This window comes from Myripristis murdjan, chromosome 3 (assembly GCF_902150065.1).
Source record: "Myripristis murdjan chromosome 3, fMyrMur1.1, whole genome shotgun sequence".
Taxonomy (NCBI): Eukaryota; Metazoa; Chordata; class Actinopteri; order Holocentriformes; family Holocentridae; genus Myripristis; species Myripristis murdjan.
Window position 1 is genome coordinate 5548386 of NC_043982.1, and position 71228 is coordinate 5619613.

The 71228-nt window shown below is 41.1% G+C and overlaps 4 protein-coding genes and 3 non-coding genes across 12 annotated transcripts in view; 6 read left to right on the plus strand and 1 right to left on the minus strand.

The window, feature by feature from the left end:
* The first annotated feature begins 14295 nt into the window (after nucleotides 1-14295).
* rpl12 (ribosomal protein L12) lies at nucleotides 14296-18905 on the plus strand. 2 transcript variants are annotated; one of them, XM_030048565.1, is made up of 6 exons: nucleotides 14296-14457; nucleotides 16769-16842; nucleotides 17209-17307; nucleotides 17551-17632; nucleotides 17997-18083; nucleotides 18752-18905. In XM_030048565.1, the coding sequence occupies exons 1-6, from the start codon at nucleotides 14421-14423 to the stop codon at nucleotides 18868-18870; spliced, it is 498 nt and encodes a 165-aa protein (XP_029904425.1). In that variant the 5' UTR covers nucleotides 14296-14420; the 3' UTR covers nucleotides 18871-18905. The 2 variants fall into 2 exon arrangements, with proteins under 2 accessions (XP_029904425.1, XP_029904426.1); XM_030048566.1 differs by having other exon boundaries at nucleotides 14438-14555.
* On the plus strand, nucleotides 16911-17039 carry LOC115357322 (small nucleolar RNA SNORA65). The gene has a single exon (XR_003928098.1). It is a non-coding gene; the product is annotated as a small nucleolar RNA SNORA65 (small nucleolar RNA).
* LOC115357321 (small nucleolar RNA SNORA65) lies at nucleotides 17758-17884 on the plus strand. The gene has a single exon (XR_003928097.1). It is a non-coding gene; the product is annotated as a small nucleolar RNA SNORA65 (small nucleolar RNA).
* LOC115357320 (small nucleolar RNA SNORA65) lies at nucleotides 18426-18552 on the plus strand. The gene has a single exon (XR_003928096.1). It is a non-coding gene; the product is annotated as a small nucleolar RNA SNORA65 (small nucleolar RNA).
* Nucleotides 18906-19675: 770 nt separating the features above from the next.
* On the minus strand, nucleotides 19676-24856 carry pole3 (polymerase (DNA directed), epsilon 3 (p17 subunit)). The gene is made up of 4 exons (XM_030048426.1): nucleotides 24404-24856; nucleotides 23281-23366; nucleotides 22249-22367; nucleotides 19676-21051 (listed from the first exon to the last, which is right to left on the minus strand). Exons 1-4 carry the CDS (start codon nucleotides 24467-24469, stop codon nucleotides 20873-20875), a joined length of 450 nt encoding a protein of 149 aa, XP_029904286.1. The 5' UTR covers nucleotides 24470-24856; the 3' UTR covers nucleotides 19676-20872.
* Nucleotides 24857-33269: 8413 nt separating this feature from the next.
* Nucleotides 33270-44678, plus strand: kmt5b (lysine methyltransferase 5B). 4 transcript variants are annotated; one of them, XM_030079964.1, is made up of 10 exons: nucleotides 33270-33584; nucleotides 36530-36787; nucleotides 36874-37021; nucleotides 37223-37388; nucleotides 37470-37579; nucleotides 38558-38724; nucleotides 38935-38954; nucleotides 39076-39212; nucleotides 40115-40314; nucleotides 40885-44678. In XM_030079964.1, the coding sequence occupies exons 2-10, from the start codon at nucleotides 36619-36621 to the stop codon at nucleotides 42366-42368; spliced, it is 2601 nt and encodes an 866-aa protein (XP_029935824.1). In that variant the 5' UTR covers nucleotides 33270-33584; nucleotides 36530-36618; the 3' UTR covers nucleotides 42369-44678. The 4 variants fall into 4 exon arrangements, with proteins under 4 accessions (XP_029935824.1, XP_029935838.1, XP_029935831.1 ...); XM_030079978.1 differs by lacking the exon at nucleotides 33270-33584 and adding an exon at nucleotides 33739-34084; XM_030079971.1 differs by lacking the exon at nucleotides 33270-33584 and adding an exon at nucleotides 33739-33988.
* Nucleotides 44679-59320: 14642 nt separating this feature from the next.
* The window catches only part of LOC115356984 (CD82 antigen-like), a 35811-nt gene continuing 23903 nt past the window's right edge, over nucleotides 59321-71228 (plus strand). The window contains exons 1-2 of one of the 2 annotated variants that reach the window (XM_030048300.1): nucleotides 59321-59577; nucleotides 71145-71217. In XM_030048300.1, coding sequence (XP_029904160.1) covers nucleotides 71155-71217 — 63 coding nt within the window. In that variant the 5' untranslated portion in view covers nucleotides 59321-59577; nucleotides 71145-71154. The remainder of the gene's footprint in view (nucleotides 59578-71144; nucleotides 71218-71228) is intronic. The other variant, XM_030048299.1, reaches the window with a different exon arrangement.

The window sequence follows — 71228 nt, forward strand, 5'->3', positions numbered from 1 at the left end:
GCCATACTCAAATATAGACATACACACTCATACCTTATGACGGTGGAAAGAAAAATGTTATCTGAGTTAAACTGAGGCCATACATTGAGGGAATTATTTTAGCTGGATGTTATTTTCAACTAAAAGGGGAATAATATAGTAAACTTAATTGTATGGCAATATGCATGCTTTTTGGACCTCTGTTAGCACTCTCCAGTTCAAAGCATTAGAATTCACACACAATCATTTGTAATGAGACAAGGTGACCCGGTAAAGTCAGTGAAGTGAACATGTTACGTGTCTTTAAAGGCCACATTGATTAAAACCATAGCCAGCCTTTCATTTCTTCTTTTTCTTTTTTTTTTTTTTTTTGGAAGCTTAAGCCATTTCTGTAACACCATTTTTCCTGATGGTGCTGGAGGTTAACATGGTTCAGTGGAATCTTTCTGACAGAGGACATTTAATCACACACAAGAGGGGATTGCTCTGCTCTCTCAATTTGTGCCAAATTGCCTGGGGACTCGTGCAGCAGGGCAACTGATAACTCACTCTTTATTCAGCATAAACAGTCCTCTCTCATTAATTAACTTGCAGAACTCACAGCCTAACATTATCAAGTTCCAAAGTCTACTTTTAAAGACCAACCTTCCTTCTCATTGCGCTGTATTTCATTAATAGTGAGTGTTGTACAGACATGGTGTTAGCTTTGGTTCATTAGGCATTCAAGTCGTGTTTGTGCTGTTCCCTTGCTCACACATTGCCTCTCTGTCTCTTGTTTCTTGTAATGGGATGGAGGAAGAAAGGATGGCCGTGGAATGCAAAGGGAGGAAACCCTTAGACCAGTGTCAGATTATACGGGCCAGGGTCCCTTTACACCTAATGGCTAGCTGGCTTCTCAGCCCCTGAGTCAAATGACAAGACATTTGAGCTGGTTAGAAATCATTGTGGACACATTCAACTTAAATACATAACATGGTATCTAGAGGGGTTTTCAGTAATGTGGGTCTTAAGTGAACGTCACTGTTACAATTGAAGCTGTATAACTAATTACAATGAATTCTGTGCCTAGAAAGAAAATAAAATGATAAAATTATAATAAATAATAAAATGGTACAAGTATAAATAAATAAATAACCACACCAGTGCTTTCCCTCAGTGACTGAGGCTTTTCAGCTGGAAGGGCTGAATTATCTAGCGCTTATCACTGCTGGCCCATCAAGAACATTTCCTCCAGTCTTCCAGTTTAATAACGTAAAATGTTTTCCTCAGTGTCATTCCGAAAACTGTCCAAAAGGGATTATACAGCATCTAGTTGTACAGAAAACACTGACACATGGCTTTGTTCAAGTACTAAGAAGACCACTCATGTCTTCTTGCTGTAGGAACCAGTATTTTGGAAGATGCTGCTGCCTTTGGGAAACAAAAAGCCATGAATGGATGATGTTTTGGAGGACTTTTTTTCGCTAAGTTGTGATCTGATCATTTCTAGATCTATCAGAGATATCTAGAGCTCAGCTCGGTCAGGAGATGCACCAGTACAGGAAGAGTATGCATTAAAGAATAACGCTGGTGTCATTCAGTTGTACATTACCCCGGTCATTTTACAGCACAGCCACATGTAACTAGATGTTTGTTCACTCAAGATGACGTGGGTGTATCCCCAGACGAGTTCAACCCAACCACATGACTTGACCATTGGCAAGGTGCCTACCCAATATAGAAACAATATTGAAAATCACTAAAAATCAGTGCTGTGGCCTTAACACAACCCATGTCGATACCAAATATTGAAAGAATCACTCAATAATTGTAGCATCAGGAGCATTCACAAGAAAATCGCTACAAACTCGTCGGATGATGTATGACGATTACAAACAAATCCACTGTATCTGCTGGAGTTCATCCGGCGGATACAATTACTCATTATATCATTTTTGTTAATCTACAGGCTTTATGGTGTCATGCCCATCTTGAAATCAACTGCTGTCCCAGCAAACAAACACATTCTCAATACAAAGACATGGATGTGATAATAAACTTTATGAGACAACATGTTTTTGATGGACTATTTCCTGGATGAAACCTAATCCAGCACTGATATCAAAACAAACAAGAGTAAAATTATATTAAAGTATAAAATTTGACTAAACCAAATGAAGGCTTCTTGGTCACTGTGATGGATTATCTCACTCTGTGAGACACTTTTCATACTGTATGAATAGATGTAGCAAATAGCTTTGTTGGGGCTTAGGTCACTGGCACTAAAAAACTTGTATTATCACCTATATTAAACCTGTATTATTATTTTATATTATTGCTATTAATTTGACTAACCAATTCATCATGATCAAATAATGACATGACATGCTTTTATTGGGGGCACATTACCTTGGCACATTATGTGTCAGTTTACAAAGCAGCTGTTGATGGTGGACAGCAGTTGAGTCAAGCTGTGCTCCACTGATGGAGAAGGAGCTGGTCTTGTTCAATATTGTCACATGCTCTCGAAAAGTCTTTTAATTTCAGGTGGCTTAATTCACAAATGGATTCTTGCAACCATGCACTCAATAAAATGAAGATTAAAGTTTGTGGGCCTATTGACTGCCTCCTGACAAAGACAAGCAGGGGCCAAATTTGTTTAAACAGCTGAACGTGATCTGTAGCCATTAATTAGTTTGATTTTGGCCGTATGCTGGGCTCATGGCGGGTGAAGTTGCAGAGCTATATGGAAGTCATATAAGCCAGGGTGCTGCGTTTGAAAAACTCTGACAGTCGGGGGGCAGAAATGTCTCCTCTGTCTCCTTTTTTTTTTTCAGTCCACTTCAAAAACACAAGAGCTGTGTTCTTAGCCTTGGGTCCCCTGACAATAGTGGCTCTTCAAAAAATCAATACAGGAATTTAGAAAGCACAGAAATGAGACAGTGGAGAAAGTGGTGAGAGCTTGTGATTGCAAAATAATAAGTTGTGAGATTGGTGTGCGGCAAACAATTTCAGCACCGTTTTCAGGAAGATGAGACATATACAGGTGAAAGCAACCAACAGACAATCAACAATCTAAGAATACAATCAATTAATAAAATAATAATAATGAATTTTGATTTGAAAATGTTCCACAAAGTACAAAGTGCTTCACAATGTAAATAAAATTGTGTGTGTGTGTGTGTGTGTGTGTGTGTGCCACTCTTGTTCTATCAGGGACACAGTTTTCTACAGAAAGAACAGCTTGTGTAACTACTGTTTAACCTACATTTCACACACACACACACACACACACACACACACACACACACACACACACACACACTAGGGCATTAACAGAAACGTCGATGTCATTAACTGACGCCCCCCCCCCCCCCGGTCGGTGCTCCACTAATAATTCAATAAGAACCATTATCATGGCCAGCACCATCATCTTTATTATTATGGCACTTTTTAAAACAAACACAGACAATAACAAAATCTTAAAATCAATAGCTTAGTTAAATCACTTCAAATCATCAGTATTGGGATTGTCCAATTTGATAAAAAAAAAAAAAAAGCCTGGCTGAGCGGCATTTTTGGATCCCAAAGGTCAAGGACTAATTGTACATCATAATAAAAGCAATATTGTGAGCAATATTGTCCATAAATGTTGAGGAGTTTGTCAAATCACCTTCTCTTGCAAAATCCTGACTATCCATTCCACACAGATTTTCATGATGCAGATCATTAGAGCACACTGATGATCTCTGGCACTCACCCACTTACTCCCTCTTGTGCTCTGTTGCTATTCCTGTAGTGCATCTGTGAGTCACAAGTCCATCAGGAGCCCGATAGGAAAGCCCTATAAGATCAGCAGTGAGATTCAATCCTGCACATCAGTCATGATACAACATGCCAACATGGAAACATGACACAGACCGGCAACAGACCCATTACGGTGCTCAGCCGTACAGGAGAGCTGTGTGAGAGGCTGCTCAGCCACTTAACTCCCACGTACAGCACTTTGGCCTCCTCTGAGCACATCAGCCAGCGTTCACAAAACAACTCTGCAATGCTCTCACTCTCTCAGAATCCATTAAACACAGCATTATCACAAAAACACAACCCCGGGCTGCAGGCCTTCACAGGACCACACCAGATAAAATGTGGCACAGCACATTCACCACCCAAATCTTTGAACGTCCTCACTGTGGGAAGAGAAAGTGTCAGTGCCAGCAGAGATTGCATTTGAATTGGATAGATTTTAATTTTTTTTCCTGCTCATTACATATTAACTGAACCGACTGAAAACATAAAGTCAGTTTGCCAGACTTAGTTTGAAATTGAACGCAGTGGCTTGAAATTGAATATGCTTACTCTTTGACTTTATATTTCTCATGGCAGCCTTCTTGATTAATTTTTTGTAAGTGTTGAAGAAATGGGCTCTATGCATACAGGTGATGTCGATATAAATTAATGAAGCAGCAGTAGTAGCAGTGGGACCTTTAACAGGTAAACAGGTATCCATCTTTGAAGCATGTGTGTAACCTATTACTTTGTAATTATTTTAACAAATCACAGCTGTGACCAAAAAACTGTCAGAAATGAGTTAGTAAGTCACAGCTCTGAGACAACATCAGATTTCTGATTTTTTTAAAGTCCTAATTCAAAAGTTATTTATTTGTTTGTTTGTTTGTTTATTGTCTTCTTCTTCTTCTTCTTCTTCTTCTAGTGAGAAGAAATGGCTCTCCATGGCTCACTGGTTGATTGGCTTGTTTGTAAAGCAGAACATCTTACATGTAATCAGACAGATCAACAAATAAAATGCTGTATGTTGTTGGATGTTAAAACACAACATTCATTCAAAACCAAAAGCCAAACAGGCTATTACTCCTCTGCCAATAAATGTAATTTCAATGGCCATGACAAAATACAGCCTAATATATTGTAGTAAAATTCCTCTAACTTTAGGCAGGCAGAGATGATCCATTGTTGTGTATGACATCAGACTCTTCTTCTTTTCTTCTTCTTCTTTGGTGTTTAACGGCAGCTGGCATCCGATTTGTTGCATTGCTGCCATCTTCAGTATTGTTTGCACATTACATTACATTAAATTCTGTTTATGAGTCCAGTTTCTTTCAAAAACTTAAAAAGTCTACTTTTTCCCCTCCCAAGTGATCCTATTTCCAAGATTTCTTTCACTGATACCTCTGCCATTCCCATTTTTCTGAATTCTGAAGTTAGTTCCTGTCTTTCCCTGGTATATTTATTGCAGTTTATTAGAACATGTTGTACTGTCTCTGGCTGTTGGCACTCTTGACATAATCCATTGTGATGTTTTCCTAAAATGAAGAGAGTATTATTGAGGTAGGAATGACCAATTCTCATCCTAATAAAAGAGACTTCTTCCTTCCGTTTCTATCCTCTTCTACAAATTACTGAATCATTCACTCTGTTGGATAATGAAAGTAAATGTCTCCCCTTACTCTCTTGTTCCCAACACTGCTGCCATTTTAAGTTAATTTGCTTCCAGACTAAACACCTTCCCTCTGCTTTGGAAAGGTTTATGCTGACATCTATGTTTTCTTTTCTCACAGCTTTTTTCGCTAGCTTATCCACTCTTTCATTTGCTGGAATGCCTACATGTGCAGGAACCCACATCAATGACATCTCACTCCCATTCTTTGTCACATCCCTAATTGCCAACATAATTTCATAAATAAGATCTTGTCGACTCCTAGATAAACCTGTCCCAATACTACTTATTGCTGATACTGAGTCACTGCACACCAATATTTTATGATTATGTATCTGAATTGCCCACTGTACTGCCATTAGAATAGCATACAATTCCACTGTAAACACATTGAGAAAATCTGACATTCTCTTGTATGTTTTAATATTCCACCCTTGTACAATAAATGCTGCTCCAGTGGCACCCGTGTCCTGATCCTTTGATCCATCAGTAAAGATTAAAATATGATCCTGATACCTCTCTGCTACATGGATATAAAACTCATTAACTAGTTCTACATGTTGCTTTCTGCTTTAACTTGAAGCAACCCCAGGTCAATTCTAGGCACCTCTAATTGCCACAAAGGAACTGTAGGCCACATTACTCCTGGACAAAAATCCTTGCCCAGAATACTCATTACCTGTGCCACTATCTCTCCTGTCCATCCAAAACTGGAGGATCTAGCCACCTCTCTCTCCCAGCTTGCCTGAATTACCCTTTTAACTGGGTGATCACACCGTTGACCCATTAAGTGGACCCAGTAATTAGCTTCAAGTTGTTTCCTCCGAAAACAGAGTGGCATTTCTCCTGTTTCCACCTGCAAGGAACACACTGGGGAAGATCGCACAGCTCCTGTACATATTCTCAATGCCTTTGCTTGAACTATATCTAACCCAGCTAAAACTGATTTAGCTGCTGATCCATACACCAAACATCCATATTCAATTCTTGCTCTAATTAAATACACATAAATTTGTTTCAAAGAGGCTACACAAGCTCCCCATTCTGTTCCAGCAAGACATCTCATTACATTCATAACCCTTTTACTTTTATCTATTACTTTTGATGCATGGTCCCTCCAAGTAAGTCTTTCATCAAAAAACACACCAAGAAATTTAAAGGTTTTAACTCTTTCCAAAGCCCTACCATAGAGTTCTAGTTTTAAACTATCATCTATTTTCTTCCTAGTTAAAAACATCACTTTAGTCTTCTCAACAGAAAATCTAAAACCCCATTTCCTTCCCCACTCCTCCACTAGGGTAAGAGCTTCCTGCACCTTCTTTAAAGTATACTTCACATTTTTCCCCCTTTTCCATAAACTACCATCATCTGCAAATAATGACTTTCCAATCCCTGGCTGAACATTAGAAAAAACATCATTAATCATTATATTAAATAGCAACGGACTAATAACGCTGCCTTGAGGAGTTCCATTTTCAACCAAGCACCTTCTAGATATTTCTGTCCCTATTTTCACCTGGATACTTCTATTATTTAAAAAGTCCATCACCCAGTTAAACATATTTCCCCCAATTCCTAACATATTCAGTTTAATTAACAAACCCTCTACCCAGAGCATATCATATGCTTTTTCCACATCTAAGAATACTGCCACAACAGTCTCTTTCTTTACTTGTGCTTTTCTTATCTCATCCTCAAGACATATGATTTAATTAATAGTACTTCTCCCCTTTCTAAATCCACTCTGACATCCGGCCATCAACCCCCTTTCTTCCATAAAGTGCATTAATCTTCCATTAACCAACCTTTCCATTAACTTACCTAAGTGAGAAGTTAGAGCTATTGGTCTATAATTTGCTGGATTACTACCATCTTTTCCTGGTTTCTTAAATGGAATTATGATTGCTTCCTTCAACCCTGCAGGAATCTTCCCTTCCTCCCACACTTTATTAAATACATTTAACACCTTCTGAATTCCCTTATCACTTAAATGTCTTTGCATGCTATAACAAATTTCATCTTTTCCAGGAGCTGAATTCTTACACCTATCCAATGCATTTCTTAATTCTCTCAATGTAAACGGAACATTATATTTATTCTCAAGTTTTTCTTTCTTTTGAATAACCTCAGCATATAAACTCCTTGTTTCCTCCCTACTGCTTTTTTCTTCTTCTGATAAATTATCAGAACTATGCACCTTACTCAGTGTGTTCACCATTATTTCTGCTTTTTCTAGGTTTGATATGGCCAACTGCTCTCCATCTGAAAGAATTGGATAATTCCCCTCTCTTCTATTACCTTCCATTTTTTTAATCATTCCCCATACATCATTTATATTAATATTACTTCCTATTGAGCTACAATAATCTACGGAAGCGTAGAGCTGCCAGACCAAGAAAATAAAAATCGAGAGGCTCAGTATCACGTAATTACGTAAAAAGTTTATTGTTATAACAATATATTTTCACGTTATTATATGATTTTTTTCACGTTATAACGTGAAAATATCACGTTATTTCATGATATGCTTTCACGTTATAACATGAAAGTATCACGTTATTTCGTGATACGACTTTTTCACGTTATAATGTGATAGGTATCACGTTATTTCGTGATACGAATTTTTCACGTTATAACCTGATAGGTATCACGTTATTTCAAGATAGGAAATTTTCACGTTATAACGTGAAAGTATCACATTATTTCGTGAAACGTGTTTTTGTTTACTGTCTGCTGGCCATCTGTAAATCATGGCTGCTTTACATGATGCCATTAGATCATATTTCATGCTTGGCTTGAGACATGGGGAGATTTTACAGTTATTGGGCTCCGTGGATGACATTCATATAAGCATGCGTACCCTGAGAAGAATTTTGAAAACAATGGGATTATACCGGAGGAAATTGGGTGACAACATATCCAGCTTGGATGCAGTTGAGGTGATGGAGCTTGTATCCATGCAGCCGGCCGTGTCCCTCCAGCTGATCAATGAGGAATGACGCTACCTCAAGAGGGTCCGACTTGTTTTTCCTCCGGTATAATCCCATTGTTTTCAAAATTCTTCTCAGGGTACGCATGCTTATATGAATGTCATCCACGGAGCCCAATAACTGTAAAATCTCCCCATGTCTCAAGCCAAGCATGAAATATGATCTAATGGCATCATGTAAAGCAGCCATGATTTACAGATGGCCAGCAGACAGTAAACAAAAACACGTTTCACGAAATAATGTGATACTTTCACGTTATAACGTGAAAATTTCCTATCTTGAAATAACGTGATACCTATCACGTTATAACGTGAAAAATTCGTATCACGAAATAACGTGATACCTATCACGTTATAACGTGAAAAAGTCATATCACGAAATAACGTGATATTTTCATGTTATAACGTGAAAGCATATCATGAAATAACGTGATATTTTCACGTTATAACGTGAAAAAAATCATATAATGAAATAACGTGATAATTTCACGTTATAACGTGAAAATATATTGTTATAACAATAAACTTTTTACGTAATTACGTGATACTGAGCCTCTCGGTTTTTATTTTCTTGGTCTGGCAGCTCTACGCTTCCGTAATAATCCCTCCAGTATGTCCTTTTACTTTGTCTTATTGTCCTTCTCACTACTGCCTGTGCTTTCTTATACTCAATCAGATGCTGAAAGTTATGGGTTCTTTTTAACCTTCTAAAGGCTCTGTTCCTTTCCCTAACAACCTCTTCACAATTAACATTCCACCATGGGACCGCTTTCCTTACTAGTTTTCCTTTACTTTTTGGAATTGAAGCCATAGCAGCCATATAAATACTCTGTCGCAACTCAATTTCATTTCTTTCAACATCATCCGTTTCCTGAACTGAGCTAATATACAAATCACTTATTTTCATAAACTTCTCCCAATCTGCTTTTTTGAAAATCCACCTTCCATGACTATATTCTGTGCTCAACCTCACGTCAACATCCAGTTTACATATTATTGGGTAGTGATCACTTCCAATAGTGCTTCCTCCATACACCTCCCATTCACACTTTAGAGCCAATCTACTAGATAAAAATGTGAGGTCTAGCACTGATTCTTTACCAGTTCTGATATCAATCCTAGTCCCTCTACCATTATTCAAACAAACTAAGTTCCTATCACACATTACCTCTTCAATTACCTGTCCATTGTTGTCTGTTTTTTCCCCTCCCCACAGTGTATTATGGGCATTAAAATCTCCACACCATACAACGTATTTTCATGAAACGGTTTGTATGATATCGTACGAAAAATAATGCACAAATTTTCGTGCATATTCCTACGAATTTCCAGCAGCACGAGCGATCAGCGCGCCTGCGCGAGCCCCGAAGCGAGAGCCTTAAGAAAAATGGCGGACATTCCTTTTATTCTCAGTGGAAAATGCAATATTTTAAGAGAGCTTATGCATTCAAATGCGTTTTGATAACATTTCTAGCGGGAAATGTGCATTTTATTTCCAAAATCTTCGTTCAGTTAGTGTATATAATGTTTACTTTGTTAGTTATTACGAAGATTCTTTCAGGTTTCTATCGTTGCTATGGCTGTTGCTATGGACGCTGCTACCACTGTCGCTGATGTAGCTTCCGCTCGGAAGTATTGTCCTCACTGACTGTCACCGTGGAAATCTGGGAGGGAGGCGTGGGGTTAACCTGCTCTCACAGAAATCCATGAAATGAGCATGACCTCCTAATAACGCATTGCGTGCTCCTCGCATGTAACCTGTTTTAATCGATTTCTATGGTTTTAATTCCGTGTGATCACCACGCAAACGGTGTTCACTGGAAGTCGGCGAGATTCCGTGACGTCACGCTGTGGGTGGTAGTTCATAGATCCCGGAAGTGCAAATTTAATCGATATTCCGGAAAAAGGTCTGATTATTAGCCATAATGTTGTAACCATCCAAGGCAGACTTACCACGAGCTATGAGGATGTGTAACGATGGCATGTGCTTCAGCCGAGTCCACAAGTCCCGTATAATATCAACTTTATTTTAAGAAAACACGTTTTATTTGCGATGTCATATCACGGAGAAGCACTACATTACCCATAATCCTAGTGTTTATCAGCGACGTGTCTGATTTTACTTTCATCAATAAAGTCAATAAAGTGTAATAAAGTGCATGAAAGTTGATAATATGCTGATATGTTACGCCATTGAACACAACCCTTTCAGTCAGCGAAACAGAGCGGGTGGAAAAACCGCGGAAACACGTCAAAATAGCACTAACGATTTATATATATATTTTTATTTTTCATAACACATCTTTATTCGTGATATAAACATAGGCTACATGTTAAGGTTATAGTTTTGGTGTTGAAAAACTATAACCTTACTTAAAACTTTTCCCCTAACCCGGAAGAGGCGTACCAGAACTACAATCTGCGCGGAGTTGCAACACACAGAGGTGTCCTGCGCCATAGATTTTGTAGTTCTAATATGTTATGTCTATTATGTGATGTTGTGATCACTAATTTTTCAATCTTTATTATAGTTTTTGGGTGTGGGAAGAACGCCTGTTTGGTCAGATTTTATTTTTTTTTTTCTTAAGGATAGTGAAATCATGTTTTTTCCATGTTTTGACACTAGTCAGTGGCGCCCCCTATTGGTTTGCCATCGGGCATGATAGTAGAGGTCAAGAGCTTTCCAAAAATGTTGACCCCATGTCTGTGCCATTTTTTGTTGCTGCACTGTAAGCCTTTAAAAGATCACTATCTATAAACTGTTTAAAATCTTGTCCATTTGCTAACAAACTCCGAGCATTCCATTGTAGAAGTAGCATAATCAGTATGATCATCCTACATTATTTCCTTCCTGGCTTGCTGATGCATTAAGATCATCTCGTATCTCTTCCCATTTTAAACCTGCCATCCCCATATGTTGAATTGCTGCCTTTGTTATAATTTGAATCCTTTCAGTTTTTGACTTAACCTCAGCTGTTGCATTACTCACACCTGCAATGAAGATAACTAGATCCCTCTTTTCCTCCCACTTCTTTTTCTCCTCTTTAATCGTTTCTTGTCTCTGTATCACCACCTTCCCTGTGGCTACTTCCCCTCTGGCATTTCTTCCATTGTTCCTTGTTTGTTCCACTCTTTTAACTGCTTCTGCATAGGAAATTCTGTCCTTCATTTTCACATTTTGAATCTCAGTCTCCCTTTTCATTGCTTCACATCCCCAGTAAGCTGCGCTATGTGCCCCTCCACAATTACAACATTTAGGTCTTGTTCCCTCTCCACACTCTCCATAATCATGAGCTCCACCACATTTTGCACACCTTTTCTCCCCTTTGCACATTTTAGCTACATGACCAAACTTCTGGCATTTGAAACACCTCATTGGTTTTTGAGCAAACTCTTTCACACTGTATCTCATATACCCAAAGTATAGTTCTGTAGGCATCTCTTTTGTACTGAACTGAATTAAAACTGATTCAGTTTCCTTTCTCTCAACTCCCCTGGTCAGCCGTTTTGCACTCTGAACTGCATCACACTTTTCTTTTAAATTCCTTACTAGATCCCTCATTTCCATTGACAGTGGAATCCCATAGATCACCCCTTTGCTTCCTTGCCCACCAACTCGCACAACCTTCACTACCTTTGCTCTCCCAATTGCCTGCAACTTTTCAGCTTTTCCAACCTGCTCTTCAGAGATACACCCAATTAGTAGATTGCCATCATTCAAAATTCTGGCATAGTTAACTTCTCCAACCTGATTCTTAATTATTTTCGTCAACTTTATTGGATCCATATTTTTCACTCCTACATCTTCAAATCTCACAACAACATTCCATTTCTCCTCACTCTCTTTACTTCCTCTCAACCGCTTAGCTTTATGCATTTTCCTGAACTGCCAGTTGTCCTCATCTTCATCCAAATCATCCATACTCCAGTCCCAAAGAAGCCACGTCCTGTAGAGCTGAACGACTTCAGGCCGGTCGCCCTGACGTCACATGTGATGAAGACCATGGAGTGGCTGCTGCTACACCATCTGAGACCGCAGGTGAGCCATGCCCTCGATCCTCTGCAGTTTGCGTACCAGGAGAAGGTGGGAGTGGAGGACGCCATTGTCTACATGCTACACCGATCCCTCTCTCACCTGGACAGGGGCAGTGGTGCTGTGAGAATTACATTTCTGGATTTCTCCAGCGCCTTCAATACCATCCAGCCCCAGCTGCTCGGTCACAAACTGACTGATATGGGAGTAGGCTCACACCTGACGGCATGGATCATGAACTATCTGACAGGCAGACCTCAGTATGTGCGACTGGGGGACTGCAGGTCAGACACTGATCAGCAGCACAGGAGCGCCGCAGGGGACTGTACTCTCTCCAGTCCTGTTCACCCTGTACACGTCGGACTTCCAGTACAACTCGGAGTCCTGCCACGTGCAGAGGTTCGCGGACGACACGGCCATCGTGGGATGTATCAACGGTGGACAGGAGGAGGAGTACAGGAAACTCATCCAGGACTTCGTAGCATGGTGTGGTTCCAACCACCTCCACCTGAACACCTCCAAGACAAAAGAAATGGTGGTGGACTTCAGGAGGACCAGGCCTCACCCGGAGCCCATAAGCATCAACGGTGCCTGTGTGGAAATGGTGCGGACCTATAAATACATGGGAGTGCAGCTAGATGATAGACTGGACTGGACAGCCAACACTGAGGCTCTGTGCAAGAAAGGACAGAGCCGACTGTACGTCCTCAGGAGGCTGGCGTCCTTCAACATCTGCAAAAAACTGCTGCTGATGTTCTACCAGTCTGTTGTGGCGAGCGCCCTCTTCTATGCGGTGGTGTGCTGGGGAGGCAGTATCAAGAAGAGGGACACCTCACGACTGGACAAACTGGTGAGGAAAGCGGGCTCTGTTGTGGGCACACAACTTGAGAGCCTGACATCCGTGGCAGAGCAACGGGCACTGAGCAGGCTCCTGTCAATCATGGACAATCCACTGCATCCACTGCACAGAGCCACCACCAGGCAGAGGAGCAGCTTCAGTGACAGGCTGCTGTCACTGTCCTGCTCCACCGACAGACTGAGGAAATCATTCCTCCCCCACGCCATGCGGCTTTTTAACTCCACCCGGAGGAAAGAACTCTGTTCATATTCTATTTTTTTTATAGAGTATAGATTGCTGCTATTTATTTATCATCTGTTTATACTGTGAATTTGGACATTGCCCACATCTATGCACATTGTATACATCGATGCACACTGGTTTTATTGGCTTTTTATCATCTATTTATCATCTGGGCGTTATTTATTTATTTATCATGTTTATACTGTAAATACATTGTATACATCGATGCACACTGGTTTTATTGGTTTTTTGCACATTGTTTTTTTGCACACTGGTACTTAGATCTTTAGATCTCGAGGGTCATCTTTATTCTTTATTTTTGATTTACTTATTCTTTATTTTTGATTTACTTAATCTTGTACTCTGTGGATACTGCTGGAAACTGTGAATTTCCTTCGGGATGAATAAAGTATCTAACTATCTAACTAACTAACTAACTAACTAACTAACTATCCGCATCCTGATTCCCCGCCATGGTAAAGAATATGTGCAAATATACCGTATACCGGACCTATACAGGTCATCGGCCGATACTTTCACACAATATCCTCCCCTTAAACTACTCTAGCCCTAACAGTCAGATCAGAGAAAACAAAATGCTGTTGTGACGATTTCAATTAAATAAACACTTCAAACTTTTGCAAATCCGATAGCTCCTTCCACTCTCCCTCCGACCGGCAACCACATCCGCGTCCCCCCCCTCCGACATCAGACTCTAAAGCCACGAGAGGAGAAACTCTCGCGTTACTTGGTGGAGGTATAAATTCCTCCGCCCCGCGTTAGTCGGTCTTTTCTTCCCCTTTAGCGGTGAAGGTGCAACAGTAATCGGTCGTCCCGAATCGGGTTCATCCGACACCCTCACCAACCCAGCTGAACTGAGCTCAACCTCTACAGCAGCAACATGGCTCCCAAATTCGACCCCAACGAGATTAAAATTGGTATGTTTGCAGTGTCCGGTTACAAGCTCTGTTTGAGCCAAGATGGAGGCGCTCTGTGTCGGTCTCATCCGGGCCTCCTCACCGAGGCAGAGAAAATGGTAAAGAAGGGGCACTATAAGTCTTGAATAAAGCCTTTTAGGTGTTTTAATACATTTTTTTTCTGGACCTGATAATTTGATCAGGTGATAATTGTTTTCTTCGGGTCCTGACAATGTAACGAAGTGTCTTCTGCCTCCGCCACGTGGTTTCGGTGGGCGAGGTAACGCCGCCTAGCCTAGCTGTTCGGGTGCATTAGCTTACCTTCAGTAGTATACTAACGTTAGCTCGGCAAATGTCAAGAAAATACACAAGCTCTTAAATTCAGCCCTCAGACGTCCAGTTTAACATTAGCATGTCTATAGAGTTGGTGTTAGAGTCCATTTAGATTATTTTAGAGCTCTATATGGCTGTCCAACCCGTCAAATCGATGGTTGGCGTTAAGCTCATTATTTAATATTGGCGAGTTATGTTTTATTAGGCAGTGCCTAACGTTAAACGGTGCAGTGAACACAGAAGTTGATTATTCTTTAAATTAAGGGAGTTAAGTGAGATTTGAGTGTAATTTAAATGGAAACCCAGGTGAGACAATGTGTTTATAATCCAAAAGCCCCTGAATTGTAAGATTTAGATTAATAATGTGAGGTCGCCAACCTGTGATTTGTTAACCTTCGTAGGGATTTAAAACCAAAATTAGTCTCATAGAAGTTATTATATAAAACTGCAGTAATTTATACTTGTAGGACTGTAATTTGATAGTCAAATATCCTGGTGTGTATAGAATTTTTACACATGCTGAATTTGTTTATTGTAATGTTTGTAGGATTAAAGTTTGTATTTCTACATAATACAAAGTAGGATTAATGCTCATACGTTTTTACAAGTTCCTAATGCTTTTTTAAATATATATATTTCATAATTGTACTTATGCTTATATTCTTTTGAGAATTAAAGCAACAGACCCAGTTTCTGTAGGTCACAATAGGATTGTACTCAAATGGACTGTTAAACATGGACACATTCGGATCATTTTGGTCCAGGTGTTAATAGTGTAAGACAAGTGCTTTACATTCTTGCTGGTATTTGAGAGAGATAAGTTGAGAAACCTATAGAATAAAATCCATTTATGTAGTAAAATATACATCATAAAAGCCAGTTAAGCCAAATACAAAAAATGTCAGTGGGTATTATAGCGTTGAAGCAAAACTGCTCAAAAAATTGAGCACTAGGTGCACAGAAGACTCAGTATGCACACGACAATAGCTTTTTTTTTTTTTTAGCTTTACCTCCCATGAATATTAATGGAGGGGCACTAAACTGGTTAAATTACAGCAGAAGTGAGTCCTCACCTGACTGAATCTCATGTTACTTAATTAATCTTCCTAGACTCACCTCCAATTAGTTGAGGTCAGTTTACTTAGCAGCCAGCACATCAGACATCCATTTGAGCTGCAACTTGACAGCGTACTGTTATGACATGAACTGAATTTTGATACCTCTAGGAATATTGTGACGGTATTGTAGGTTTGACTGTAGCTGTTTGTCATTTTTGTAAAGCTGTGATGCATTTGGCAATTTTACATTTGTGCCACCTGTTTTGGCCCAAGCTGTGATTTGAGTTTAGGGTCTAGTCCTAAAATTTTTTTTAGTTGGAATATAATCACCAGACTTCTGTTTTTTTTTTTTTTTTGTTTGTTTGTTTTTTCCCCCCCATTTTCTGAGTGTTATGAGTAGAGGAAACACTGGCTGCTTTTTTCAGGTATTTTCATGCTGTAGGTCTTATTTAAATTCATTAGTAATGTGGATATGACCAAGCAAGTAGAGGAAAATACTAGGAATGGCTGCAACAGTCTGAGAAAGTCAAAATGGCATTTTGCTATATGCAGTTTGTAAAATCAAAAAAAATGCCACACACTGTATCCAGAATCGCAAATAACATCTGTATATGACCCAGCCCTCTTTTGAATGAAGTTTCTACCATGTTTTGAAGCAGAATTTGTCACATACGATTTTGGAAGCATTAATTCCCCAGAAGTTAGGTCCTAAGTAAATAAAAAGTGGCTTGATATGATTTGGGTGACACAGATCTGTCAGTGTGGTTAAGAATGAATCTGAAGTCATCACATGAACATATAATTGGGACCAACCTTGTGTCCCCACCAAACGGCAAGTTGTGCATTCTGTAGTCACCACTGCCATTTGTGAATATGGTGTCACCAGCCTGACAATTGACTCCAGCAGGTTGTGCTCAAAGGATTTGCTCTTTTTTTTGCAGTGTACATGAGGTGTACAGGCGGAGAGGTTGGAGCCACCTCAGCCCTGGCCCCCAAAATCGGACCTTTGGGTCTGGTGAGTTTATATTAAGTTTCTTATTAAATCTCTTTCCTGTTGAATTGAATGTCTGAATCAGCCAGCCTCCCGCCACTATACCTGTCTATCAAGAGTGACTTGAATATAGTCCAGTGGAGGCTAAGATAGACCCAGCTTTAGGAAACAGGGCTGCCCAAACTAATGGACAACTCTGTGCCGAAAGGTTTGGTACACACTAAAGGTGTCATATGTTAATGTTCTTGAGTTACTCCTATTGTATAGCTGTTGAGTTGAAAGAAATGACTGAAATCACCTGCATACTCCACATCATCCATGACACAACTGCCTGTCCCATCCTAAAGGAATATGGAGCCTCTTAAGCTGTAAACTTGTTTCTGTCATCAGTCTCCCAAGAAAGTTGGTGACGACATTGCCAAGGCCACCGGTGACTGGAAGGGCCTGAGGATCACTGTGAAGCTGACCATCCAGAACAGACAGGCAGCGGTACGTTGCACTTGTTTCCACTGTGAAGCCTTGATAGAAAGGCTGCTGCATCAACCTCCCTGGTTTAATATTGCTCTTTTCCCTGTCATCCTGCAGTGAATCACACACCCAGCATTTGTGGTTCAGCATGAGCCTGAATCAGAAATACTGGCTTTGTGTTGCACTGTGGAATGAGTCAGGAGTGGGATGACTGTATGCACATTGTTGATTGTTCTAATGGCAGTGCTTTGTCTTCCCTGTTAGATTGAGGTGGTTCCCTCTGCATCTGCTCTGATCATCAAGGCCCTGAAGGAGCCCCCTCGTGACAGGAAGAAGGTCAAGAACAGTAAGTCACAGCTGGCACACTTTCCTTAGGTTTCAGTAACATTAGAGACCTATGAAACAACAGTCAGTCTAGCAGTTAGTCAAACTAGTTGCAACATGGCTTCCATGTCTGATTTGTACCAGCCTCCCGCCACTATGCCTGTTTGTCAAAGTGACTGAGTATAATCCAGTGGAGGCTGAGATAGACCCAGCTTTAGGAAACAGGGTTGCCTAAACTAATGGGCAACTCTGTGCCGAAAGGTCTGGAACACGTCATGACATTTATACTACATCCCAGTTTTTAATGCAGTCCACCTCTGTAAAACTTCTTTGAAATCTCAAATCAAATCTCTCTGAACACAGTACATTCCTGTTTTTCTTTTCAGTCAAACACAGTGGAAGTGTCGCCTTCGATGAGATTGTGAGCATTGCCCGTGTCATGAGACCTCGCTCCATCGCCAGGGAGCTTTCAGGTAACAGCCGTAAGAATTTAGACTTGAATTTTGCTTGCCTCATGGGGAAATTAGTAGTGGTGTAACAGGAGTTACCTAACAGTGCACTTTGGGGTACCTTGGACTGCAGTGATTGTGGTAAGGATGTGTGGGTGGAATGAGAACCTAGAACACTGAATTTTCTTCAATGCCAGAATGAATTCTTCAGGCCCAGTGTGTTTTAGTTTTACAGCTGTGAAACTCGTTGTCAAGCAAAGTCACATGTTCTGCAGACTAGATTCTCTTAATATGCAGTGTAGTGTAGCATTTAAATTGTAGCATTACTTATCTACCTTTTGAGCACTAGCATGTACTGTTCAGCCTCCCGCCACTGTACCTGTCTGTCCGAGTGACTGAGTGTAGTCCAGTGGAGGCAGAGATAGACCCAGCTTTAGGAAACAGGGCTGCCCAAACTAATGGACAACTCTGTGCCGAAAGGTCTGGAACACCATAGACTTCATGTAGAAATGTTACGACTTAAGTCTTCAGGCTAGATTCTATTGTCATCTCAAAAAATAGAACTGGCCATGTCTAAAGGATTTCATTGATGCAGGACATTTTAAAGTTGACATGAAGGTAAGGAGTGGTAGACACGTCTGACAATGAGCAAGAGTTTGGTAGCATGCTAAAATTCCCCTTCCCCCCCTCAGGAACCATCAAGGAAATCCTGGGTACCGCCCAGTCTGTTGGCTGCACCATCGATGGTCGTCCTCCTCACGACGTCATTGATGACATCAACAGCGGCAAGGTTGAGTGCCCATCCGAGTAAATGGAGGATAAACAAAATAAAATTTGTGTACAAAATGGATTGTTTGGATTTTTTTTTAACATGACAAGGTCTACTACAATATTGCAGTATAGTATACACTAGCAATGTGTCAGTGGTACAGTGTTAGCCCTAATCTATTTTAATGTCTAAAGACAATCAAATGTAATGAAAGATTTTAATCAATTTCAAGATAGCTTTACTAATAACTGTAGTAACTGACTGAATGTAACTGAAATAACTTTCATACATAATTCACAGGAGTTAAAAAAAAGTAAAAATCCCCACAGTGGTCATAATGCAGGTTCATGAAATGTGATACAATTATGACAATTGCAAGCAATTTGGAGTTTCAGTAGCTATAAGGCTTGATGGAAGTGTTCTTAAAGTGTGTTCCCTTCAAAGTTGTGCTCTCGCATTATGAAAACCAGGTGCACGTGTTGTCCAGCTGGTGTAAAAGCCTAGCCCTGGTCAACCTACATCAAATAGGTGTTAAAGCTCTAAATCACATGCAAGCTTGCTCATTTTATACAAAATATTTATTGTAACACTCGGCCAGTCATATACAATTCTACAAAAGTATAAATGGTACAGAAGTTGTCCTGAACAGCTTGGCAGATAAAGAACAAAGCCTCATATTTTCACTGAGGATGAAGCACTTAAGTCTAAAGATTTACATTGTCATCACTGCATGTCTCAATTCCAAATTTCAATCTATCAAGTTCTGAGGGATGTTAAATTATTTCAGAGTTTGATAAGTGACACAAGCAAGTACAACCTTTCTTCCCACACATTTCTCAGATTTCACTTTTTTTTTTTTTAGTGTTCCCTTCAAAGTTACAGTTCAGACTGCTGAAGAGAACTGACTTTAGTTGCTAGGCGCTGTCATCAACTCATCACTGACTACACTGGTAGCTGTTTATCTTGTCTCACTAGTAGTCCATGTGCTACAGTGCAAAGAAATGCTAGTTTCAGTTAACCACTAATCATGCCTCTAAATCAGCACAACGGACAGCAACCTTCCCGCACTGGACACAGGTCCCTGTTCCCATTACTCATTTGCCACAAATTGTATTGGTTAAGTGGTCAATGTACAGACTTATGCACAACATAATGATGGTTAAGTTTTCATGATCACACTGTACTTTACCTGCTGCAAGTGTAGGCTTAGTACACTTTGCTTTTAGCACCAGGAACCAACTGTTCCTAACATTTATTCTATAAAGACTCTACAGAGGCAGACACATGTCGCTCACCAAAATGGTGCTTGTATCAAAGGTTATGTGGAATATCCCTAGCACATTACAAAACTATGTATCAAATCATAAAGATAGAAAAAGGACAAGATGGGGACTTCTTGAGGCCAGTTAAAGGTGTAGTATGCAAAATAACAGGGTTGATTGTGATGCAGACCCTTTAGACTGACAAAAATGTGGAATGAGGACATAATTTGATGGTCTATATGGTCCTCCAACTCAGAATATGTGCTTGTGTCACTTTTTTTTTTTTTTTTTTTTCATTTTGGCAGTTGCGTCTAAAGGGTCCTCTCTTCAGTCAACCCTGATAATTGTGCATAGTGCACATTTAATCAGTGGTTTAGTTTTCATTGTGCTTTGCTTTAACACAAGTGTGTGAGGGCAGCTGATGGCCTGAATCTTCAGACTTCAGTGAACCAGTCGAAAGAACGGCAGCACTACTGCAACACAAGTCTCAACACTACAAAAATGCAACTTCACCTCCCATGAGTTCATCACCAAATTTGTTTTGGAAGTCAGTTTGCTGCACTTCAGTGCATGCACGTGTTCTATTCTCAACCCGATGGGTAGACAGTAAACCTGATGCACTGATACATGGTGGCTCTGTGACACAGGTGTCAGCTTAAAGGTGTCAGCTTAAACAGGTTATGTTCAATCGGTGATAACCTCAGAGGAGATGAGTGCATTTCATCTTTCACCGTGTCATCAGAGCTTTTATAGCCAGCGTTTGACGCCCCACCAGCCACTTCTCAGTTCTCCACCTCCTCTTCCTCTGCTTCATTCTCTGCATCAGGCTCCTCCTCCATGCGCTCCTCTTCCTCTTCTTCCTCGTCCCTGCTCTTATCGTTCTCTGTGTCCAACTTCTTCTCCTTATCTTTGCGTTTCTGCTCCGACACTTCTTTCTTTCCCTTCTGACCCTTCTTGTACACTGTTAGAAAATAAAAATACCTATCAGTAATGTGAATGTACAACTGCTAAACATAGGAACAAGATTTTTTTTCCTCCTCAGTCTTAAAGTGTAGTATGTTGCCCCCTGTTGAAATGATCACTCCAGTACCAGATCTGATTTAGATCTTATGATCATATGGATTTGGGATTTTTATTTTCACTTTGTCTTTTTTGTGATATTGAGGCCAATACGGCCTCCTGTAAGAGTTGTTAAAATCTTTAATATTTGGTTTAAATGTTGGCAAAGGGGGTAAAAGATTGTGGTGGAATTTTTTTTCTGCCATAAATCCAAGGTCAGGCAGGGCTGTGGGGAAATGTTGCCAGAGGACAAATGAAGATCAACTAGTATAGAGATTTAACAACCCAACTTCACCCACAAGTACAATGTCCAATTCAGAATGATGTTGGGACTACTAGATTTCTCTAACTTGGTTTGACAAGCAGCCTCGGAACCCGCTGGCTACAACGTCTGACCACATTTTAGCCTCTGGGGTCAAGGGCCAATTTTTTTGGTTTTCCAGTGTGGCTGGAAACAAGACGGAAACCACTTCCATCCGTTTCTTTTATTGCACAAGTCAAACTTTTCTCGACACACAGACATTGATGCTTTTTGTAGGTGTTTTAGGTCCAGACAAAATTTCTGCTAAAGCCTCTTTCACTCCCCCACGGACTGTTTACCTTCAAAAAACTTCTCAGACTACAGACAGCATCTACTCAGACTATAGCAGAAATGGAAATGGAAACCAGTATTCTGCCAATACCAAAATCTTGTCCCTCGCCTACAGACTCTATACATGTATCTAGAAAGTCTGTTTGTGGAGGTTGTCTGTTTGTGGAGGATGTCTAAGCTTGGATAAAGGACATCTATACTTATATAAAAGCCAGAATAATGGATTACTGAAAGGATGCTGACTTGTTCTCAATTTTTGAAACAATGAGATTCTTGTGGAATTCCAATGAATGACCATCATTTCAAGTTTGTACAGTAATCCATGTTTATCTTACTGAAAACTACTGTTCACAATAACAGTAGCTTGGCAATACTGATGATGAGATTACCAAAATGTCAGACTCATACAGCCAAAATGGTTTTGAGCTGTGTGTTTATATGCATCAACCACCTTTCTGTTCCATATTTGCTCAAAACCCAAAAGATGTAGGTCACTCATATACACACCCTCCAGTGCTTCTCTTAGAGGCTCCAAGAATCGCTCAAACTCCATCTCCTCCATTGCAGCCAAGACGTCTCCTGCGTTCAGAGTTTTCCGCTTGGCTTTCATGGCAAAGTTGTTTGCACTATCAAAAGTTAAAACAGACAGAAGAAAAACAATGTCGCAAACGTTTTTTCTTACAACCAGCTCTTTGTAATAAAACATAACATCAAACATTCATCAAACCTTAAAATTCAAACATTTTCAAGATGAATAGTCTGAGCTTTTCCACCACCACTTTGGAAGCAAAAGACATCATTGTGAACTCAATCCTTCATGTTTGTGGATTACTGTTCAAATGGGCTCTCTGGGCACCCACAGGTCTCTCCTTTGCAGACATGCTGACATTATGGTCATCCCATGCAATTTGGGGCAAAAACCATGCAGAATTTTGCATGCACTCCAAATGTGTTGTTTTGGCCTGTTGTAAAATGGTGTGTTTGTGCAAACTGAGACTCTTGTGGATTCAATGAGCCACATTTGATTCATGTGTGATGATGTTAGCCCCTGTAGTAGCATTTTCAATGTACTGAAACCATTCTGTGAAACTTGACGTTAATATATAAAATGACTCATGGTGGCTGGACCATCGGAGTCTCATGAAACTTTACAATCACAAAGTACAGGATAATTCAAAATACAAAAATCGCATTAAATGGCAATACTAAATCGCGATACATTAAAATCGGCAGGCAAGTCATAACAGTATTGAATCGGGTGATAAGTATATGTTCTAGCCCCAGGAGCTTTTGTATGTTCAATGGAAAATGAGCAGATCAGTCCATTCCTATACATGTTGGGTCGTTTTGAACAAACAGCTCATCTCACTGTACTGACATGCTCCCGCAAGGCCCCACCAAAAAAAAAAACAACAAAAAAACAAAACAAAACAAACAAACAAACAAAAAAAAAACAGTATAGTCATTATTATAGAGCGGACTGCCAATTAACTATGTTTGGTTGTTTTAAAAAAAAAAAAAAATCATCTTTTTTCTTACCAAGATGTTGCATACAGTACAAAGACACTGGCAGCCTGGGATATGGCCCTCCTTGCCTCTTTGGACACATTGACCCCGTCAGGTAGCTGTAGGAGACACACAGTGTGGAGTGGTTAGCCGCGTGCTCGCCTGTCACACACACACACGGGCTGACACGGTGTTAGCAGCACCCCTACCGCTCTGCGTGCTCCAGCCATGAGTTGTTCACATTAGCCAGCTTGTTTTCGCCCTGTTGCTACCTGCATCAGACCTCTTCTTAAAAAGTATACATTTATTCCATAATCTAATTTAATATTTTTTATACAGAAGTGACGGTGTTGACAATTTATGGTTGTGACAGTAGCAGCGTCCCACAATATGAAGAGATTTAAGAGAAAATAGCAAACTTCCAGGAGCCTGAGCGGTCTTGAAGCATGCAGTAGAGCTGAAGGTTTGAAAAGGGCTCCTCAGGAATGTAACTGACCTTGTAGTTTTTTTTAATTATTATTTGTTAAATAAATATCTGACGGTGGTGACGAATATCTGGGACACATTTTGAGCAACCACAAAATAATAGTAAATATTGTTCAAAACCCATCGTTTGTAGTTTTTAATACATATTATGATGTACTCTTTCATGTAGTAAAGATATAATTGAATGAAATTATTACTTTTTGTTGTTTTAATCAAGTTGAAATGATCTCCTATCCGAGGACAACTGGTTTTGTAGGCCATGGGCCAACATATAATCATTAAATTAATACAAATTAAAAATAAACCTATAAAAGAACCTTACAAATGTGCAAAGGACCCCCTGATTATGTCCTTGATTCTTTTTATTCATTAAAATGTTGTAAATTTCCAGCAGAAATAGCATTTTTCTTAGTGGGACATGACTTATCCAAATTCTCAAGAATAAGTGACATGCAACATTTTCATCCCCTGCAGTGTGTCCTGTATGAGAAGGCAAATTCTTCTCAAAAATATAGCAGTTAAAGCAATAATTAACGTATTTATGTTTCATTGCCAAGAAAAGTGGGAGCATTAAGAATCAGTAAAACAACAGGCTCTGTTTCTTTACCAAATTTAAATTACAGGTTGCAGTTTAAAAAAAAAAAAAAAAAAAAAAAAAAAAATCACTCACCGCCTCCTTGATGATCCGGGTGATGACCGCGTTGGGCAGGTTCAGGTCCTCCGGTCTCTCTGCCATGTCTGTGTGAAGCCCCTCGCTGCAGGCCCGTGCCGTCCCAGCCGCTGTCTGTCACGGATCACGGCTTCCTCCGGCTGCCGTGGAGACGATAAGAGCTCGCGCTAACTGCTTTAGCGAACGGTCGCTACGTTAGCCTCAGCTAGCTAACGTAGCTAACGTCACTGCCTCAGTTTCCCACTAAAATTAAGCTAACGCCGACGATTCGCGGTACATTCTCGCACTTCACGTCGCGGCCGTGGTCTTACGTGGTTAGAGGAGTCGATAATCTAGAGAAGACCGCTTGGTTAGTGCCTTATAGTTGTGTGTGCTGCTAAAGAGATTTGTTTTGGGACGTTTCCCGCGAACCGTCCAACCTCGTTTCCGCCTCTGGCAACTTTCAACTTCGACCTCTGACGTAATCAGTGACGTATTATGTTTTTTATTTTATTCTATTTTTTTTTTATGTTTACAATCTACGGATCTATGAGTGGTTCTTTTGAGCGTTCACGCCATAAAACAATACTCTTGGAATACTAATAATAAAATAATAAAATAATAAACACTGATTTGTGATTATTTATGCATAATACGTATCACACGTAAGGTTCAATTTCCCGTAGCCTATGAATACTCCAATTTTCTGTGAGGAAGCCCGTACTGATGGAAGTGACATGTGGCTAGGGGAATAATGAGTCTCTACGATCAACGGGAAACTGTTCAAGTGCCATTTAATGTGATAAAGAGTGTTCTGTCCTGAATCCAGAAAACACCTCTGGTCTTTCAGATGGACCACATTCACTTCATGTGCACTGGCTTTGCTGCCGAACATGACACTCTTTACCTCTGTTATTACCATGGATATGAAAAACAACAGAGAAAATCTAACAAGCACAAACCTTTTAATGTAGGATCTATGGCAGCATAGATGGAGAGCAGACTTAAGCATTCATGTATTCAAAGATATAATGAAAGTATTTCTTGTAAGAAGCCATATTTTTTGAAGCATGACAGTAACTCATGAAGAGACACATCATTCAGTGTTTCCTCATTTTTTATGTTTTGTCATTAAGAATGATATATAGTTAGATAGCTACCAATAGGCCAATAGGCATTCCAAATATGGAGGATAGATCTAAAACAGTACAGAAAGATTATAGATTGGAGGAAGTTATTGAGTAACATTATTGGCACTTCCAGTAATTCTAATTGCCAATTATTAAATTATATGCTCATACAAAGGATTTATTTATCATCCAGAAAATGTCAGTTTATGATGACTAAGTCCAGTAGTGTCCTCCACCTGTAAGTGGAACTAAAGTCCTCATGATGTGGGGACGTCCTGTAGTGGGCCTCCATATACCCTACCTGCCTTACATCATATTTTCAGAAGATGATTCTTCGCTCACATTGAACAGTTGGTAGAAAAAGAAAAACAAAACAGAAAAAGAAAAAGACAACATTATTCCCTGTTTGGGAAGGATTGAAAAATAGTAATAATAAAAAATGTCTATAAAAAGACTGATTGACTAATTGATTTTATTTTCATTTCATTTCGGTCAAGAACATTTTGTCATTGTGAGTGTAATATTCACCCTAAAGGTATCATCAACCACAGAAAACATATATTCTGAAATCAGAAATCATTCACTGAGGCGTTTAAAAATAAACAAATATGTGTTTTTCCATGCATTTTAATAAATAAATCTGGAGGGAGAATAAAGCTAAATAAAATAAACTAATACTTATCCAATCTTTGGGAAAATTCCAGTCAGGTTGTAGGCACATATATTCAGACAGGATCCCTCTTTACATTCAAAATTACAATTTAATTCAACCAGATTATTTTTAAATTATTTGACTGAAGGACACTTTTTGAAACACTTAATGGATATAATGGATATCTAATTCAGCTAAAATATTTACCCGCTTCATTATGTATCTCTGACTGACTTACAATCGGCCATCAGTGAAGGATCAAGGTTTACATGAACCTCTAATACCATGTTAAAGCAAACAGAGTTTTAACAAATAAATCCTCTTGCTGCATGTGATGTTGACCAATCCAATCCAGTCTTCATGTCTTATTTTGGATGCAAGGTTATTAATTAATAAGTCCAGTAAAGCAAAAATGCCCCCCAAAATACTACTTTCACAAAAATCCTGATTAATCCTGATTGTTTTCAAGCTGTCATATGTAACAAGACATATGCAAAGACTTGTGTTTAGCTTCTGTACATGTGCAGTATAAAAGAATTCTGGATTTTTCTATTCCATTCATTTATTTTTGGCTCCACCCTCTAAGAAGTTAGCATGTATAATGCATGAACGCCCACTTTAAAGGAGTCTCATCTGAATGGAGGCACGCTGAATATGCAACATTTTCATCCCGTGCAGTGTGTCCTGTATGAGAAGACAAATTCTTCTCAAAAATATAGCAGTTAAAGTAATAATATCCACAATTAACGTATTTATGTTTCATTGCCAAGAAAAGTGAGAGCATTAAGAATCAGTAAAACAGAAGGCTCTGTTTCTTTACCAAATTTAATTTACAGGTTGCAGTTTTAAAAAAAATAAGTTCACTGCATACACACTGACAAGTATACAGTATGTTCAAATGCTTCTACCAATTCACAAATACCTATTGTTAATTGCAGAAAAGGGGGGGGGGGGGGGGGGGGGGGGGTGGGGGTGAATGCTGCAGGGGCTCAGTCTGTGGAATAGATGAACTCAGGTGCTCTTCAAGGGAAAAAAACGACAAGCAAGGTATAAAAGAGAACTGACTGTCAAGCTGTAAAGTTTGCTGCAGTCACGGAGGGAGATCCCGAGGCACTCTTGAGTGTGAAAATGTAAATTCCTTTATTCAGAAGGGAGACCCAACGCGTTTCGATGAGTTACATCTTCATCAGGGGTGGGACACACCCCTCCCTCCGTGACTGCAGCAAACTTTACAGCTTGACAGTCAGTTCTCTTTTATACCTTACCTATTGTTAATGTTTGGAGGGAAATGACTCAATCATGCAGTTTGTCTCGTTTGGGAGGAAGAATTTTATTACCTAAAGTAAATGTTATTTCACATTGTCGCCTACCAGGGAAAATCGCTGACATTTACTGACAATTGTAACAGTTGAGTGCAAAGAAAAGTATGTGAATCCTGTAAAGACAGTCTCTTTTCAAGGCTTAAAGTGAAGCTCTGAGAACAGCTTGAATTCTCAATAGGGAACTGGACATACACTGTGATACAGATTGTATCCCCATATAAATCAGTCTCACTCTATTGACCGGAAATCCCTGTAGGTTTTTGCAGTCTCATATGCAGTGAATGTTAGGGTACTGTTAGATAATGATTTATAATGGTCTATCTAGTGCATGTGACATTGCACAAACACTCTTAATATGTGTTTTACTCTGCAGCACAAATGCATGGCTGTCCTCTGTTTGTACAGCAGCGTATTATGACCTCTGGTTGAAAGTTAAGGGATCTCTAGCAGCCCTGCCATTAACATGTAGTGTTAAAGGAGTGACACAGTCTGCAGTAGGAGGCAGGTGGGGTTAGGGTTGGGGTTAGGTGGGGTGGTTGATGGGTCAGTCAACATGCCTTTCACTCAGCTGACTCCAGTTCAAATCTAATTTGTTCGTTTTTTGTTTTGTTTTTTTCTAATGTTTCAAAACCTTAACCCTGGCCTTTCCCACCTGATATCAGACAGAAAGGTCAACCTGTCCCTGGCCAGTCACCACAGACCATCATGTCCGCCTGGATCAAAACGCCATTTTAAGTCGACACTGATGCATAGCCACGCCGACAAACTGCTTTCGTCCAGGTTTTAAGCGGTGCCAAGTAAAAACTACAAAGTCAGGCAATATTAAGAAGGCTATGTAAAATAAACTTGCTAATCAAGGGGCTATTTAAACATCCATTTTCTTGTGGTGGCCAGTTTGATATAATATGCTATCTGACTCTCAGGTGTGGCACAGCTTGATTACACCAACAATGTTTGTCCCACTTTTTCCCAACCTTAACCAAGCTGCAGCCCCAGAGACACCCCTGGCATGGCATGGGTTACCCAATTTGCCCTTGGGGATCAATAAAGTATTTCTGATTTTGATTGTGATGATGGAAATGACAAAGATTTTTTTTTCACATCAAATATTAACAAAATATAGACTGTACATACAACGTTACAGTGTACATATGTACACTGTAACGTTACATACACAGACATATAGGCCTGTGTGCTAATTACTAAAAAGCATTGTAAAATAATGTAGCTAGCCAGTGAGCTCAGGAAACAGTAGTATGTGCTACTGATTTAGCAAACGTTCCCGTGGGCTGGGTTAGAGGCTTGGTCGTATGGGTTGGTGGGCTTGTTGGCAAACACATGTTGACACGCTACAAAGTCACACAGCTCATACTGACATTCACTGTGTAAAGCAGGGTTACAGTAACATGGTTTTTCAAAAGCTGATGTGATTCCCATACCAATATTTTCAGGTTGAAGTATTCATGATACCGCACCTTTTAATGTGACCTTTTTCACACCAAAAAAAAAAAAAAAAAAAAAAAAGAATTCAGTATTTCCACAAGAAAAGTACACCTGTCACTGAGGCAGCACTCTGGTCTAGGACACTGAAGCTCCTCACTGAGCTGCTGGCTCTGAACGGCAGGGTGTCAGGATTGCCCCGGCTGCCCCAGACATTCAAACAATTGATCTTCTGGTCATAATGCCATTTTTCTGAGCTTTACACAACTACCGTTCCTATTGGAATGTGGAAATAGAGTGCTAAATTAAAAAATGATTTGATTTGTTCAAATTCAAACTAATAAAATAATGATCATTTGATTTTTTTTTTTTTTTTTTTAAATGGAGGCATGCATCAGCGGTCATTGTTACTATCATTCATCATTCAGTTATTTTTTTACACTGAACAGGGCTGCCACACAGAGCACGGGTGTCAGACTCACATCGGGTAGTGGGCCGCATTTGTGTAAATGAAACATTATGGAGGCCAGATTATTTTCTACTGACATCAATATGACTTCATTATAGGCTACTTTCTGATTTATTATTTTAAATCAGTCAATTTCTTGTAGACCAGTCGTGAGAGATCATATGTTGACTCATGAAAATAACACATAATGGTGAATTCCCTAAAGCAGAACAGAGAAATGCAACAAATATATAGCATACAAGTTTGACATTTACCTCCTAGAGGAAAATAAGTGCTCTTTGCATCTTCCCTGAAAAAACTCTACATTTCCATAATGCTGCAGTGGTCAGTGCAGCAGCAAGCCTGCTGGGTTTTCCCTTACTTCCAGCTGATTCTGCTTCCAACCGATGGATTGTTTGCATGCTCTAATTATCATGATTTATCAAAGAAACCTCCTATGTTCTTTATTACATGCAGCTGAAAATAATTGCTTTTTAGAAATATGTTTTTTTCCTCCTCCTTTCTCTCCAAAAGATCTTGGGGGCTGGATGAGGCGTGCCAATGGGCTGGATTTGGCCGCAGGCTGGATGTCTGACATGTGTGATACAGGCAAATACTCCTACATTAACACCTCTCAGCAATTTAGAGAGTCCACTCCCCCTGACTGGCATGTCTTTTGACTGTGAGAGGAAACTGGAGAACACGCTAACTCCAGCCTTCACAGCAAGGACCAGGGCTGCAAATTGAACATGGATGCCTCATGCTGTGAGCCGACAGCACTGACGCAGCTTCACCATCCTCCATCTCAAGGAACAGCCGGACTTTTTGCCAGCCGGCCCCGTGATGACCTTTGCAATGATTAGATAGCTTTGATTCTCACTTGTGCCTGTCTGTTCTACAGTGTGCCAGATGTGATGCTCGCACCGCACCTTATGCTGACACCCAGGCATGCAGTGCAGTCAGCGGACACACCGAGGTGAAAATGCAACCATTCTCCTTGTCACACATCACATTAGAAAGAGAAAAGATATATGCTGGCTATGGTCGACCCTCCAAATGTTTCACAGGGCAGACGTCCAGCTCAGCTTTCACTGTAGCTGCAGAGTGGGGAAGGTAATGGTTTGTTGGGGGGGAAAGTATTTAGATGGTTTCCATGGTAGCTGGCGTCCTCACAAACGCAGCAGCGGGATACAGCCCACACGTTGTAAACCACCCTGTAGGAGAGGCTATGCAATGAAGGCAAGCTCTACGCCCACCGAGTTCAAACCTCTATAGCTGGTTCTGTGATGTGCTTTGGGGTGCAAAACTTTACTCAGCTCCGTATCTATGTTGTTGCAACAATCACTACTGTGTCGCTCTTTGTTTTATTTTTTAATTTTTAAAATTTTTAAATTTTTTTTTTTTTTTGGTATGTTTTCTCCCAGAAGTTGCTGGAGGTAAACTCCAAACCAGATCAGTGGAATAAACCGCTCAAAACAACAGCACACATCACTGTCACTGGGTCCCTTTGTCATCTTTTGTCTCCACCTTTGACTTTAGGTCCGGCATGTGGAAAGGACTTCCAAAGCATTAATCATATGTTTGCTTCTTCAGTCAAAAACCAGAGGAAATGTGACAGGGAACAATGCAAACAGGTGTGAGGAGCCAAACAAAAAATCAGGTGAGAATTAAAGGGACATGCTCCTCATTTACAGGCAATTAACACAGATTTTGCCATATTACTCTTGAACAGATACTCCAGAAAACGAAAATATAAAGAAATTGTTAAAATGCTTTTATTAATTTGATTTGAGCTTAGGAGAGAGAGCTGGTATTTAGCCAGCACAGGGAACCAAGGTCTGCAAAGCACCCAGCCAAAAGCAGATGAAAAGCAGGCCTGCAACCCAGATCACAGCTCAACACAGTATAGTAGGAGTAGGGGGAAAAATCGATAGAGCATAGTACTGTGATATTTTGTGTGGCAATATTGTATTGATACACAGACGCCAAATATCAATGCTGTATCACCGAGAATCAATGCAGCATTTGTGACAGCTTTTTATGACAGTCTGTCCCATTTTGCTGCAATAAAAATGACTGAAGTGAGGTGAACAGAATGAAAACTTGATGTTGACAAAGTTTTCCCTTGGGGACAAAATGTTATAAATCACAATATATTGTAATTTATGTTGATGCAATCCTCAGAGGTTGCAAAATGTTAAAAATCGCAGTACTATCGTATCGCGTCTTAAGTAACATGATAATATCTTATAGTGGGGCCTCTGGTGATATCCACCCCTACAGTTTAGATCTGGTTATGATCTTTGGAAATGCACATACAATGTAATGCATTTGACTGAAGCTGCTTACGCACTCTAAAACAGGAAGCAGTTGATTGTTGGGCATTATGTAAAATGTGGAAACATAAACAGCTATAAAATCCAAATTGTTCTCTGGCTACACAAGGAAAACGTCACTCTTTGATTCATGCCCTGCTTCAGGTTGATCCAGGTGGTGCAGCCTATTGTATACACCTAATGTTGCCATTGTTGTCTAGCAGATGGCAAGACGTGGCATTATTATTTCAGCAAGGTCAGTGAGGGCCGGGCCGGGCGCAGCAGTACAGTAAATACACAAGTATATTGTCCTCCCCCCAGTATCGCTTGTGCTTCTTATACTGTGAGAGGATATTTGGTAGCTGTAAAATAGTGACAATGAATGGACAACATTATGTGATCCAACTGAACAGAGAAAGACCACTCAGCCAAAACTGCTGTGAGAATGAGTGGAAATAATCCAGTATTGTGCTAAAATTTCAGTAGTTGCCAGTCAAGGTAAGTTTGGTGGAATTTTATTATATAATCAACCTCTTGAGAAACTTCATGAATCTGCCTACCGTAACAACCACATTCAGAGCAGTGAATCCATCAAACCACAAATACAGGGTTTCATCTTTTGATAGGGTTAGACTGAAATACTCTTTTGTGTGTGTCAGTCAATCCTAAAGTTAAATGAGGAATGCAATCCCAGATCAAATGTCCACTGAAGAGCCTGGATACCTGCACCTGTCCTCAGCGACTGCGATCTTATGCAAATGTCTGCATTTTTTGTTTCTTGTCCGAATATCTTTTCTGTTGTGAGCTGCTACATACTATGCTGTTGTTGATGCATGAAAGATTTCCGCCTTGGTTGACAGTAAAATACGATTAAATCAATCAGTCGGTTCAGCTTGAAAGGCAACATCACCCTACAGCTCCACACTGTAAGACCTCATTTACACCCAGGTCCATTTTGCCTCCATTTTCCCCTTTAATGCTTGAGGCTTTTCTTTGTGGTATTCATAATTGAAGCTATCACACTCAGGGTGGTATCAGACAAAATGTTGGCACTTCTGTGGAGTGAAAGCGAGACACTTTCAGCCATCAGACTGTTATACCCACAATTTCCTATGTCCTATCTTTTTATAATCCTTGTTCGTAGTGTTCCTATCTTTTTATAATCCTTGTTCATAGTGTTTATATTGCTTACTGCTATTTATCATGTGTATACTGTATATTTCTTCTAAATTTGCACATTGACCTACCTCTATGCACATTTTATACACCCATGCACACGTTTTTTTCTGTTTTTTCTTTGTTGCACATTGCTTTTTGCACACTGGGTTGTACTTAGGTTATTCTGTTGTTCTGTTGTTAGGTTATTCTTATTCTGTTATACTTAGATCTTATTCTTTATTTCTATTTTTTTTTTTTTTTTTAATTTATTTACTTAATCTGTAATCTGTGGATACTGTGGATCTACCTACCTACCTTCCTGGTGGTCCTTATGAATGCCTGTCATTTTGCATTAGCTATGGGTAAGTTTTGCTGACGTAGGTGACTTACAGGACTAACTAACTGACTAACACAACCTAGCTGCGTTCATTTTCACCTGCCTCTTGTCGTAAAACAATATATGATTTTTTAAATAATAGTGATAAAAACAGAATAAGTGGGATAATTGTTGAAAACGCCGCCACGCCAGACGAGGCTGGTTTAAACAGTGGAGCTCAAGCCCGCCGCTCCGGTGTGGATAATGAGGGGGAACAGCGGGCAGAGTGGCCCCAGCCTGCCGTGTGCATGCTAGACGTTCTCCCCGCACTCCACTTGTTCTGCTGTGGTTCTGCATGGAACAGGCAGAACCAGCCGCTGTCTGCCCACCGCCGCTGGATTCTTCTAGGAAGCGTTAAGAGGTTTGTTTATGCAGCACTACTTTAGTGTACATCCGAGAATTTTTTTTTTTTTTTACAAACTCAGACAGCGAACTGTGGCCATTTTTAAAAGGAACAGTGCAGTCGTGACTGAAAAGACCGGAATGAAGTAGTCTTCGTTTGTGAGCCAAAGTATTGTGCTCGTTTTGATCCCGAAGGACGACAATGGTGGCGTATTTGTGGATCTATTTCTTTCGGATGGCTGTGCTGCGCCTTTCTCTGCCTCGCTCCTGTGATAGCCGCCATCTTGAATTTTAATGTTAATTTCTAAAAAAAAATGTGTTTCCTGTGATATTTTCATTTAGGGTGTCGTGCCAAACTTGGATTGTTGTAAGGACTCACGTTTTATGTCGTGTTCTTTTTTTTTGTTTCCGAAGAAAAGTGTAGTGAGTATTTTGTTTGTTTTGTTTTACTTCTCGAGCCAAGACATTTGCCACTTTCCAACGCGTGAGAACGCTCTCATCTTAATGTTATACATCATGGTAAATAACGCTGCTTCCAACGAGCGAGCGGTGTGCTTGTTATGACGGCAAACATGATTATATAGTGTAACTCTAAGGATATTGTTAGGTAAAGCAACCTCAAAGTGCTTTCAATCGAGTCAACTAGCCTTTAGCTAATGGCTTCCCCATCCAACACCCTCACCTAGCTAACGCTGTCTCCTGTGGTTCAGCTGGGGTGCAGGTTTGGACTTGACTAGTATAGCCGGTTTCTGAGATTAAATGTCACTTATGGACTTTATTATACGACGTTTAGTCTTGGTCCAAATAGCTATTGTCGTTGAATATGTAATGATAACGTGGAAATAACGAATCGTACCTAGCTAGCTACACTGGCTAACGTTGCAAGATGCTAGCTGCTGGTTTACAAACGTTAAGTTTGTTGCTAGGTGGCATCCGCCGATAGCTAGCAGCAAACTTAGCATGAGCTAATTCTCTGAGGTTGGGTTGTGCTGGTGTCATTAGGGGACAACTCTTAGCAAACGCTGGACGTTAACGTTGCTGCGTTTTTATTTGTTAGCTGTTGCTTGTTTGATGGTAAACTTAGAGGCAGCCCAGCGCTAATATACAGGGGTAATGTATTGCGTTTTAATCCAAAATAATCTCGGGTAGCTTTATAATCTTAATTTCTCGTTTTGTTCCCCCTAAAGCTCGGCTTAATTAGTTAGCATTTCTCCAGACTTGCTAGCCAACATTAGCCATAGATTGCTATAGCAGATTGCCGGCTTTCGCTGCATGCTAACGAAGTGGATGGGTGGAGAGACGGCGGTTGTTAGCAAACAATGCAAGCTAAAGTGATAGCCGAGGCCAAGACTGGACCCCAGTCATCAGCATGGCCTTCCGGGGTTTCCGCCGCTAATCGAGCTCTGTGGCATGTTGCGTTTTTATTGTGGCTGACGTTAAACTCAAATATGAAGCATTTATGTATTGTTTAATGACGAGCTAACGTCGGCTCTGACGCATGTGTGCTTTGAAAAACAGCTACCATTTACATGGTACGTGTATAAACATCGAGGGAGGGGTGTTTCTACGATTAGATCGTCCATAAATTAACCAAGTCATGCATTTTTATGCATGGATGATAGCACTCAAGACTATGCTACTTGCACTTGACAGAAAGCCAGAGCATTATTTCAGGTTACCGCTAAGTGGTGCTGCAGGACCGTTCAGGTTGATTTGGTCAGCACTGGCTTACTGTTTATTGGTCAGAGCCCATCGTGGGGAAAAAAAAAAAAAAAAAAAAACACCAGTCACCAACTGGTAAACAGTGTTTAGCTGGTGTCGTTTGCTCTCTGCCAGGTGTAATTGTGGGGGCCCATTTTCAACCTTTGGCCATCAATACATTTGCTGGGCACTTTGATGCTTGATTTTTCTTTCCCTTTTAAGCAGCATTGGACTTTTGTGTCCTTAGTTTGACACTTAACACCAGGGAGCTGCTCAGTACAGCCACAGTCTTATATCATTTAATGCTGAGCAGCACCAGTGGAGAGCACTGGAGTTTGTGTGCTTTACTCATTGATTGTATTGGTGGTAGTTCTTCAAGGAGTGTTTAAGTTCTCTGAACTGCTAGTCTTGTCTCAGAAGTAGTTCTCAAACTTTAGGTCACTGCCGCCCCCATGCATGGCCCATGGATTGGTCAGCACTCTGACATGACTTGAACTTGTTCAAAAAAGTGAAGCTGGCTGTATAAATATGGATATGTTCAACAAAATGTTTTATATATTCATTCCTAAAATACTGTGCAAGAAGTTGTGTAGATTATAGTGCACCATCTTTGAACTTCATAAATGAAGTTATCATTTTTCAAAGCAGGTCGGACATGCACTCAGTGGAGAGAGTGATCATTGGTTGTATTCATCCCTAACATTTCTTTTTCTCGTTATGAATACACCTGGTGTAGGATAGCTCAATATAGGCTTAAAGGCACATGACACAAAACTACTTGATGTCACTTGAAGTAAGGTACCTTTAGACTCAGCTTACAAAAATGGAGAAAAAAAGCACACGGTTTGATGGTTGAGTGTACATGGCTCACATCAGTCCAACCCACTGCTGGAATACACGCTTATTCCACATTTTTTCAGCTAAACCTAGAGGGTCCTCAATTCACTCGACTCAGCAGTTTTTAATGGTGAAATTTTTAAGTAGCCTACAAGTAAACATGGAAAAACATTTATGAAAACTGAATTCCTGTCTAGTTGAATACAGGTGTTTTATAATTATTGTTTTATTATTGTTATTGTTTTTTTTTTTTTTTATCACCATCAAAAACTTATGCCTTCATCATATACTTTTCAACAAAACCACCAAATGTGACACTGCCTTATCCTATAGTGCATTTCTTTTGTCAGTGTAATGATGCAGAAAACTTTGTGGATTCCTTGCTTGTCCAACTAGTTATGTAGGTTTGTTCCACTCTGCCTCCAGGTTCCAAACTTGAGACCCCAGTCTTCCCCACTCAAGAGTGTTCCTTCAACTAGGAGACTAAATGCAACTGGACCAGGGGGCTTGTGGGCATGAAGTGGCTGGGCGAATCCAAGAACATGGTATTAAATGGCAGACGACACGGAAGCAAGTTTACCAGTGAGCAGCCTGTGAGCCAGAGCCACGCTCGCTCTCGGCATCCACAGCGGGCATCCCTGCGCCCCAGCAAAAACCACCCCAGTAGCCGAAGATGTAGTCGTAGTGAGTGGGCCTTTTTTATTTTTCCAAACTTACAGGGTCATCAGCAATTATGCACATCAATATCAAGCTATCTTTTGATTTTACAGGGTTCGCTGCGGCCAGCCTGGAGGCGGAGAGGCGTTATGTGCCCTCCTCGGGAATGACCGCCAAAGAATTGTGTGAGAATGATGATCTGACCACAAGCCTCATCCTAGACCCATACCTGGGCTTTCAAACTCACAAAATGAACACCAGGTTAGTGGACCCCCCACACAGTGGGATTGATGGTTTTGAGAAATAGGGCTACCAAGAGCAGGTGCAGATTAACAAACCTATGTCAGAACATTCTTATTGAAGGGTAATGATGTTTATTGCTTTCCTCAGCAGTGCAATGAATTTCACCTCTGATTTTCACTATTGTTATTGCTTTGTTTTGTGCCATTCATGTCATCACAGATTTCGACCAATCAAGGGAAGGCAAGAGGAGCTGAAGGACATCATTGAGCGCTTCAAGAAACACGACAACTTGGAGAAAGCCTTCAGAGCCTTGACATCAGGAGACTGGTCCCGACATCATTTTCTCCATAAGACAAAAGCCCAGGAGAAGCTCTTCAAACAACATGTGAGATATATTCTTTCTCAGATCTATCATCTCTAACTTTCCAGTTAATCAAACATGCCACTAACTTTATATTTTGTACAGGTATTTGTCTATCTCCGGATGTTTGCCACTGACAGCGGGTTTGAGATTCTCCCCTGTAACCGCTATTCATCAGAACAAAATGGAGCTAAAATTGTGGCAACAAAGGAATGGTGAGGACAAACTGCAGTCTGTCATTTCAGATTATCACAACAATCTGGTCTACACTACCAAGTCCCTCATCTCTTACATACATTTGGTTATTGAAGTTATTCATTTTTTCTTGTGATAATAGTGATTTACTGATGGGCAAAATATCAGTATATCCCAGATATTAGTAGAAGGTAGTATTTATCTAAGTATTGATGAATCTTATATGTATTTTTTAGTTTTATCGAAATGTATTTCATGTTTGAATGGTCCAAACATGAAATACTTAGTTTGATAGCACACCTTTTTATTTGTCAAATATTTAATGAACTTGACTAATATTAAAAAAATAACAATTTTAAAAATGCAAGTTGAGAGGGTTCTTTCATTGTTAAACAGTTTCAAATTGATATACTACAAAAATGTCTATATACTTTACAAATGTAAGTTTGTGACATAAAATCTTGGCCATATTTGGGCGCCCTGGTGGCAAACCTGGTAGAGTGCGTACCACATACGAAGGATAAAGGCTGATTTCTGCTCCATTTTGTGTTCACGGTGCTCACGGCATGAACAGCACGGCACGGTGTGTGCAAATGGCAGGCCATTTATGATTTGTGGTGCTGAAATGGCACTTCAACCAATCATCATCTGTTTATCCAATATGACCTGCGGTGCCATGTCGTGTGTTTTTAAAAATTGCAAAGTGCGTGGCATGGCTACGGAGCTCTATTTTGACCACCATTCAGGCCACAATTGCGTCATTCTGCTGTTTGCACTGTTTGTGCCATGGACATTGTAGCAAGCATAGATCAGCCATTAGGCCAATCCACTGTCATCCCCTCCTCCCTGCTTTTTCTGCCTCTCTCTCTACTGTCACTATCAAAAAAGCAAAAAAAAAAAAAACCTCCATAATGCCCACACCTAATGGTGAGGCACAGATGTTCACTTGATCACCACCCTGAATTTATTGGTAAGCTGTACTTTTCACTGTCTTGCAGGAAGCGGAATGACAAAATTGAATACCTGGTGGGATGCATTGCTGAGCTTTCAGAGAGTGAGGAAAACCTGCTGCTTCGGCATGGGGAGAATGACTTCAGTGTCATGTATTCCACCCGCAAGAACTGTGCTCAGCTGTGGCTGGGGCCTGCTGCCTTCATCAATCATGGTATTTCAGTCTGTAACAACATAATGAGATGCCTGAAACTTCAGGATTGTGCTGTTTAGAAAAGATTTGAAAGCTGTAATATGTTGTTTATTGTATTTGCTAGAAGAGCAGTGTGCAATTTTAAGTCCATTGAGATCCTTGTTTTTGTTTCCTGCTGGTTGAAAATTGAAGATATTGAGTTAGTATTTTCTCTTTGTCTCTTTCTTCCAGATTGCCGGCCCAATTGCAAGGTAGGAACCTTTTGTAAAAGGGGCAGAAGCCATCAGCCTCACAAGTCACTTATTGTCAGATATGGTAGCTTGGTTAATTAACTAATTTCTGTTTTTTGTTTTGTTTGTTCATTTTTATTAGTTTGTATCGACAGGACGAGACACAGCTTGTGTCAAGGTTTTGAGGGACATTGAACCAGGAGAGGAAATCTCCTGTTACTATGGAGATGGCTTTTTCGGGGAAAACAATGAATTTTGTGAATGCTATACATGCGAACGGTAGGTGTTACATTTTAATGGAATTATTGCATAATAATTGCACAGTTGTTTATACCTTTATGGTGGAATGTTTTCTATCTAAAATACCTAGTAAATCTAAACATCTTCCTCAGTTCAGGAAGTATAAAATTCACTTAGGTCATGAAGTTATTCAGGAAATTAAATAAAGCCGATAAGTAGGTAACGTGTTTATTGGTGTAAAACATCATTATTTAGTCATGATAATGCTTGGAGAATTAAGGGGTTTTTTGTTTAGTAAAAGTATATATTCACAGCATAAGAATAATCTCAAAATCCATCAATAGTGCACCCTGCACGACAAAACAAGATACAACTGGAGAGCTTATCCAGCATCATAATTTGGCCAGAACCAGTTTTTTGGGCCCAAGGAGATTTTACAATTCAGTTACACTGTGCTTGCCAGTTTATCTTTTAAACAATGATGAGTACTTGTTCCCATCACTCACTATACACTCTTTCAGCTAGGCATCATATTAGTTAAAATTTGCTCTACTGGGTTCCCAAAGTTTTGAACAACAAGGTCATTCCGAGTTGACAAGTGCATAGATGCACCATTGAGTTAAGCAATTAAATGTCAAAGGCATTTTATAGTTTCTGATCATGAGATTTTGTCATTGCCTAAAAAGCTAGTTTGATGCAGTAATATTGAAGAAGTAGAAATCTGTACCTTGGGAAGAATTGTTTGGTGGTGCAGCCAAAATAAAAAGACAACAGGAGGACCACTGACTGTCGATTGAAACAAGTCTATCAGACTTCTTTTAGTGTTTTAGATTTTAACAACAAACTTATTAGTATTATTATTATTTTTTTAATACGTCATATTGCTGTGCCTACCTCCTCTCCTCATATTGAAGACGTAGTAATTGTTTCTTGTTTCGCAGACGTGGCACTGGTGCTTTCAAATCCAAAGCTGGGCTGCCAGTGGAAGTACCAGTAATCAACAGCAAGTACGGGTTACGGGAGACAGACAAGCGTCTCAACAGGCTGAAGAAACTAGGGGAAGGGAGCCGAAGCTCGGATAGTCACTCTGTTGGCTCCCATACCGACATAGACTCTCAGGAAATGCCAAAAACACATCCATGTAAGAGTCTCTTAAAAATTGTACCTTTATCTCAATGATGCAGCCACAATGATAAGCATTCAGTTCCTCTTTTAAAAACTATACATACAAATGTTTTGAATATGACATGTAAAAAATCACTCAATCTGTAACATATAGTGGGGTCCAAAAGTCTGAGTTCACTATCAAGAACTCTTGTTTCACCATTTATGAAAACACAGATTTCTCAAACATGATTTCATAATTTTTCATACAAAATAATAAGTTGGTATTTACCATTTATTACTACTACTAGGCCAAATTTCTCTGTTTGATATGGTCACCATTTTCTGTCTACCTTATTTTGATGACTCAAAAATCCCCTTTTACACACACTCCCCAGTACTCAGGTTTCCACTACCCCACCACCAAACTAACCATAAACTTCAAACTTAAATTAATCTGTAAACAAGAGTTTCAGAAATACTTCACCGAACATTTTGTATATTGTATCATTTAAGCAATCAGAAAAATAACAGGCAGATAAGAGTTTTCATTACATTTTTGAAAAATGTGCAATGTAATAAGCAATATCTTACCTTTTCCCTCTAGCTGTAAGAAAAAGAACTTCGCCTGGCATCAAGTTCAGTAAAACCAGGACTCAAACCAGACAGACTCTTTCGAGAGCTCTTACCTCTACCTCACCTTCTAAACAAGGTCATATAAACAATAACAGGGTACCAAAGAGACTAAAATCCCAATCCAAGCCTTCACTAAGTAAAGTCCAGTTGCGGAGTCGCAGGAGGGGTGCAGAGCCTAAAGCGTTGGCTAAAGGAGAGGCTTGCCGGCTGGGTCTCAGGGAGTCAAAGGTGTCGCTGTGTAAAGGTGTAACTGTCAAGAAGGAGAAGGATACACAAGGACCCGTGCAGCAGACACTAGGCCAGCGGGGCTGCCTGACCCGCCATGCGGCCAAGGAAAACAGCAATCTGCCAGGTGTGCAAGGCTGTGAGGGTAGCCAGTCTTCGACTTACAGAACTCGCAGGTCCACTAGGACCCTTGTTAAAGCCCAGGAAACTGCAGCTGGAATTAAGCTGGAGCCTAGCGCTCTGGACGGCTTAAGCCCAGTCCCTGGTGGGGTGGTCATTAAAACAGAGCCAGCCGACATGGAGGAGTATCTTCACCACGGGTTAGGACTGGAGCAGCCTGTGCTAGACACTGCCTATGGCAGGAGAGGATCCTGCACCAGGCGCAAACGGATGACACGGCTCAGGCCTGAGAGGACAATTAAATGTGAGGACTCGTATGGTGATCCGTTCATGCCAGTGACAGCTGCTGGCCACACTGCTAACTTTACAGACTGTGGTAATATGCTATTGGGCTTCTCCGACCGACACAGGGACTACAACGGGGTCGCCAATGGCAGCAAATCCCTCCGCAGGGACAAGGGTAAGAGTAGCTGCCGGTCTCAAGGCAAGGGGAAGAAGAAGCGTCAGATCACACGCTATGATGCACAGCTGATCCTGGAGAACAGCACAGGCATCCCCAAGCTAACGCTCCGCCGGCGGAGGGACAGCAGCAGTAGCAAAACCAATGACCCCAACGATGCCATTGGCTCCTGCAGCATGTCGGCCTCCACAGTCAACTCGGCCTCCTCCAGCAAGATCAGCATCAAGTTCAGCAAGGACCACGATAAGGACAAGGGCAGCTCATATGTGGCCAAACTGAACAATGGCTTTGCCCCTGTGGTCCACAATAACTCCACCAAGCTGAAGATCCAGCTGAAGAGAGAGGATGATCCACGGAGAATATCCCAGTCAAAGGCGGACCAGATCTCCTACAATGGGGACATGGGTCAGAGTCTGGAGGCCAGGAATGGTGGGCACCGGACCCAAAAGGCCATGGCAGACTCTTCATCTGAGGAGGACAATGATGAAGAAGGGGAGGATGACGATGACTACTTTGACAATGAGTTTGAAGACGATTTCATTCCACTCCCTCCAGCAAAGCGCCTTCGACTCATTGTGGGCAAAGACTCCATAGACATCGATATCTCCTCCAGGAGGAGAGAGGATCAGTCCCTGAGGCTCAATGCATAAGCTGTGGAGCTCATCACTCCACCTTTTCCTGTAAATAAAGATGACTCACTAATCAACTGTTGTGTTGATGTAAAAGAAGTACAGTAATTTAAAAACAAAGTTGCTGAAAAATTAAGAATCTAAATGAACATTATTAAAGGGGCTTTTAGCCTAAAACAAATCTCTGTTATTCACCTAAGTTGTGTTCAGCAGGTTTCTAGCATAATTTGAGTTCTTAATACAAATGACATAGAATCAGACAGGCAAAGGTTTACCCATATAGTCCATTTCTATGGCATAGTTACATGCATATACTATGCTTAACATAAGCTACAGAAATTTGCTAGGTATCCCCTTCATATAGATTTCTCTGATTATTGTTGCAGCACCCTTCCAAGTGAAAAACGAGAGAATTTGTTTTAAGTTAAATTATTCCTTTGAGTGAATGCACTTGTTGTTATATTCATAATGGACATGGATATTGTAGAAAGTGTACAGTATGGTGACTATCCCCTCTGTCTCATAGGCAGACTTTTATCAGACTTTTGATTTTTGTCTCATAGTTTCTAATTTGTGTGGCAAACCATACTTAATGTATGGAATGGTTGTTCCAGAGACGTTCTGATGAGATCAGTCAGTTCAATTGGTTAGACGAAGTGCCATGTTCTCATTATCACAGTAGATTCACAGCAAATAATCTCTTAAATTTCAATGATTCCTTAATTATCAACGTTTACTGTGTTGGTGCTCCATATGATTCTGGTAGAGCTCAAACACAAGAAAGATGTTAAAACTCTGTCAAAATCTGTTTCTTCCTGAGTTCATGCACCTGAGAAGCACAGGGGGGTGTTCTAGTAGATAAGTTAATTTCAGGTCTGTCATCGATGGAAAACATCAAAGAAGGTGTAATGCAAAGGAATGAAATCAAGCAATTTTGTTTTGGGGGATTCGGCTCTCAACTGCGATTTCGGTGCATTGTAATGAAATTAAGTTACTAATTTAGCTCGAGAATTTCAATATGTCAAAGCACATTTTCTAATAAAGCCGAGGCAAAGAATTGATAGGGAGTAAATGGACCGATGTTTGAGTTACTGGCTCTCAGTATTAGAGCTACTGAATAATGGCAACATGGCACACAAGATAGTTTGAGACTTTAATAATAATCATGCTAGTAGGTAACTCAAAATCAAAGCAAATGCATTATTAAAGGTTGCCTGTATAAATCTGTAATCATGAAATTTTAAAAGTAATGTACAGAAAGACTGGCTTATGTCCCTCAGTAGAGTGAGATTTATTTTCTTTCAAGTCCAGTCTCACAGTTTGTTTTTGTTTTTGTTTTTTTTCCAAAAATTTTGCAGTAATGCAAGTGGCGGCCATTGACACTGGAGGTGAAAAAAAAAAGAAAAAAACATGTTTTCTCTGAAATTTACACACTAGCTTATAATTGTATATGTTTTCCCTTTTTGGTGCTATTTCTTTTTACCATCTGTTTTCCAGGCTGTTTGTTCTACACAATAGCTCTAACTTGTAGTTGATAGATTGCGGCAACATTGAATCTAAAAGGCTGAAAATTTTTGAAACCAGACCTTTCGACACCAGTAACACCAGTTTTATTTATGTCCTATCTGTAGCCTACTGTAGCTTTTTGTTAACAGGACATCTGCATTCAGTTTTTAATTTGTTTTGATTTGCTAAATCATGTGGGAAATTGTCCATCCGACAGCATTAGGTGCCTTAACAAAGAGCTTTTTCAACACATTTTAGACCAAATTTGTGACATGACTTATTAATCAAGAGTGATAATACTAAGCCATCTTTTCCCTCCTTGAAATATCACAACACTTTTCAAGGTCCATCGTCAGTCCTTCTGTATATTATTTTTGTTGTAGTCTGGATGTAATGAACTGCCCAATAGATCAAGGGATCAACTGAGATGAATGTTAACCCACTTTTTTCTGTTCATATGTACTGTTCATATCACCAGCAGCTAATCACAGTTCTGAACCTGGCGAAACCTGTCCTTTTCCTTCTGTGGACGTCTCCATTCTACACTGTATACTGTTCCAGGTGTACCGTCTGTGTGGTCTTTGTCCAATAGACAGCTGTCAGAATTTCCAGTTGAGTTTAAAAAAAAAAAAAAAATCAAACACAAAAAAAAACAAATGTGAATAGTTTGCGGACATTTAGCGTGTTGCGTGGGTAGTGGGAAACATGTAAAGAGAATTAAAAATGGGCAGTGCTTATATTGTCCAATATGTAAATCATGTGAACACATCTTGTACTTATTTAACAGTTTTGAATACTTGAAAACTATATAAAATTTCTTTGTGACTCTTGTTTTCTGTGCCTGTGTTCAGGAGTGCTGGATGTTGGCATCAAATTGTACTACCTGACAAGCCTTGAAGCATAATGTGTGACACAGGAGAGGATCACTGGAGTGCTTCAGCGATACCGTTTTCGTTAGTCTGTGATGGAAGCAGAGATATTCTCAATTGGTTCAAAGCAAAGAAGTCAGAGCAAAGAAGTCAAGTACATAAGACACAATCAGTTATCACCAAGTTATCTGTAAAAATTTCATATCAAAATGCCAATTTGCAGTTACTACACAAAAAGAAAAGAAAAATACATCATGTCATGGCATTATCCAAGAGAAGGACAAGCTCATTGTGTGAATCAGCGTCCCTGCTGAGTCGTTTGACAGGATCACATCCCTTCAAAGGGGCTGGGTTTTCCAGTGATGCTGCACAGCTATGGTTTGCTTGGAGCATAATTATGCATGATTACAAAGTTTTCAGTGCTGTCAGTCAGTGGTGCATTCAGCTCTGGTTATGGCCTGTGTAGGCCACCAACAGGCAATTCAAGTGGTAAAACACAACATTTGATGTTATTTTGGATTGTGTCTTTCCCCTATTCATGGAAGGATGACAGAATTGACAACAAGCTCTTGTGCTGCAATGTCCTGTGAAAGCAAAAGAAGCACGAGGTCAGAGAGATGACTTGGCAACACTTCATTTCACCGTCCAGTGTTAATATTCAACATAGTATCAAGTTAACCTAGCCCTCACTGTAAAGTCAACTGATCATCAACCCATTTGAAGTTGAATGCATCAGACAGGTTGACATGAACTGAACTGACACTAAGTTGAATATTAACTTTGGATAGTCCAATATGACCAGTCCAATATGACCAGAAAATATATCTTTAACAAAGTTTGCTTTTGTGCTGCATTTCTACATACTAGTTAACTGACCTTAGCCTTGTTGCACATAATTTTACCTCTAGCTCATTATTTTACTTCTAGTTATGCTGGTCATATTTCTATTAATTCTTTCTATTTCAGTTGTCTAACCCAGCTGTAACATCAACCCTAGCACAAACAGGGTTTCTCACTATTATGAGAAAAACCTGGAATAACTTGAAACTCTGGAGACTTTTGGTGAGACATTCTAGTTGCTTCATAGTTAGCGTGAGTTTTGGACTGTTGAGGTTTTAGTGTGATTGCTGTACAACAAATCACACTCATTTTATCTTTATAGTTATAATTATTCTATATGTTTTTTGCTTGTCTGTAACTCTAAAACAGGTCAACTGACCCATACTGTTCATATATCAAACCTTGCTGCACAATGAGTAGACTTACGCAGATACATAAAATGTGCATATTGTAGGTTAAAAGGATTTTTTTTGGGCTAATTATACTACATAGACTATGGACTAGACTATATATATATAATTAAATGTTAATGTATCAATAAACAAAATTACAGCGTAAATCTACAGATTTCCACAGGGTTTGATATATGGAACAAAGATACAGTAGGTGATAGAGATAGGTATCCTTAGAGTCACATAGACTTCCACTGTATTTGTTTGTATTTATTATTTGTTGTATTTCAGTCATCTCTGGTGTCGGGGAGAAACTCCTTTCAAATTTCTAAACACTAAGTGTGACATGCTGATGAAACATGCACGCTTCATGTGCTTAATCTGACATGAAGCCCATACATGCAATGAAGTGGAAACTCCATTCAAATTTGAAATGCTCAGAATAGCGTGCTGATCGAACCTCCAGACTCTCATATTGATGACACATATTCATAAGTTATAAAATACATGGAAGCCAGTGATGCTCCATCCCCTCCCATTGTATTTATACTGTAAGTCAGAAACCGAATACAGTAGAAACTCCATTCAACATGATGATAACCACATCAATGTAAAACCAAACTAATCAGCTCGTTAGCTGACAGCAATCCCATGTATTTTCTTCAGGAAATGCTTCTTTTCTAGGTCAGTGTTTTGTTCCCCTGAACATGACAGGCATTTGTACACATCTTAAGTGGGAAGATGCAGTTCAACTAAATTCTCTGCACTCTAAATGACAACAACATATAAAACAAAAACATAGATTTGTCTAAATCAGATGTCTGTGGCATCATGACCTGAAACAGGTAGAAATACTTGCAGTAGCCTGTGTCGGTCTCAAGATTGAATTTCCAAACTATTTTAAGTTGGTTTAGTAGTAGTACACCAGTAGTACGCCACTGGTTAAAACAGTGGGTTGAATAAAAGATTGAGAGTCGTGTGCAAAGACCTTTTGGGGTGGAATGAAAACAGAGCGGATCAAAGCAAGTAATTCAAATCGTACCTTCGTAATCTGCCCCCCTCACACACCTCCCTAATCCCCAGTCTGCCTGACTTTCTATCCATCGGCCAGCCAGCTTGTCTGTCCACGCCGGACACAACTGGCCTGGAAATCAGTCCGAAAAATACAACATCCTGACAGTTGAATGTCACATCATCTGTGTCCACAGTGTACTGATCAGGCGTATTTAGGATTCACAAACCATGAATTTGTTGCCTTCTTCTCAAATATCTGTGCCAGTGATTTGATAACCCTGACAGACAACATAATAAAATATACAAATAAAGCCTCAAGTAGCGATTCTGGTTCAGGCCAACAGAGACCATTAGAAGTTCAAAGCTTCAACAGCTTCATTAAAAATATCCACCAAGTTTGGTGATGTTAGGACAAACTGTCATTGATTTATGGCCAAATTTGCACCACACACACAAACGCACATATTCAGAGCTCCAAAAATACACAGCGCAATAGGATTTCCCTCCACATCCATAAAACAATGTTTCTCTCTAACCTGATTTTCCCTGATTGGTGGTTTTGGTGGTTGGTGGTTTTCATGTCCAGTGTTTGATTTTCTGACTGATGATCGCCTAGAGAAGCATGTTGCTGGAGAAGGTGAACGATAAGAGGAGGACTGGCTCCTCACAGCTCCATCCCACTCAGCACAGCCTCCAGCAGACCAGAGGAAGCTGGCCTCGCTGGAGGCTCAGAGGAAGCTGGCCTCGCTGGAGGAGAGAGACCGGGCCAGAGACACAGAGATGCTGCAGGAGCTCGAGGACACTGAACACTCATAAAGTGGAGTGATACATAATAGAAAAACGCCAGAGTGCTGTTATACTGTATATCAGCACTCATGCAGCGCCTCTTGTGCAATCAGTTGGTGCCACTGGAACTAACTGTTGTATCATGTCCTGACATGTATGGTTATATATTATATTCGTTCTTCTGCTCGAATTATCTTATTGCTCCTGTTTGTTATGTTTGTAGTGTCTTGTAAGTCCATGTTGGCTGGGCAACTTTCAATGCATGACTCTTTGAAATAGATGACCTTTCCCTTTCCCTTTACCCTCACCAGGGCCCAGGAGACCCTGAGAGATAACCATCGCTTACGCTGACCCCCCAGGTCTTCCAGGAGAGACTCAATCACCAGAGGGAGAGAATTAAGGCCAACCTTAAAAAGAGGAGGTTGTGGGCCATTGAGGTTCCTCCCCACATAAAAAAAAAGCCCAGGAGAAGAAGGCGATGGAGGAAGAGGAGGTGAGAGAAAGAGGAGGCCCGCAGAAAAGAGGAGGAGAAGAAGAAGAAGGCAGAGTAGAAGGAACACATCTCGGGCCAATCCTAATTTTTTTTTTTTTTTTTTTTTTTTCTGAAATATTAATCTTAATCATGCCAAAACCTTTTGTCCTGAAGCACAGATCAGGGCTTGGACTCCACAACATTAAAAAAAAAAAGTGTGAATGAGTGGAAGAGTGCATGAATGTTTTTGTTGCAATTTCTTGGGTAGATGGATTAAATATTTTTATTCACACTAAAAAACAAACAGAAAAATGAAGTACATCTTAAAAATAACAAAAAGTAAAAAAAAAAAAATCCAACTTTTTTCTGTAGGCCTACAAAAGTAAGAAAAAGTAAAAAAGCAAAACTATGCAACAATTATTAAAATACAAAATATTAAAACATACATTAAAAAAAAGATGCATTTCCAGACTGGTTGGAGCTGAGAGAAAGGCAACAGGAACTCAAATAACCTCTCATTCCCGCCGAGGCGTGCAGAAGAACATCTCGGCAGAACACAAGGAGCCTCGATGGTGGTGTGATGGTGTGGTGGAGATTCTCTCTGCACGCTTTGGGCCCGTTGAGCCTTGTTTAAACACCACAGCCTGCCTGAGTATTGTTGCTGACCATGTTCAGCAAATTTGGAAGCAATTGGACCCATGGTCCAGGGGGAGGTGTCAAAAATGTATTTTTCAAAACAATTCAAAATGGCAGACGAGCCAGTATGCTAAACCTTATGGGTTTTTGTGTCAGATTTGTGGAGTGAGGATTGATGGACATCTGGACTGAGTTTCATGTAAATTGGACTTGCAGTGTAGGAGTTATGCGCCCCCATCAGGCTGCCTGGGGTCAAATTTCTTGGGTAACATTTGTACACAGTTTCCAATCAACAAGCAAAATTTCATGTCTCTACCATTTACCATCTCACGGGAATTTGCAAAAACATTTCTGAAGAAATAAGCTGAAGCAAAAACAACAGGGTTTCAGGTTTGAACCTCTATGATAATACAAAGTAATTTTGCTGGTAACTGAGAGGCCAAAGAATGGCACCACTGACTGGCACTGATCAGCTGAATAAACCAAATATGAGTCCTACTCCTCATCAAACTGGAGTTGAAGGATAATGCTGTAGGATGTAATGTTAGTCATGGCTTCTCCTAGCTTATTCTTATGCCAAGATAACTTCATCTGGTATATTTAATCTAAATCAGGGGCAGGCAGCCATGTGCCACGGAGAGCCGAGAGTCTGCAGGTTTTCATTCCAACCAAAAACTCCATGAGGTGAGTTCACTGAGTAGTTCGTCCTCTCTGCTTGAAGGTGAGGTGATCACTAAAGTCACCTGGAGGTTTTGGCTGGAATGAAAACCTGCAGCCTCTCAGCTCTCTATGGCACATAGAGAGATTTGCTAAAGACACTAAGTTGTGTGGTTGTGTCAATATTAACTGCCCTATCAAGCAGCTGGTAATCAAATGTTTAGTTCTCTGTTCATTTTCCAGCACACTTTAGTCATGTCCATCATGACTTTTTAAGATGCTAAACTCTTTCATGTATTGGACCCTTGAGAGTCATTTTTTTCTCCTATTTTATTTACCTTAGACTCTCTTCATTTAGTTATTTATCGTCCCCTTTTCCCCACCATTCTGCTTCTCTGTAAATATTAAAGCAGCATTTTAGCCTCCATCCTTACTGATTGCAAGAAGGAAAAATTGGATTCTCAAGGATTTTACATGATGCAAGCAGCGCTGCGCGTAAACTCTCATCGTCTTCTTGTTTCATGTTTTACAGTTTTTGTACCATGTCAAACTAAAAGAACCTTTTTTTTTAAAAAAAAATATCTGAGCTTTTTAATGTCCTTTCTTGTGCCTTGATGTCCCAAGTGGCTGGACGGTCGGCTCCTTCTCCCTTCAGATGCAGCTTTGAACTCTCCTTTTTGGGCCAGTGCACCAAAAGTAATCACCAGTGTGTTTGTCATGCAAGACTGCAAGGACAGAGCTGAAACTGAGGGTGCAATCACCCTTAAAGGGATTGTTAAAGGGATGGTTCACCCATTAAAAAAAAAAAAAAAAAATATATATATATATATATATATATATACAGTACAGGCCAAAAGTTTAGACACACCTTCTCATTTAATGCGTTTTTTTTATTTTCATGACTATTTACATTGTAGATTCTAACTGAAGGAATCAAAACTATGAATGAACACATGTGGAGTTATGTACTTCACAAAAAAAGGTGAAATAACTGAAAACATGTTTTATATTTTAGATTCCTCAAAATAGCCACCCTTTGCTCTGATTACTGCTTTGCACACTCTTGGCATTCTCTCCATGAGCTTCAAGAGGTAGTCACCTGAAATGGTTTTCACTTCACAGGTGTGCCTTATCAGGGTTAATTAGTGGAATTTCTTGCTTTATCAATGGGGTTGGGACCATCAGTTGTGTTGTGCAGAAGTCAGGTTACTACACAGCCGACAGCCCTATTGGACAACTGTTAAAATTCATATTATGGCAAGAACCAATCAGCTAACTAAAGAAAAGTTCATCCAAGTCACCAGCCTCAGAAATCGCAAGTTAACAGCAGCTCAGATCAGAGACCAGATAAATGCCACACAGAGTTCTAGCAGCAGACCCATCTCTAGAACAACTGTTAAGAGGAGACTGCGCCAATCAGGCCTTCATGGTCAAATAGCTGCTAGGAAACCACTGCTAAGGAGAGGCAACAAGCAGAAGAGATTTGTTTGGGCCAAGAAACACAAGGAATGGACATTAGACCAGTGGAAATCTGTGCTTTGGTCTGATGAGTCCAAATTTGAGATCTTTGGTTCCAACCGTCGTGTCTTTGTGAGACGCAGAAAAGGTGAACGGATGGATTCCACATGCCTGGTTCGCACTGTGAAGCATGGAGGAGGAGGTGTGATGGTGTGGGGGTGTTTTCCTGGTGACACTGTTGGGGATTTATTCAAAATTGAAGGCACACTGAACCAGCATGGCTACCACAGCATCCTGCAGCAACATGCCATCCCATCCGGTTTGCGTTTAGTTGGACGATCATTTATTTTTCAACAGGACAATGACCCCAAACACACCTCCAGGCTGTGTAAGGGCTATTTGACCAAGAAGGAGAGTGATGGAGTGCTGCGGCAGATGACCTGGCCTCCACAGTCACCGGACCTGAACCCAATCCAGATGGTTTGGGGTGAGCTGGACCGCAGAGTGAAGGCAAAGGGGCCAACAAGTGCTAAACACCTCTGGGAACTCCTTCAAGACTGTTGGAAAACCATTTCAGGTGACTACCTCTTGAAGCTCATCAAGAGAATGCCAAGAGTGTGCGAAGCAGTAATCAGAGCAAAGGGTGGCTATTTTGAAGAAACTAGAATATAAAACATGTTTTCAGTTATTTCACCTTTTTTTGTTAAGTACATAACTCCACATGTGTTCATTCATAGTTTTGATTCCTTCAGTTAGAATCTACAATGTAAATAGTCATAAAAATAAAGAAAACGCATTGAATGAGAAGGTGTGTCCAAACTTTTGGCCTGTACTGTATATACCTTCTCATTAATGACTGTTTCCATGTGTGTCATTAATAATTGGTTACTGTGGGAACTTCACATTAATGACTGTAAAATAATAATGACCAACAAACTGCATTATCAACTCAATACCAAGGGTTGTTGCCCATGTCATTCATATTTAGCTACATTACTAGATTCAGCTACCTACTGTAGTATGACAGCAGGACTGATTGCTTCAACGCTAACAGATAAACTTATCATTATAAAAGATAAACATTTATTATAGGCATTTATGAGGTCCAGCAGCAGAAACGCAGTGACTGCCACTAGTCTGGTTTCTCCAGCAGAATCTATCAGGAGACACTGGTGTGTGTTAATCCATTAACCTGATGATGGAAACTGGTTTTATCGCACTTTGGAAAGTACATAACTGCTGTCAATAGGAAATACCCTGATGACTCAAATGCATGTAAACCCACTAATTGCTGCTTTATGACTGTAATGTTGCTGACCTTATCCAAATCCTAATGCACAAAAAACACAAAACAATTCAGCTGAAAATTGATGTGGTTGGACTGGTCTGATTTGAGGGACAGGTTGCAGAATTGTTGGGTGTTGATGGAGGTGTGTGAGCCTGGACCTGTTGGAAACAAAGTGGCTGTAGAGAGAACGGCTGTGGTCTGAAATCTTGTGCTCAGTGACTTGGGAGTGTCTACACGCCTCACCCTGGAGGAGCGAGTGGCTGCGATCGAGGCGAGGCAGGGTGACTCTAGACAAGCAGGAGGATTTTTTTGGTGTATTTTTTCCCCTCACCGAGGGTCTTAAGCGACTCCCTCTGTCCCACACCTCCCCATCCCGTCACCCCCGCTGGAGTGTTGCCATGGAAACAGAGAGCACAGAGAGCTGAGACCAAGAAAATAGTTTGACTGTTGATGACTTTTTTTTATTTTTTTACATTGAACATTTTTTATTCCATTTCAGGCTTCAAAAAACGTTTATTTAACAGTTTGACTGGATTAAGGCTGTTACGTTTTACAGTTAGCATTTGGAGCATCCAGCCAGTATCCAGGACTCAGTAACAATGGAATCCCTTTAACAGCTTATTGAATATTTTAATTCAGTCATGCTTCATAAATATCAAAGAAATGTAAGTGGCATGCACTGTGACATAATGAATCTCAACCTGAACCAGAGATAGGTTAGTTGTCCCCATCTGATGGTGTATTAGTGCCACTGTGGGGGAAAAAAAAACTATGGTGCTCAAGAGGGGGGTAATATTCCAAGAAAAAAAAAACTGAGATAATAAATCCACAGATTTAAAAGAAAAAAAACTGTGATGTTATGCTGTTATGCTCTTCTAAAGGAGCCACCTGTGTTGACTGTGCGAGGTTGGATCAGCCACACCCTGCAGACGCTGCTGCTCGCTGTGTATCAGGCCTGCAGCTGATCACCTCATCAAACTCTACTTTGACATAAGATTTATTAACAAGTAAATCCTGCTGATTTTAGCCCAGAATCACAATATTGTTTTCTTCTGAATCGACCCAAGTCACAACAATGTCTCTTCAAAGTCCACATGCTGATGAGAAGATTGTGATTCTGGGCTAAAACCACCAGGATTTCCTTCTGACTGAATCTGACAGTAGAACAAAAACCGTTTTCCCCAGTTTTTTTCTTGTGACTTTATATCTTTTTTTAATTATTTCTCATAAAATTACCTTTAACGTCAGAATTTTCTAGTTTTTTCTTTCTTGCAAATTTGTGACTTTAATCTAAAAAATCTCAAAAATACTAGTATAGAGCAACATAGAGTTGGGTTCTTATTGTACAGATGTATTTTGGCCATTCTACATCCATAACCTCTCTGTTTATCAGTTTTTTTTTGTTTGTCTGTTTGTTTTTTTTTGTTTTTCATTTTAGTGGAGAAAAGACCTTTTTCCACAGCAGCCATTTTGACATGAGATACCAGTGTCAACCCAGGTTCTGAAGGCTCTGTTCCATGTTAGTGGAGCAGAGGTAGCATGGACAACAGCAGGACTCTGGCTCTGTTAGGCCTGAATGGAACAGAACCTTGTTTAATGTCATTAGTTACACCTGGGTTTACCTGTCCTGTTACATATTATATCAATAATTCATACTGAGGCCCACCTTTTGTAATAATTTGATTGCCACACATTGGATTTAGCTAACCACAAACAACAACAACAACAACAATAATAGTAATAAATCTCATATGGCAATAAGAACTTTCCCTTCAGAGAGAGATTGTCAGCACACATTACTAAAACACCGCCTCGTTCTGGAGCAGGGGTGTCAAACTGATGCAATGGAGAGGCTGCAGGTTTTCTCTCCACCCAAAACCTCCACCACTTCACTGATGGGTCCCTCCTCTTTGCTTGAAGGTGAGGTGATCAGTGAAGTCACCTGGTGGAGGTTTTGGTTGGAAAGAAAACCTGCAGCCTCTCGGCCCTCCATGGCACCAGTTTGACTCATGTGTCTTGAATGATTCATCTGCACAGCTCTGGTCAGCCCCTAGAGGACGCTCTTTGTGCTTTTTCTACTTCGCTGCTGGTTGTCTGACTTTTTATAGCTTTTGAGCTTCAATCTAATTTTAAAAAACTAGGGAATTAAGATCTGTAATTTCCTGTCCAATTTGAAAATTTGATACAATGGCCATGACGTTTGAGCTCCTGAAATGTATTTATTTCCATTTTACCTTCTGTTTTGGTCAGGAGGTTGTCATCATGCGCAGGAGGTCTGTTGTTCTGCTGTGTGACCGTGTGCCCAGAATGCACCTTTGCACCTTCCCTCCTGTGTGCTGCCCTCCAGCAGGCACAGCGTAATTTAGCTGGCCAATGGCTGCAACTAAACCCTTATTACCTGTATCTATATTTAGACCCAATAACACTCTGTGGCCTCAAGGGAGCCGACATCAGGAGGATATATGTGTGTATGTGCATGTGTGTGTCTGAGAGAGAGAGAGAGAAAGAGAGAGAGAGGGAGAGAGGGCTTCACATCATTTGTTTTCCATCCAGGCAGTCTCCTGCCTGAGAAGTCCAGATGGTGGGCCACCTCTTCAGCTGATGGAAAGCTGCTGGGCTGCACACGTCCCAGAAACAACTCTCCTTAACGTCACAATGGAAGCAAAAATTATTTCTCAAAGTTGTTAATTCATCTTCAGTTGAAAGTGCCCATATGGAGCAAATGCCAAAAGTGTCCGTGGTTACATGACGTGGTTACCTCACTGGGTAACAGAAAATAGGCTAGTGGAAATACCACTGAATATGATAGTGTCAATGATATGAATTTATGAAAGCTGCGGCTACAACTGCCATTTGCTAATGCCTTAAAATGCCATCTCAATGTTACCTGAGTTCACAGCCATTCTCTCTCTCTCTCTCTCTCTCTCTCTCTCTCTCTCTCTCTCTCTCTCTCTCCGTCTCTCCCTCGTCTAACCTTAGACCACATAGGTCGTTTGTTCCACCCCACTAATGCAGTGGTTCTCAAATGGGGGTCCACATACCCCTAGAGGCTCGTTGGAGCACTGCAGGGGGTATATGAGTTTTTTTTTTTTTTTTTTTTAAATGTTAATTTAAAAAATATCATTCATACATAATTCCAAAAATAATTAGCCTAGGCTGTAATAAGTTCCATAAAAATGTAAATGTAAGTTTGATAAACCACATTTTATATTTCCCAGAGGTGTCAAATGTGTGTGTTTGTGGTTTCAGTCTGCTGCTGTGGTCGATGAACGAGGACGTTTTTTCACTTTGACCAGGAAGCCATGACCACAAACCTCCAGAAAATGGGTTAGTGGTTGAAACGTAGCAGCTGGAAGCAAGGAGGAAGAGGCAGAGACACAAACAAAATGTCGTCAGTATCAGGTTGTTGTTTCATACACTGGTGCAAACTTTTATTTCAAACGGATGTCATTATTGAAAAAAGTTTGAGAACCACTGCTAATACGACCCACAGGACGGTTTCATGGGCGAGCTAGATAGCGAGTGAGTGTTGGCTAGCTGAAAATACTTGGTTAATGTTAGGAAAAGGTTTTTGTTCAGGTCAACAAAGGTTTGTTGTAATGGTCAAGGCTAGGAGAGCTCAGGGTTAAGCTTATGAAATGTTAGCTACCATTCATTAATGTTAGCACGCTAATGTTAGCTACCTAAACACACTGCTCCCACTTGAGATGGGCTTTTATTTTGATGGTGGCTGAGTGAAAGTCGTGTTGACTGACCATCCACCACCTAGCCAACCTCCTCACATGGACTTTGTCACTCCCTTAAAACTACACCACAGTGTCATTATTTACTGACCACTAGAGGCCGCTAAACTTTAAAAGTACCTGCAGGTGGTAACAAGCTGCTGTACAAATGACCTATGGGATCGTTTTTTGCTGGAGGACAGTCTCCCATTTTTACAACCTAATCAACATTTTTGAAAATGGGCAAGACAAGTCAATTAAAGTTTTATTTGTATAGTCCAGTACCACAAATTCCAAATTTGCCTCCAGCAGCTTTACAGCAATACAACATCCTCTGTTGGTCCAGTAATTTTAGGCCAAAATTGGGGTCAAGCTAGGACAAATTGCAAGAGAAGCAAACTCAACGGATTTTATATCCTCAGTTTGTCCTGAGTGAGGGAAAAAAAGTCCCAAGAAATCCCATTTGTGGAAAGTTTTGACCACATATTACCAAAAAAACACTGTTTTTAACACACAGGGGAAAGGGGTTCAAAATTTTACTTTCAGATATCAGATAGGTTACTATATATATAGTAACCTTTTAATTCACTGTTATATAGTAACCTTTTAATTCACTGTTTAAATGTCTCTTCTGGCATTTATTCCTTATATTCCTTATTAGCACATATCAAATCAGATAATGTGTGATATGCATGTGTAAACAGAATAATTCAAAGAACTTGTAATAGACTTTTTTTCTTGTCTTTGTGTGTGTAATCAACTTGTGAATTTTTATAGTGATATCTGAAAGTCAAATTTTGAACCCCTTTCCCCTGTGTGTTAAAAACAGTGGTTTTTGGTAATATGTGGTCATAAATAGGTGATTTTCAAAACTTTACACCAATGGGACTCAGGACATACTGAGGATACAAAATCAGTTGAGTTTGCTTCTCTTGCAATTTGTCCTAGGTTTTATCATAAAATGACTGGTCTATGTCCATAGAGCCTCACATCGTATAAGGAAACAATCAGAGACTAAGAATCATGTCATGTCAGAGTTGTGGCAGCTCACACTGGATGAGAGTCCCACTGGACTACAGATCCTGAGGTGTAAGAGCCAAAGCTGTCCAATCAGCTGGCGTGCTCCTTAGTTGGAATCAAAAACCTGCAAACTGTGGGCTCTCCATGCCACAGGGCTGCCTGTCCCTGGGATATTGTAATAGAACACAAAACAGAATAGGCCTGTTAAACTCTGCTGTCTGCTTTCTGGTTCTGGGGGATGGTTGTGAGTGTTGACTAATACAAAAAAAGGGCTGCCCTGGGCCAAGAGTCCACAGCAATAATACAGTTTTCAAATCAGTACTTGACTTTCCTTCACCCTTTCATGTCAGAAGGTGGATTCATTTCAACACCCGAAGCAGGTTTATTGTGTTGATTGCAAGAGAAGAGCCTCTTTGCTCAAATGAAAGCAAAACTGAATGAATTTGGTGCAAATCCACATGCCGGGTGCATGCCCAGTGAGGGAACAAGCCCGGGCTGTGAGGCTACGGTGGGTGAGCTCATGCTGAAGAGCCTGGTGCGTCAGCTCCTATAGTGTCATTAATTTGCAGCAGCACTCGTCCGTTTAGAGCACCGTCTGAAGGCGCTGGGTCATCTCTCAAGCTCAGCGTGTCTGCCGTCACTCACTCTGCTCGACATCTGAACCTTGAACCATTACAGAAGAGACAATTACACAATTCTGCAGAGAGCCTGGCCGGTCTCTGTGGCCACTCCTCTGTGCACATCACACTGGAGTCTGCAGAATAAATCCATTTAGGCTGTGAATACGGCTCATATAGCCGTGCACGCTAAGCTGACCTACTGCATGTGCTGCGGTCTGGAGGGCCATTGTGCTCCAACCATTCCTTGGACTGACCCTGACCTCACTGCCCCCCATACCGCTGGCAGGTCAGTCAATACTGAATGGTGCTAGCTGCAGGACGTGACACCACGCTGAAGCAGGGTGTGGCGGTCGTGCACTTGCATCAAGAACACGCCACATAGATCATAAATCATATTGCTGCTCTTGGATGAAAAAGTCTCTTTCTTCCAGAAGGAGGAAACAGCCTCATGTTCGCTTGACCACCAGGCGATTTGGACTTGATCGACTTGGTTTTGAAACCAAGTCGATCAAGTCCACACACAAGGGTGGGAGGATGGAGGAGCATGCAGTTCTTCAGTTGAGGTTAAAATGCAAAAATCACCAAAACTGGACGAACAGGGTTTTACTTGACAGTGTTTTTTATGGCATGTACAGCAAATGCTTACATCTGTTACAAGTGATTGAGGAAGCTCTTGGACCAGGTGATAAGACGCATCATTCCTCCACATTTCAACAAAATTAGACTGCTGGTAAAGCAGTTACGGCATTTTAAAGTCTGACAATTTTGACTTTTAATTATCATGCCACCACTGGGCAAATCAGTGTGTTTGAAATGAGGGAATAGTGTAAAATCTGTGTGGTAATTAAAGAAATTGTAATTTTCCTGCCAGCAGCAAACAAAACAAAATAACATAGGGCTGATAGGCCTGCACTTTAACTTGTTTTCAGTACAAATTGAGTTGTTTCAACATTTTTTAATTAAAAAAAAAAAAAAATTATCACGTAATATTATGATTTCAAATATTATTTCACAACATTGTCAAAAAATAAGTTGATTTGCATTGGAAGCTAGTTACTTTATCTCACAAAATATAGTAGATTAAAAAACATTAAAGAAAAACTAACAGTTGAATGAATTTCATATTATCTCATAAATTAGCCTATATTTTTCCTCAGCCAAGTGAAAAGAGAGAAAGTCATGTCAGTGTCTTTAAAATGGCAGATCAGGCAAATCATCATATCAAGAAAATCAAGAAAACGTAAGTTAATTCAGAATAAATGAACACACTTTACACTGGGAACATGTGAAACACCCAGGTGTGATTTTTTAAAACTTGTTTAATGAACAGCATCCACTAATATACCTAATCAATAAATCAGTTAGCCTTTACTCTCAGAAAAACGTAACCCATTTTCACCTTTTCAGCTTTGCAGTCTTTCTCTATATTTAATCAATTTATCACTTTATGTGATAATAATAAATTTAGAGCCTACAAATTTGTCAGCATATAAAAGGTGGGGAAACTCTGTTGTGCAACTAGGAAGACGGATAAAATCCACAACATGAAAGCTTGTTTGAAGAGAAAAACACTGATAGCATTTTGGTTTTGCAGTGACAGCAGTGGGGTGTTTTTAATCTCCCCACGCGGGTCCGTAATTACGCGCGAGTGGCGCGGGGATTTAGGGGTTAAAGAAGGGCATTCGGCTCGCTAATTCCCATTTCTGCCACATGGTGGGGAGCACAGGAGATTCCCCCTGCTGGCTGCCGTGTTGTTCAGTTTGCACACTGCCGCTGTCGCTGCCGCTGCTGCTTTGTTCCCTTCGAGGTCACTCAGTCCGACCAGCAGTCCAGTGCGCACAGGGACCCGGACAGCTCTCCGCCGCACCAGCTCCTCTCCGCAGTTTAGCGCAAGAAAACGTAAGAAAGCCACTTCTCTACCTAACTCATCCGGGAAGTCTCATAAAACTGGCAAGTAATCTGAAACTTTAAAACTTTTACCAGGCTCTCCAAGTTATTCGGCGCACAACAGGGCTCCGACTGCCTCTGCACTTGGAAATGCGCTCGTGTCCAAATTGATCCTTGGGACATGGAGCGCCTGATTGGTCTTTTGTGATTATAAGCAGTTTTTACCCGCCGTTTAATTAATGTCATTCACCAACACAAGGGCTGGTGATGTGGCGCCTTTGGAAATGATTTATGTGTTGCAGACAATGTAGAGCCTCACTTTCAACCACTTGTTAGTGCCTCCAGTTTGGACACATGAGGATCGATCTGAGAGCTGTCCTCACACGTTGAGCAACAACTTTATTTTCTGTGTGTGTGTGTTTGGGAATGTTTAACCCCCAAAGCTTCTCTTTTTGTTGTAAAGTTTTTAAAAAAGAGAAGCCAGCTTACACCTTAGAGATCCAAGCTCAAATCTTACTGAAGCTTTCTGTCATAATTATCACTGAGTTGCTTTCATATGGATGCATTTTTTTTTTTTTTTTCAGGTTGCAAATACTTTAAAGCACTTTAAGTGAGGAAATGTAACCTGCTGTTTTTCAGCCGTGTTTCTCCTCATGGCAAGAGAGCCAACCTGTTTGTCCTGGTGTGCCGGCCTGCAGGGCCACCAGCAAACCTCAGTAAAGTGTTACACAGGGCTAATGATAGGAAATACACAGTGGACATTGTACCTTGATTGAATATCTCTCACACACATGTGCGCACACACACTTGTGTTTGACTGATATGGGTTTGTAAAGGCTGACAGCAAATTTGGTATTTTCCCCAAGCCAATATTGGTCAGCCAGTATGTGATCTCTTCAGTGTGTGACCAATTTCATTCCAAATATTTGAAATTATTCTGTGCCTCCTCCAGATTATTATTCTTATCAGGGTGGTGTAGCCTCTGCAACAGCATTTAGAGCATCACAAGACTGTTTGCAGCTCCAGCGTCCATGTTGTTTAAACTCGGATAGAACATATGCACTCTGTTGCTGTGCATCGGTGTTGATTTAGCCGGGTGACGTTTTAAAGCTCCACTTCCACAACGTACGGCCATTTCATGTTTATGAGGTTAGTGTCAGAGTTGTGATTGTAGGTCAGTACTCTCTCTCTCTCTGTGTGTGTGTGTGTGTGTGTGTGTGTGTGTGTGTGTGTGCATGGTGGCACACACATTTCAGCGTTTCAGATTTCTGCCACTAGCTGCCTTCCCGCCTCGTCTTTCCTCACTACTTCCATGTGCTTCAGTGGATATTTCTTCAGCATCCGAGGCTGTAAATCTGTTCAGCTGGTTGTGTTTTATTCTATCTGAAGGGCTCGGCATGACCTTAATTACCTTTCCATATACTGGGGGGAAATTAAAAAAAAAAAAAAAAACTGTTTTGTTGAATGGATTATGCTGCACTGGAGCCAGCAGCTGTTGGTGGTTAGTTTTTTTTTGGATTGCTGTCAGACAAGGGACCAAAATGTTTTCCGAGTCCTGTTCCACTCACCTTTACCAAACCCCCTGCATGTCAGCTGTGGACCAGTTTGGCTGCATTCTGAACACTCGTGTAATAGGCTGAGGTTTCCAACAAGACAACACCATGTCTGCAAGTCTGATGTGTAGGGAAAGTGTTGAGAGGATCTGCACGGCGATGCAGAGTGGATTTCTCTCCTCTCGAAAGCACGAGAGCTATCGTTTTAACTCTGCCGGGGCCGCGACTCGCCCGCAGCACCGCACTCAATAAATTCTGCATGAATCCAATAACCTGTTTATCCTGTTCAGTGGAATTGCCCTACAGGTAATTACAGAGCTAATAGGGTTGGAGCCACTTGAACTGCTCAGTGTCTGTTCACTCACAAGTTGTCTTCTCTGTTGAGTAACTCCTTTACCTCCACCAAGGGACTTATTGTTGGTTATTGCGCTGCCCCGTGAGAGGAAGAAGTGTCTCGAAGCTGCAGACTCCTCCCAAACAAACGAAAACCAGCATTGTTATTAGTCTGACTGGTATACATTTTTTTCAAATTTATTCAGTGGTGTTGCAAAAGCGTTTCATAAGCACAGAGCTCACGGAGCAGCGCATAATCCTTCAGCTACAGTGCAAAAAGGAAATCCTCAAACTTGTGAGGTTTCCACATGCGAGCAGCTTTCTGTTTCTGTTTAAATTCAGCCTGTCTGTCAGCGGCGTGTCTTAGAAACACAGGAATGCATTTCCATGAAATTTGGTGGGCAGATCAGCCTTAGGCCAAGGACCAACTGTTTAGATTTTGGTGATAATTTTACCCCTTCATTTTTTTTTTTTTAGCCCTAAAAGTGAAACTAAGGAGAACAGAGATTCCAAATCTTACAAACAAAAACAATAAGAGTTTTGGAGTAAAAGTTGCAGAATTGTTGGGTGTTGATGGAGGTGTGAGAGCCTGGATTTGTTAGAAACAAAGTGGCTGAAGAGAGAACGGCTGTGGTCTGAAATCTTGTGCCTTGGGAGTGTTTACATGCCTCACACTGGAGGAGTGAGTGGCTGCGATCGAGGCGAGGGAGGGTGACTCGAAACAAGCAGGAGGATTTTTTTTATTTCCTCAAGGCAGCAGCCTGGAGGGGATATTGCATAATGTGTGTGTGTCTGCCTGCTGCTAATCTCGCATACTACTGGGCCTGCCAGCCTACTGTTTTATTCTGCACACGTATGACTTTACCATCATGGACCCCTCATGGTTGCAGTGATTCAAAACCTTTGAAAAGCATTTGTTCTCTCTGCTGCCTCTCCTTCTTTTCAGTCACTGTCTAGCTCGCTCAACCACCACTGCTCTCTCTCTCGCTCACTCTCCAGAGCTACTAGACTGAGACCAAAATGGGTGCAGAGCAAACCTTTTCTTTTTGCAAAGTGCAAGTTCAATTTTGGGTCAAGGGTCTGCACATCCACAGACTGACAGGCAAAACATTTTTATTATGTTTTTTTTTTTTTTCACTTATTAGAAAACGCTTTTCCCATATTTTCCATCCTGTCCGCATGTATGTGCATCCTTCCACAGCTACTCCAACATACTGCTAGGCCTGTCAGCCTCATATTTTCTGTGCAGTTATGCAGCTGTGGGGATTCAAAACCTGTGAAAACCTGTTTTATATCACAGCTGAGCGCTAAGTGCTCCGCTGGTTTTTCGCCAAAGTCCGAGCTCTGGAGATGGCGAGATATGCCTGTAGCAGATCTTCACTTTACTGAATTGCACTTTTCTAGTTTGTTTTTTTTTTTTCTTTCACCGAGAGCGACTCCCTCTGTCCCACACATCCCCATCCCATCACCCCCTCTGGAGCGTTGTCATGGAAACCCATGCAGCTTACTTCTTTTGAAATGAGTGCGAATGAAGTTGTCTGGGGGGCCCAAACCGGTTTTGCCATGGAATGGTTAATGTTGAATTAATTATAATGTGGGGGCGGCAAGAAGCTCAGGCAGTGCGTCTTTGTTTTGGGAACCCCCCCTCCCAGTCCCTTCCCAATCCATGCCACAAGCTCCAGCCATTGCCCTGCTTTTCTGAGAGGTGTGGAGCTCGTCCCGCGGCCCTTCCCCTCAGGGTAGCTTTACATCGCCTACAACACAGCTAAAAGGCGTCTCAGGTGTCCGCGGCCGCTCAAAACAAGGTCTCACGGTGAGGAAAAGGGCATCTTTCAAGCGGTGTGGCTCGTTATTGTGCTGAGGAAATGTAAGGCTGGAGTGGTCCTCCGTGTGTCAAGTTTCCCCTTTTGTTTGCTGGAGAGAAAATTGTGTCTGAAAGCTGCCATTGTTTTGGTGGCCACTCAAAGTGGGGCCCTGCAAGGCAAGAGGGGTGACGGGGGGACATTATTTGAGGGGTGTGTGTGTGAGTGGGGAACGGGTGTTGTCAGGTTGTTGGCAGCAGTGTGTTTGTGTGTGGTGTTAACTAGGTGTATTTGTAGCAAGAGCAGCTGAATGCTGATGATGCTTAACCCCCTGAAAAATGTCTGGTGGACCACAGTGCTGTTGCAGGGCAGAACCTGTTTTCAAGCCTAATTAGACCACAGCCAGGCTGCTGTTTGACAAAGACCAACAGCCTGTGGGGGGAAAAAATCAAGCACAACTGTTGACCAGTGCTACACTTTTAACAATAAACTCTAGCAAAAATGTCAAACAAAGGCCCGCTTTGTCCCTTCCGTCCTAAAATGTGAGATTTAAATTGTAGGCTACAAATAGATATTTAGCGGTTATGAAAGGAACAGCGAGTGAGGAGTGAGCAATGAAAACAAAAGAGTTTATTGTTGTTGTCGTTGCCCCACACACCTCCTACACAGCTCTGGATGAGACAAAGAGTGTGTAAGTGGTGTGGACTCAGTGTACTGATGCTGCTCAGTAACATGGCAGGATTGTCGCTGCTGCTCGAAAACCTCATATCTCCAAAATGTCAACATATCAGGAGCTAAGGGAGCGGGTCTTATTTTCAGCTTGATGACAGCGCACGTGAGTGCAGCCTGTGAGTTTGAGAGGGTTTCATGAGCCCAAGATGCCCACGAATGTTCCCAACCCTCAGTGTAGCATGCAGTCATTCAATTGGATTTATGCACAGCTCCGCTACTTCCTGAACTTCAACCAGCTCCTTTATTTCCGTCTTACATTATTGGACAAACTGGTTAATTCAGGTGTCTCTGACCATTGTTGTAAGGTCAGACACACCTGGATTAATCAGTTTGTCCAATAATGTAAGACAGGAAATAAAGGAGCTGGTTTAAGTTCAGGAAGTAATGGCGCTGTGCATAAAGCCAACTGACGTTAAAATATGAAAATTGGCAAAATTGCCATTGCAAGGTTTCTGCATGTTATGCAAAGGTGTAACACAGATGAGACATCTTGCTTTGGGGTATTTTACAAATTTCTAATGATGGCATTTCTGCCATTTCTAGTGCCTCACTCACTATACATTGTTTCATTAGTGTGTATATGATTGTCTTTTCATTTTAGTACCTCCCTCTGCCCATTGCAAGCCAAATATAGCAAATTAAACCTGCTTTAAAGGACTCGTGTTTGGAAACAAGAAGTTCTGTGAGCATTTAATGACTGACTCATTTATCTTATCTACGTCTAGTTCAAATTTGCCTCTGTCATTTTGCAGTGCATGCTCTATATAATTAGATTTAACATTGACTTGTTTTTCATAATGCTCACAATAAGCTCCATTGTCTCCCCTGGGTGTCAGGTGACTGACAGGAAGCTGAATGTAATGTAATGCAGTACTCATAAAACATTCAATTCTATCACAATGAAACAAGGATAAAACAAAATGAATGGCAGCAAATGGCCTCTCCTGATGAGGAAAATGAGCCCCGTTGCCTCCAACTACGCTGACTATATGTAGACACCAGGGATTAAAGAGAGGAGCAATCTAGATGATTGGCAGAAAGCCTGCTGAGTATTTTCACAGGACATTGTACCACAGCTCATCAGATTGGTACAGAGGACATGGGCCAGTTTCTGAAATGCACCGAGAAACTGACACACAGACCAATCAGAAAGACCCGGTGTGAGTTCCCACACGGCCTTCATCTCTCAACGTGTCGAGCGTTGCTCTTTGACTGCTGAATACACAGATACACACAGATACACTCACACGGAAAAAGAAGGAAACCTGCCCTTATCTTCCAAACCAGTTTACTTTTTTTTTTTTTTTCTCTTGGAATCTTGTTGCGTCATTCAGCGAAAATGAGCTGTCTGTTGTTGTGCCTGGTACAACCAGAGGCTTTGGAGAGGGGGGGAGGAGGAGAGCTGAAATCAAGGAGGAAAAAACGGCCAGTTAAGTGGAAGGTCTTGTTTGTCATGATTCAAAACAAAACCAGAGGGGATTTAAAAAAAAAAAAAAAAAAAAAAAAAAGCTGTCATATGATGCAAAGGCCCTTTTGCCTTGCTTTAGCTTCCCGGGATAGTTTAGTTTAGGCTGTCAAAAGGCAGCACACTAAGTGGAAAGAACAGACTCTGGAAGAGAGTGAAGAAGAGAAACAGGGTTATTGTAGCTTGTGTAGAGAGGAGCAGTGTCTAATGACCACCCATTACAGTAGGGTGTGTTACCAGCTCTGTCTTAGCCTGCTGGTCTGATGTGCTGTTGGAGATTTGGCAGTATCAGCAGGCTAGCTGAGGGGGAGAAACGACAAAGAAAGTTGCTGTATATTCATTTTATGCACTGCTTAGAGGCTTTATTAAGCTCCAAAAGGCAGTTTAACAGAGCCTTCTTTAAATCAGCCAACTGTTATTTTGAAGATTTTAACAGATCACCAGCATAAGCAGCTATTCGGTCAGTCATTTGTGGTCATTTGTCCCCCCGTGGACCCTTGTGAGACCCTGAAGCTGCAGCTCGGTTAAGGCAGGAGTCAGCGATTCTGCAGAAAGATTGCTCATGTTTCAAATCAACAAATTCAGCGAATATCTCCTCACGGTCTGCTGGCTGTCCATTCTGTGTCTGCACTGAAGACAACAACAAAAAAAAAAAAAAATCCGTTGTTCCTGCACAGTCCTGGCTCTGTAAATGGGAAACAAACAAAGTGGCTCGGACTGGGCCACACAACACTATTCCAACCAATCAGCAACAGGGGGCGTTCGCGCTCGTGCACGGGACAGCAGGGGGAGGGGAGGCCGTGCAAGCCGGAGGGCCGGTAAATCTGTCTGTTGATTTCAAATATCAGCAATCTTTCTCCACCTTTTTAATTGCATTCTTAATACTCATTTGTGTGATTGCAGCGTTCATATGCTTATGCAGCTTCTCCAATAACCCCCGTTTCATTTAATTCATTTAATAATCAGTCAAATGGTCTGAAGGATCCAGCGTAACACTCTGCACTTTCTATCCTCTCTTGCACTTTTACCAAAAAGACAAAATCTGACTGTTTTCATGCCTCAATATATGAAAAGAAAATGATTGAAAATGAAAAGATTAAGCAGAGATATAGGTGTTTAAACTGAGATTGTCATCTTGCTCCGTTTCAGATCACCAGATAGAGGCGTTTACACAGTTTCAGTAGGCACTTTCAATTATTGAGCATTGCCTTAACTGAGTTAAGATTAAATTATCAGCATGCATGTAACTGGTCCTGCCCTTCCACCCTACTTGCATTCTGCTCAACATAAAGCCTTAACCCGCTGGGCAAATCAATAGTTAGCTGCCTGGTATTTTAATACAAAGCAGTAGTCTGTGTTGAAAGTAAAATAGTAAATTTTTTGATGATGTTTTCTCAAGTCCCATTTCTACAACTTGGATTTTTGCAACCTCGACTGTGGCAGGATTTGTTGTTATAGCACTACACAGAGAAATGGAGGACATGGAAATGCAATTGGGCTAATGTATAGCCTGGTAACTTCAGCAGTCAAAGGACACTTTGTGATCAGATTATAAACGTGTTCATTTGAGACAAAACCACAGATTAAGGCTACTTTCATTCTCTGTTGCCACTGAAATTAATCTTTTTAAATTGTGACAGTTTGACACTGTCCTAACATTTGTTTCTCCCAATGAAATAAATGGAAAAAACATTTAGATGAAGAAGAGGAAGTTGCCATCAGGCTGGAACTTGTGGAAATGTGTGTTGATTTTGATCATGGAGGCCAACTGGTCACACAGATATCTGCTTTTAACATATTTGGTGCATGTGTGGCCTTAAGGCAGAGCTGTGGCATTATGAAAGGGTTTGCAATTGATTTAGTTTTGAATGCATGAGTTAGTTTTGTGCGTATATCCTGCTCTCCATTTGCCACCAGCTGGCAAAATGTAGAGCAAGCAGTGGGTGCCTGTCGGATTTGCATTTTCCCCTCAAATTTGGTTTTATTGTAAAAGGCTTTTGCTGCCTTGTGCAAACTTGTGATTGCATGTTTGCTACTCTGAACTTGTGCTACACAGACAAAAAGCCAAGTTGCACAACAACTTTCCCCTTCAAGCTTCCTCAAACTTCCCCTCACAGGCCATGAAACTGGTAATTTGCTCACACATGTATAATCAGCAGGGCCCTATGGGCTTTGTCAGAGCACCTCTGTGTGGATTTATGGCGCAGTATTAAAATTCAGATTCAAATCATTCTTATGGCAGAGGAGAGTGACAGGCATTTCCCTGCACTCTGTCTCAGTCCACCTTGGCCTGAAGTCGTCTGGGTTTCGGCGTTCTGCAGCCCGGCTGCCAGCAGACTCGCTGTGTGTCACTCAGTGAAGGGGTGCGAGGCTGTGTGAGAGCAGACTGGAGGGTGACGGCTGCGTCTGACCAGCACACAACGCTCAATAGTGAGCTCTGTGTGGCAACTGGGACTTGTGCTCCCACTGACCGTGGCTGCACTGACGCAGACCCGAGCGAACTGGCAACCCACTTACGAAGTCTGTGTGAACTGGGTCAGAATTTCTGGCCGGGGGGATTCGAGCTGTAAGGCTTCAGTGTGTGTCTCAGAAGAACTGTGAAATTTCCTTAATAACATGTTGATGTCATTTTACACATCATCTCTGTTTTTAAAGGGCAGATTCAACGTGTTTACTGCCTTTATAAATGTGTGAAAGAGTGTGTGGATTAAAATGCTTTATGTTTCTGTGCTGTATGTCTCTGTTTGCACTTCTGAGTTAGTGTTGCGGTGCTGAAGGGGCAACAGCTGCGAATAGCATCTTGGATAGAGTTTATGTATAGATGTATACAGCAGCTTTTGGCTCGTAAATGAATTAAAACACCATGTGCATTCCTGATGCAGACGCTCTCCTCTTCTTTCTCCTGCTGCAGCACAAAGCCTTTCTCTTGCGCCTCTTGAGTTAACAGATCCAACCGAGAGCACTTGAATACTTCTGTCATATTTACAACTTCCCGAAAAAGTAGGAGCTTATGAGGAGAACTTGAATTCACCATAATTTCTGAGAAGTCATTGTACTGCACACACACACACACACACGCACACACACACACACACCGAATATGCTGTTCACTACTAGTGTTTTTCCTGGTTTACTTCTTTGTGATATGGGCCACACGACATACCCAACATTTCTTTCCTGCACAGCTCCAATGCCGCGCATGAAGTGCACTGTGCGCCAGACTTGGACATTTCTTGAGTTTTTGGCCTGAAAACGTGAAGACTGAGATTCGCTGTATTGTGGGCTTTCAGTTTTTCACGTAACCGCTTGCCTCTGCAGTATCAGAAGCTGACCTGGTCTTTGTTACGGCTTGGCTTCAGTCTGCTCCATTCGTGGTCTGTAATACCTTCCATCTGGCCCTACTGCCGTGCTTTGCCAAAATCTCTTTCTCACTGCACACACACACACACACACACACACACACTTCCCTCTCTCATCCCACGACCACCCCCCCAAAAAAACTGGCACAGGCAGGACTGTAACAGTAACCCATTTACTGTGATGGGAATGTGGGTCGAGTGTGCGGGCACCGTGCTCGCGCTACAGGACAGCGCTGCCAGGAGGAAATATTGAGCCGCCCTTCCATATTTCACCCAGATTTTCATAGATTTATTGGACAGTAAGAGGCCATTACTGTATGCAGGCAATGAGGGAGAGAGGTGAAATTGCTGCAGGGAGATGGGGACAGCGTGGACAAGAGGGACAGTGAAAGAGACGCTGCACTCGCATCGTGTCAGATTTTTCAGTAAATGCAACTCATCGACCAGGGAAAAACGTTCACTTCAGCTTCCTTGTGGTAATTAAAACAAGCATGTGGCATTCTTTTGCTGGCTCTGATTTCTCTGTGTCACAGATTGCTCAAGTGCAGTGCCTTGGATTGAACCCCCTGTCAGAGAAGGCCCCCCTACCTGCTTCATCTCTATTCATCTAGGATATGTACATGAATTTAGGATTTGTAGTCAACCAAACCTTGATTAAATGGGGAGGGGGAGGGGGACTTTGTGGCGAGCCCAGTTTGCAGCATGTGTCCACATAATGCCCCTCCTGCTAATTAGGCTCATTAATTCCCTATTATTAATTCAGAATAGGATTGTCACAGAAAATGCTTGTTCTGGTAATACAGTTATACATTATTTTTTTTATCTGTATTTTTGCCAGGTAATGGAGAGAAAAAAAGAAAAAAAAAGCTTTTCACACACTGCACTTAGTGGGCTAACAGCTCCCTCAGTGTGCAGCTAAGAAAGTTTTCACACTGGCATAATCTTGCGTCCACAATGCTTTTGAAAAGCAACAGAGTGATTGTTGTCCAATCAAGACTGTGCTTCAGGTGTTCTAAAGACATCAGCCCTGAACTTTGAATGTCAAGTGTGAATCCTTAACCCAGGGATGACTGTTAACCCTGGGTTAATGAGTACTGGTGTGAATTGAGGCTAACCTTAGCTCTGGGCTAAACTGTAGCCCAGGGCTAAGGTTAGCCTTTACACTTGGTTTCAAACATGCGTTGCACATGAAATTATCGCAAGTGGACAGTGCTGATGCAGGTGTAAGATGCATTGTGATCTGATCACTCAACCTACTTGCTGACGTGGTCTGGGACACATTAGACCGCATGTCATTTATAGTGTAAACACTGATGCATCCTGATATGAGGATGTAATGAATGAAGCAATGGAGGCCAAAACAATCCAGACACAAGTGGTCAGATAAGACACTTTGAAGACACAAGATAAAGACAGGTGTGAACGGTGATGCACCTCCACTGTCCACTTGTGTGCAGATCACCCCAAACACGTTAAAGCCAAGTGTGAAAAAAAAAAGGTAATTGAGATTCAAAATCTCAAAGTGTGGTCTGGCCAAGAAAGCAGCAGAGCAGCCAGCTCCAGTACAAAACAACACTCACGACGTGGCTTTACAAAAATAATCAATATCAGATAAAACAGCAGCATCCTCGCAGCACTGTCCAACCAGTAGGTCAGTTAAAACAAGAACAGGAGTCCAAATGTACAATGCTAAGAGCTTTTGCTGAAAAGAAATGAGTGAGGAATCATTCTCTGGCGGGGCACAGCACCAGCAAACACGGCAAACCCACTGGTGTTGCTACTAAAAAATGGAGTAATTTCACTGGTGCAAATGATTTTGACCGTGGCTGTCTCAACACGTTAAACCTGTGAACGTTTCCAAGGTAGCAACGAGATGTCAGCCTGCGTCAAGAGAGGCCGGAGCAAGGTAAACAGTGAGCATCATGGAGAAAAAATGCTGCGAGGGCAGAGTGAAAGGCGTGATGGAGGGAGAGAGAGACCAGAGAGAGAGCTACGTGAGACACAGAGGCTATAAAGAGCGAGGTAGCAGGTTAGAGAGGAACTCGCTCTGCCTGTCCTGCCCCCCCACCCCCACCCCCTTACTCACTCAGCTCAGAGATTTAGGTTGTGTTTTACTGGTTGTGCGGGTGTAATCCTGGAGATTTTAGCCCCCCAGCCCCTATCATGACCAACCGGGCCAGCTTAGCCATCGAGGTCTGTGGTCCTATGCATCTGTCACCACTTGTACACATCAAGCTCATCCCCAGAGCAAATCTGGACACACACACACACACACACACATGCATACACTGATTACTGCAAAACCACTCATATGGCAAAGTGCATACCATTTAAAATCCGTGCATGTGTCATTTTGTGTTGTGACCTTGAGTTTTCTTTTTTGCAGATCCGGCACCATGGGGAAAGGCTGCATCACAGCGACCAAGTACTTCCTGTTCCTCTTCAACCTCCTCTACTTTGTGAGTATTGT

Bases quoted from the DNA above. Each gene is read 5' to 3' on its own strand.
- kmt5b (XM_030079964.1), top strand. From the start codon at position 36,619: ATGAAGTGGCTGGGCGAATCCAAGAACATGGTATTAAATGGCAGACGA. The intron at 37,022-37,222 runs GTTAGTGGACCC...ATGTCATCACAG, and splicing joins ACTCACAAAATGAACACCAG to ATTTCGACCAATCAAGGGAA. The intron at 37,580-38,557 runs GTGAGGACAAAC...ACTGTCTTGCAG, and splicing joins ATTGTGGCAACAAAGGAATG to GAAGCGGAATGACAAAATTG.
- pole3 (XM_030048426.1), bottom strand. From the start codon at position 24,469: ATGGCAGAGAGACCGGAGGACCTGAACCTGCCCAACGCGGTCATCACC. The intron at 23,367-24,403 runs GTGAGTGATTTT...TGTCTCCTACAG, and splicing joins CCCGGATCATCAAGGAGGCG to CTACCTGACGGGGTCAATGT. The intron at 21,052-22,248 runs GTGTGTATATGA...ATTTTCTAACAG, and splicing joins TCTAAGAGAAGCACTGGAGG to TGTACAAGAAGGGTCAGAAG.
- rpl12 (XM_030048565.1), top strand. From the start codon at position 14,421: ATGGCTCCCAAATTCGACCCCAACGAGATTAAAATTG. The intron at 17,308-17,550 runs GTACGTTGCACT...CTTCCCTGTTAG, and splicing joins TCCAGAACAGACAGGCAGCG to ATTGAGGTGGTTCCCTCTGC. The intron at 17,633-17,996 runs GTAAGTCACAGC...TTTTCTTTTCAG, and splicing joins CAGGAAGAAGGTCAAGAACA to TCAAACACAGTGGAAGTGTC.